Consider the following 71,466-nt stretch of genomic DNA (forward strand, 5'->3'; position numbering starts at 1 on the left):
GGAGGGCCTGGGATCCCTCCTGCCCGTAATGTAGTGCGGGGTGGGGTTAGGGGGTCGCCGTGGCCAGGAGGATTTGGGCTCCCTCCTGGCCCGATATTGTTGGGGAGTCGGCGGTCCTTCGGGGGGAGGGATGTATCGGACGTCGGGGGGGGGGGGGGCATCAGGCTTTCAGGATGGGGACAGACCTTCAAGGGGGGACAGTGCAGGGAAGTCAGAGAATTTATATTAATTAATTTTTTCTCTGCGTGTTTTGTTTTTGTATAGTTATTAACTAATATTTAACTAAGTTTTAAAGTTTTAAAGAATGTTTCCTTTATACGTAAATAAAGAAAAGTGAATGGGATTGCAGTGGCGGTGACGGGGCGGTGAATGGGGTGGCAGTGGCGGTGACGGGGCGGTGAAGAGGATGGTGAGACGGGGACGGGGCGGTGACGGGGATGGTGAGACGGGGACGGGGCGGTGACGGGGATTTTGAGACGGGGACGGGGCGGTGACGGGGACCAATTTTTTCACCGTGTCATTCTCTACTTTGGATTACAAGCATGCTTCCAGAATGAATTTTGCTCCCAAACCAAAGTTTTACTGTAAAGAGAAAAAAAAAAGAAATCAAATAGAAGTAAATAAACAAGGAAATAAATAAATAAATGGAGGGGGGGGACAGGAACAGGGGGCACAATGTATTTATGTCTCTAGGGCCCACCAAACAAATAATCCTGCCTGCTTCCAACCTTGCTCCTCCTTCCCTCCCTCTCTCCCCGCGCCAGGATCATTCTGACCAATGAGTGCCAGTAGGAGCTGAAACTCCTCCTCCTCCTCCTCTCCCTCTCAGTGATAGTGGATCAATTTCTGACCAATCAGCACTGAAAGGAGCAGAACCGAGAAGACAAGTCTGCGTCTCTCAATCAGTGTGAAGCACCGCCTCCCCTTTGTGATGTCATCAGCCTGTACCCAACAGGAAACGAGCCTTAGAGCTCCAAATCTCACTTCCTGTCTCTTTGTTCCTTCTGCCACACGACAGGAGAGAAACCCTCAGCCGGAGAAAGAGCCCCAGATTCATTTCTAATCCTGGAAAGAACAAAAGCAGAGAGGAAAATGCCCGAGGGAGCTTCTGCCCAGGTAGGAGAGTCCCCCAGCTTCTTCCTTCTTGTTACAACACTGCTGCAGCTTTCTGACCTGGGATAGTGCAGAGTCAGGACCCTGAGCAGACCTGGACTGAGGAAAGACACTTTGGGACCCTCCTGAGGGGAAGGAGAGAGATCAGAGTCTCACAAGGGGAGATTGTGGGATGTGACTGCTTCCTTTTGCTATAGTCCTGCTCTGGGTCTGCAAATTATATACACACAGAAATCTTTCCCTCTGCCCTGCTGAGTCCAGCGTTGAGAAGTGCTCTGGGGCTGAGTGTTATGTGGTTGTGAATGATATACACCCAAAAGCAATTCTCTTTACCTCATGAATCCCAGCACTGGGAGGTCTCCTGAAATATAACTCTGTTCTGGGATAGTGCAAGGCAGGATTAATTAATTGAGGGCACCCTAGCCCTGTCCTACCCACATCCTACCCATACCCTGCCCCCCCCCCACACATTTATTTACCTGTTTTCTTCTTTACTTCTTTATTTCCACTTGTATTTCTTTTTTTCTTTTATTATAAAATTCAAAACAAAGATTACCATACCAGTACCAGTGTACAGTTTTAGTTCTATGCAAGCCCCAAACATCTCTGAACAAAACCCCCCTTTTGCCCAGGACTTTAACTTTAAACCCTTTCCATACATATATAAAAGTGTTCAAATGCATTGTAAAGCAGTAATACTATCCGAAACATAAGTCTATATTAATAACCAAGTTTGCAACTTCTCTCAACTGCCTCACTCTGTTGTCAAACTGTAACCCATATGTATGTATAAAAATACGTACATATGGGTAATTCCTCTAGTATGTTCCACTCCATGTATGTTAATTTGTAACAAAACAACAAGGCAAGCGGTCCACCAAAGAATCCAACGTGGAACAAAAGATCGGCAGCCAATAAAGAGATTCAAATCAGGTATATTCAAGGTGCTCCCAGGAACCATGCCTGATGCATTTCGCCAAACAAGGCTGGTCAACGCTAACAGAAAACCATATCTTTCATACACACAGGACACAGAACCACCCTCACCCAGTATGGAATAAGTAATCACAAACTAAACTCCCCACCCCCTTTTTACAAAAGCACGGAAGAGGTTTTTAGCGCTGGCTGGCGGGCTGAATGTTCTGTGATGTTCAGACAATCATAGGAATTCTGTGACCATTGGAGCAGTGCAAAGCATTCAGCATTCTGCCTTGTGTTATAAACTGAAGGAACGGTACAGTTTAGGGGTGAAGAAACAGGGGTGCATATCCCCCAATACTGAACAAAATATAAAGATAGCAGATTTGAAAAAAAGAGAAATAACAAATCACGTTACAAATTAACAAATAAAAATAAAACAAAAAATGGAAAATAAGATACCATTTTATTGGACTAATACATTTTTAAATTAGCTTTCAGAGGTCAAACCCTCTTTTCTTTCCTTAGGTCAGTATCCTGTCCTGAGGAAGGAGAATTTTGTCTCTGAAAGTTAGCCAAAAATATATTAAAATTAGTCCAGTACAAGGATCACCATTTCTATTTCTAAACATTTATCAACACAGCTACAATATTACTTTATCCTAAAGCAATAAAATAGATTTTTTTTTTCTACCTTTGTCATGTGGTTTCTGCTCATCTTCTTGTCGTTCGCTTTTTTCTATCCAGTGTCTGCCCCTTCCAGAAAATATCTACCTCCCTCTGCCATCTCTCCTCCTGCTCCCCCGCGCCCCCTATTGGTCTAGCATCCATCATCTTCCCTCTGTTCCCCCCCATGGTCTGGGATCTCTCATTCCATCTCTCCTTCTCTCCCCTTGTGGTTTTTAGCGTCTCTCTCTTCTCATTTACTCCACTCAGACCTGATATCTGTCTCCCCCGTTTCTGGGAATTCTCCTCTCTCTTCCCTTCTCTGTTCTTCCTTCTCTATTTCCTGCCTCCGTCTAAATTAAATTCTTTCTTACTATTCAATCCTCAGTTTCCTTCTTTTTACTGTGTCTACTCACAGCTTGCCACCCCTTTCCTTCATCCCTCCTCTATCTCACTAATTCTATCTTCTTCCCCCCATCCAGCATATGGGAAAGTAGCATCAGTGGTGATGAGGTGAGGGCTCCTGAAGCTGATGGCACAAGTTCTCTCTACTTCCATCATCTGCCCCCTTCTCTCTCTCTCTCTCTCCACCTCAGGCAATTCCATCAGTTATCCTGCCCCCCTCAGTGAATTGCCTGGGGTGGAGGGAGGGAGAGAAGAGGGCAGATGATGGAAGTGGGAAGAACTTGTGCCGTCAGCGTCGAGCGCATGCAGGAAAGCAGCAGTGAGGGGCTAGAGGTTATCTTCCTTTCATTCAAGTCCTTGCCACCCTCCGTCCCTTGGTCGGTCCCACAATTTCCAGCATATTCCCCTCCCTCCATTCTTGTAGCCCAGCATTTCCTCTCCTGACATCTCCCTGTCCTTTTTCCTTCACTATCTTCCTATCCCTTCTCTCTTCCCTCCTGTCCCTCTCCCCATAATCAATCATCTCACCACCTCTCTTCCCTCCCCCTCAGGGTCGAAGATTGCTTCCGCTCTCTTTCCTGCTGTTCTCTCCCCCCGTCACCCTATGATCTAGCGCCCCTCCTGCCGTTGTCCAACATTTCCCCTTCTCTCCCTCCCTCTCATCCCCTGCTCCAACATACCGTATTTCGTCTGCCCTTCCATCTTCCCCTCCCAGGCCTGCCGACTTCCACTGATTTATTGCTTTCTGCCGCCCCTGCCAAAGACTGTAAACAACTTGAACACACGCCGCAGGGCTCTAACAGTGTGCGTGCCGCTGACGGCTTCCTTCCTCCGCCCTCATGACATAACTTCTCATTTGGTTGATGGAAGAGGAGGGAAGCACTGTTAGAGCCCTGCGGTGTGTGTTCAAGTTGTTTACAGGTTTCGCCAGCAGCGGGAGAAAGAGAGAAAGCAGTCGCCGGCTCTGTTTCTCCGATCAAGTGGGGGAGCCCGGTGTTGCCAATAGAGGGGGGCCCAGTGTTGCCGATCGAAGGGGGGGGGCCCGGTGTTGCCGATTGCTGCTGGTGGGAGCTAGGCTGTCGCTGTTTGAAAAATGTTTTTTTTTTGAGAGGTCTCTTTTTGTGGGCCCCCCTGACCATTTTGGGCCCTAAGCAACTGCCTTCTTGGCCTATTGGGTAATCCGGCCCTGGGTAGTGTGTTACGTCATTGTAAATTATGTACACCAGTACATTTTCCTTCTCCCCAATGAGCACCAACCCTGGGAGGCTTCTTTATGGAAGTGTTGCTGCAGAAGATGCTGAGTGTGATTCTGGTTTATATTTTAGAAGCAGGTGACATTTGAGGACATCACTATCTCTTTCACCCAGGAGGAGTGGGCGTATTTAGATGAAGAGCAGAAGAAGCTCTACAGGGAGGTGATGAAGGATAATTATCAGATGCTGATCTCTCTGGGTAAGAGATAAATTTACTTCCAGTGCAATAGGAATGCTATGATATTCCAAAAGAGATGAGAATTATCACTGGGAAGACTCCCAGATCCAGATCTACCTCTCCACACCAGATATTTCTACAGGAATCCAGATCCTAGTCTCAGCATGTCTTATCTGAGATTGATGCCTGGATATCTCACTGCTATCTCAAACTGAATATGGGGTTTGGCCAGATACAACTGACCTGGATTGGCCACCGTGAGAACGGGCTACTGGGCTTGATGGACCATTGGTCTGAACCAGTAAGGCTCTTCTTATGTTCTTAAGTACAGGACCTCCTTAGGGGGAAAACTGCTTTTGTGAAGTTACTAGGGCTGCTCGTTGAAAAGGGGGTTATATCATGCATTTTATCAGTCTCTGAATGTGCGTGGAGAAACTCCTTTGAAGTACATGCCAATTTCAGAGAGCTGTTCAATGAGGAGAGGATGACTTTAGAATTGTCAGTGTCCTATTTGCAAAACATTTTTTTAAGCATTCATCTCTAGGCAGTGTAAGGTTTAGAGTAGTTCCTTAGAAATGGCAATGTTCTATGCATTTCCTTCAATTCCTTTAATCATGGCAGCACTTCTCAAATTTTAACAGGAATCAGCCACCATGATACTCATCGCACCTCAGTGGCCTACAAATGAGCAAACAGAAGTCAATCACTTTGCAAGTCTTTCCAACACCACTGTCACAGAACGAGGGCTTTCTACTGCATCCCAATCTACTTTCTTTAGCTCTCACAGCATGGTATCTCTCTCCCAACCAGTAGATACCCTTTTGCTCTCTGCACCAGTGTCGGCTATTATTGAAGCCTCCAGAAAGCCATCAATACAGCACTACCATTTCAAGTGGACTCGCTATTCCTTATGGTGTAATGCCAAATATCTGGATCCAGTGACCTATTCTGTTCCGGATTATCTCCTACACCTCTCTAATTCTGAATTAAAGACTAATTCAGTGAGGATTCATCTCGGTGCTATAATTGTTTTTCACACACAAGCCTGTAGCAGTACATCCTCTGATTTCTAGATTAATGAAAGGGTTTGTACAATATCAAGCCGCCTAAGAAACCTTCAATGGCTTGGATCCTTAATAAGAATATAAGAACTGCCATCTCCGGATCAGACCTTCGGTCCATCAAGTCCAGTGTTCAGCACACGCGGAGGCCCTGTCAGGTGTACACCTGGCGTAATTTTTAGTCACCCATATTCTTCTATGCCTCTCGTAAGGAGATGTGCATCTAGTTTGATTTTGAATCCTAGGACGGTTGATTCTGCAATAATCTCCTCTGGGAGAGCATTCCAGGTGTCAACCACTCTCTGAGTGAAGCAGAACTTCCTGATATTAGTCCTGAACTTGCCCCCCCTTAGCTTCATTCCGTGTCCTCTTGTCTGTGTCAAATTTGACAATGTAAATAGTTTTTTCTGCTCTATTTTGTCGATTCCTTTCAGTATTTTGAAGGTCTCGATCATATCCCCTCGCAGTCTTCTTTTCTCAAGGGAAAACAATCCCAGTCTCTTAAGTCGATCCTCATATTCCAGTTTCTCCATACCTTTTACTAGTTTTGTTGCTCGTCTCTGCACCCTCTCCAGCAGTTTTAGGTTGGGAGACCAATGTTGGACACAGTATTCCAAGTGGGCTCTGACCATTGCTCTATAAAGTGGCATTATAACTTTCTCCGATCTACTTGTGATTCCCTTCTTTATCATGCCCAACATTCTATTTGCTTTCTTTGTGCTGACAGTTTCAGGGTCCTATCTATCAGTACACCCAGGTCTTTTCTTGTTCGCTCTTACCCAGAGTTGCACCTGACATTCTATACTCGTGTTCCTTATTTTTACTGCCTAAATGCATCACTTTGTATTTCTCCACATTAAACTTCATCTGCCATTTCTTCACCCATTTTTCTAACTGACACAAATCTCTCAGGAGTTCCTCGCTATCCTTTTGCGATCTGATTGCCCGGCATAGCTTTGTGTCGTCTGCGAACTTGATGATTTCGCTGGATATTCCTTCTTCTTGGTCATTTATACAGATATTAAATAAGATCGGCCCAAGTACCGAGCCCTTGGGTACACCGCTAGGCACTTTCTCCCAGTCGGAGAACTTCCCATTTATGCCCACTCTCTGTTTTCTGTTCTGCAGCCATTTGCCTCTCTATCTTTGTATATCCCCCTCTGTTCCATGGCTTTGTAGTTTCCTGAGAAGTCTTTTGTGTGAAACTTTGTCGAACACTTTCTGGAAGTCTCAGTATATTATGTCCACCGGTTCTCCACTATCAATTTGTTCATTCATGGTCTTAAAAAATTGAAGTAAATTCGTTAAACATGATTTCCCTTTCCTGAAGCCATGTTGACTTGCTTTCATCGGGTCGTGTGTATCTAAATGCCGGACTATGCTATCTTTAATCAGTGCTTCAACCATCTTTCCAGGGACAGGCATAAGGCTCACAGATCTGTAGTTGCCCGATTCTTCTCTCGATCCTTTTTTGAAAATTGGCGTGACGTTCACTATCTTCCAGTCGTCTGGTATCTGTCCAGTTCTAATTGGCAAGTTTTTGCAATAACTCTCCGATTTCAACTTTCAATTCTTTTAAGACTCTCGGGTGAATTCCATCCGGTCCAGGAGATTTGTCACTTTTAAGTTTTTCGATATGGTAGTATACCTGGTCCAAGTTCCTAAGAGCTATTGTGTATAAGTGCAAGGGGTGGTGTGCAAATAGGCAGGGAATGAGTGGGCTGTGGGTGATTCCTATACTTACAAAGCTGTAGATTACTGTTGGAGCACTCAGATTTTTGGCACTTTTATAAACATAGAAACATAAAAGTCTTTTCTCCTTTGTAATATTTATGCACCGAATGTCTATGATAAAGTATTTTACACTCGCTTGTTTAAAGCGCTGACCGGGTATTCTGGTGTACAATTGGTGATGGGAGGTGATTTTAATATTGTCCATGATCCCTGTTTAGATAAGTCTGATCCCCGTCCCCATGAGCGCAGGGATTCTTCTAAGGGTATTCCCCTGCTGTGTTCTTCTTTAGATCTGGTGGACATTTGGCGCACGTTGCATCCCGGGGAACGTGATTATACACATTTGTCTCGGGCTCATGGTACCCAATCCCGGATTGACTATTGGCTCTTCTCTTCTAGCCTTTTCTCTTCGGTAAGAGATACGGGGATTGGCCCATATTGCGTTTCTGATCATGCTTTTGTTTGGAGTACTTTGGATGTAGGGTCGGAAAATGTGGGCTCCCGGAGATGGCGGTTCCCGCCCGCGTTGTACAAAGACCCAGGGTTTTCTGATCATCTGCTTCAGAAGTAGACAGATTATCAACTTCACAATGTGGGTCATATGGATGATCCTGTCCTGTTCTGGGACGCAGCCAAGGCTGTGCTCCGTGGGGAAATAATCGCGTATGCTAGTTTCAAGAGGAGGGCACGGGATCGGGAGATCTTACGCTTAGAAAAACAGGTGAGGGCTGCTCGGATGTGGTATGCTTGTGCTCCGACACCTTGGCGACGTAGTAATCTATTGGCGTCTCAGGCTTCATTGAATGAGTTGCTGCAGGCTCGCTCTGCTCGTTCGATGCTATATTTTAAACATCAATTCCATTTGCATGGCAATAAGGGGGGTAGGCTGTTAGCTAATCTGGCACGTACGGCGGACGGTCCTCGCAGAGTGCTGCGGGTGGTGGGGGAGGGGGGCGAATTGGTTGGCTCGGATGCTGCGATAGTGAAGGTTTTTCGCACCTTTTATCAGCAGTTATATTCCTGGTCTGACGAGCTGGACCTACCTAGTGCTCTTTATTTAGATAATGTTTCTGTGCCTCGAGTGACTGCTCTTCAACAACAGCGGTTGAATGTGCCCATCTCCACTGATGAAGTGGCCTTGGCAATTCAATCTAGTCAGTTGTGGAAGGCACCGGGACCGGATGGCTTTCGAGCTGAATTCTATAAATTGCTTTCGTTGGAGATCACTCCTCTTCTGGCCTCCACCTTTACTGTTTACGTTGCACAGGGATCTCTGCCATTGTCTTTACGCGATGCTCACATTGTGCTACTCTTGAAACCGGGACGTGATCCCACCTTGGCGGGTTCCTATCGTCCGATTTCCCTCCTTAACTTGGAAGCCAAATTTTTTGCGAAAATTCTGGCCAACCGATTGGCTCGAGTCCTCCCTGACCTGGTCGATGATTCTCAGGTTGGATTTGTTCGGACCCGCCAGAGCTCCAGAAACATCTGCCGTCTTTTGACTTCCTTGGAGTTTGTCGCTTCTCGTCGCGTGCCTTTTTGTTGGTCAGTTTGATGCAGAGAAGGCCTTTGATAGGGTCTCTTGGCGCTTCATGTTTGCCACGCTTCGGCATTATGGTTTTGATGGGTTCTTTCTCGAGGCCATTATTGCTCTCTATGCTTCCCCGTCGGCGGCACTTTGGGTGAATGGTATCCTTTCTGAGTCTTTTGATATTTGGAAAGGTACGCGGCAGGGATGTCCTTTGTCCCCTTTATTGTTTGTTCTTACGTTGGATCCGTTGATTCGGGAAGTGTTGCAGAACCCTGACATTAGTGGGGTTCATATTGGTCGGGAGTCTTTTGTGGTTTGTGGATCATCGTAGGCGACTCCATCATACGACATGTGGACAGCCACACCGCAGGAGGAAGAGAGGACAGAGTTGTCACCTGTCTGCCTGGAGCAAGAGTGAAGGATGTGACCAACAGGATCTCCAGGATCATAGATGGAGCAGGGGGAGAGGACACCGCTGTACTTATCCACGTGGGAACAAATGATGTGAGCGGGCGGAAGTATGACAGGGAAGAGATGAAGGGCCAGCTCCGCTCACTCGGAAGACAACTGAAGATCAGGGAGGTGAAGGTGGCCTTCTCTGAGATCCTCCCAGTACCAAGAGCGGATGGAAAGAGACAAGGGGAATTGCAAGTAATCAACGCCTGGATGAGACGATGGTGCGAAGAAGAAGGCTTCGACTTCGTGCGCAACTGGACGGCGTTCTGGGGAAAAAGCAAGTACTACAGAAGGGACGGACTACACCTCAACAAGGAAGGAGCAAGAGTTTTGGCAGGCAACATGAAGAAGGCAATCGAGAAGGCTTTAAACTGAAAGATAGGGGAAAGCCGACAGTCGACCACCGGTCGATGGTACGGATAGCAGGATGCCCCGGCGAAGAAGCCAAGGACTACTACTCCTACACAAGAGAAGACGACCTCACAGCCAATAAGGGAGAAAAAGCAGGAAGGGACAACTCAGACACAGGAGGGGACGACCACACAGCAAACAAGGGTGATAACACAGGAGCAGTAAATGATACCGTAATTGAAACTACAGGGACAGCCAAGAGTAGAAGGTCCAAAAAGGTAACACGAAGGGAACTTAGATGTATGTATACGAATGCTAGAAGTCTGGGTAACAAAATGGGGGAACTAGAGACAATAGCAAGACATGACATATTGGACATCATTGGCATAACAGAAACATGGTGGAATGAAGAAAACAAATGGGACACAGTACTACAGGGATACAAACTGTATAGAAGAGATCGAGTAGGGCAGAAAGGTGGAGGTATTGCTCTATATGTTAAGGAGGGAATAGATTCTGTTGAAATGGTTACAACAGAAAATGAAAGAGAAGCTTGAGTCACTCTGGATCAAAATTCCTGGTCAATATGGTGCAGATACGAAAATTGGCCTTTACTATCGTCCCCCAGGACAGGCGGAGGAAACTGACTCAGAAATGATGGAGGAAATCAAACAAGAATGCAAGACGGGCAATGTAATTATATTGGGAGACTTCAATTTCCCAGGGATAGACTGGAAACTAGCAACCTCCAACTGCGGCAAGGAAGCCAAGTTCCTGGAGGTGCTAGGGGATTGCTTCCTGGAACAAATGGTAAAAGAGCCGACAAGAGGCAACGCCACCTTGGACTTGGTCCTAAATGGCCTCACGGGACCGATAACAGAAGTGGAAGTCATGGTTCCACTGGGAACGAGTGATCACAATGTAATCAACTTTAAACTTGACATCGGGAAAGGGAAACATGCCAAAACCTTAACCACCACCTTGAACTTTAAAAAGGGTAAATACGATAGCATGAGAGCCATGGTAGAAAAACGACTCGAGAAGATGGTGGACAAACTTGAAACGGTTGATCAGGCATGGACCCTACTGAAAAATACTATCACAGAAGCACAAGATCTCTACATTCCGAGGATTTCCAAAGATCAGAGAACAAAGAGAAAAAGAGAACCGGCATGGCTTACCATACAGGTGAAGGAAGCCATAAAAGAAAAGAAGGACTCTTTCAAAAAATGGAAATGCATAAAGACAACCGAAGCCTGGAACAAACATAAAGATGATCAGAAGAAATGTCACAAGGCGGTGAGGGATGCAAAACAGGAATATGAGGAAAAAATAGCCCAGGAGGCCAAAAACTTCAAGCCCTTCTTTAGATACGTGAAAGGGAAAAAACCTGCAAAAGAGGCAGTGGGACCCCTGGACGACCAGGGAAGAAAAGGGTACATCAAGGAAGATAAACAAATCGCAGACAAACTAAATTCCTTCTTTGCGTCCGTCTTTACGAAAGAGGACACCTCAACAATACCTGAAGCGGAGAAAGTGTTTGCAGGAGAAACAGAAGACAGCCTCACCACAGTTGAAGTGGACTTAGACCAGATATATTATCAGATCGACAAACTTAAAAGTGACAAATCCCCTGGACCGGATGGGATTCATCCGAGAGTCTTAAAGGAATTGAAGGTTGAAATCGGAGAGTTATTGCAAAAACTTGCAAACCTGACAATCAGAACTGGACAGATACCGGACGACTGGAGGATAGCGAACGTCACCCCAATTTTCAAAAAAGGATCGAGAGGGGAACCGGGCAACTATAGACCTGTGAGTCTTACGTCTGTCCCCGGCAAGATGGTTGAAGCACTGATCAAGGATAGCATAGTCCGGCACTTGGACGCACACGACTTGATGAAACCCAGTCAACATGGATTCAGGAAAGGGAAATCATGTTTGACGAATTTACTCCAATTTTTTGAGACCGTGAACGAGCAAATTGATAGTGGGAAGCCGGTGGACATAATATACTTGGACTTCCAGAAAGCGTTCGACAAAGTTCCACACGAAAGACTTCTCAGGAAACTACAAAGCCATGGCATAGAGGGGGATATACAAAGATGGATAGGCAAATGGCTGGAAAACCGAAAGCAGAGAGTGGGCATAAATGGGAAGTTCTCCGACTGGGAGAAAGTGACTAGTGGTGTACCCCAGGGCTCGGTACTTGGGCCGATCCTTTTTAATATTTATATCAATGACCTGGAGGAAGGAACATCCAGTGAGATCATCAAGTTTGCAGACGATACAAAACTATGCCGGGCGATCAGATCGCAGGAGGATAGAGAGAAACTCCAGAGCGACTTGTGTCGGTTGGAAACATGGGCAGAGAAATGGCAGATGAAGTTCAATGTGGAGAAATGCAAGGTAATGCATTTAGGCAATAAGAATAAGGAATACGAGTATACAATGTCAGGTGCAACTCTGGGGAAGAGTGAACAAGAAAAGGACCTGGGTGTACTGATAGATAGGACCCTGAAGCCGTCGGCACAATGCGCGGCAGCGGCAAAGAAGGCAAATAGAATGTTGGGCATGATAAAGAAAGGAATCTCGAGTAGATCGGAGAAAGTTATAATGCCGCTTTATAGGGCAATGGTCAGACCCCACTTGGAATACTGCGTCCAACATTGGTCTCCCTACCTAAAGAAGGATATAAAACTGCTGGAGAGGGTGCAGAGACGAGCAACAAAACTGGTGAAGGGTATGGAGAAACTGGAATACGAGGACAGACTTATAACACTAGGATTGTTCTCCCTTGAGAAAAGGAGACTGCGTGGGGATATGATCGAGACCTTCAAAATACTGAAAGGAATCGACAAAATAGAGCAGAGAAGATTATTTACATTGTCCAATTTGACACGGACTAGAGGACATGTAATGAAGCTAAGGGGGGACAGGTTCAGGACTAATGTCATGAAGTTCTGCTTCACTCAGAGAGTGGTTGACACCTGGAATGCCCTCCCAGAGGAGATTATGACGGAATCGACCGTCCTAGGCTTCAAGAGCAAACTAGATGCATATCTCCTTAAGAGAGGCATATAAGGATATGGTGGACTATAAATTAAGCCAGGTGTACACCTGGCAGGGCCTCCGCGTGTGCGGATCGCCGGACTTGATGGACCGAAGGTCTGATCCGGAGAAGGAAGTTCTTATGTTATGTTCTTATGAGAGGCATAGAGGGATATGGGTGGTAAAACTACATCAGGTGTATACCTGAGTGGGCCTCCGCGTGTGCGGATCGCCGGACTCGATGGACCATGGGTCTGATCCGGAGATGGCAGTTCTTATGTTCTTATGTTCTTATGTTCTTATGTTCTGCTTTTGCGGATGATCTCCTTGTACATCTTACTAATCCGGTTACAACCTTGCCTGCTCTTTTGATGACGATAGCTGAGTATGGGGATTTTTCCGGTTTCCGGTTGAATTTAGACAAGTCTCTAGCCCTTCCAACCTCCCCGGAGGTCCGGGATTCCTGGCCGGGGATATTCCCATTGCGTTGGGCGACCGGTGCTTTTCGTTACTTAGGAATCCAATTGACCTCTTCGGTTGATTCCCTTAAGCAGACAAACTTACGCCTGCTCTTTGATTATACTCGTCAACGGCTGGACCAGTGGAGATTTTTTCCCCTTTCGGTGCATGGTCGTATTCACCTTTTTAATATGATTATATTTCCCAAATGGCTGTATGTCCTGCAGTTATTGCCTATACGTTTATTGCAGACGGATCTTCGGGCATTTTATAGACTTCTTTCTCGGTTCCTTTGGAATGGGAAAAAACCGCGGATGCAGTTCCGCTTTTTGATTGGGTCTTGGTCGAGGGGGGGCATGGGTCTCCCCGATTTGCAGAAATATAATCAGGCTTGCCTGCTCCGTTATCTTGGGGATTGGATTCTGGACCAGGACGTTTATACTTGCTTTGCTTATGAACGGGCGTACTATTCTCCTTGGCATTTATCTTCCCTGTTACATGCGCCTCGGTCTTCCGTGCCTTCTTCCTTGCGCTCTAGCTTGTTGTTAGGATCTTTACGTGATATCTGGAAGATTTTGGTGTTGCATTTAGGAGGGAGGCCGGGGGTATCTGACCAGTTGTCTCTGCAGGGAAATCTTCAGTTCTTGCCAGGTACTTCTTCGGCTTCCTTTAGGCGTTGGGCCCAACTTGGAATGACTACTTTGGAGCATGTCCTCACCGAGGCTGGGACTCTCTGCTCTTGGCCGGCATTTCGACTCCGGACGGGGATTCGGGAAACTGACTTTTTTGCATATCTACAATTAGACCATTATGTTCATTCCTTGAGGGCGGAGGATTTGCAGCTGGGTTTGGGCGGCCGACTTCGCTCATTTTTCGCTAGTTTTGCAGAAGGGGGGCTTTCAGTTTCAGCGTTGCATAAAGCCCTCTGTTTGTTGGCCCCGCCTCGCTCTTGGGACTCTTTGTGTGTACGGTGGGCCCCGGATTTGGGCCTCTCCCGGCGGACTTGGATGTGGGAGGTCTTATTCGGCGCATCCCAACTATTTCTGTTTCTGCTGAACTACGGGAATGTCAGTTTCGGGTGCTCCATAGGGCTTACTTCACAAAGGTTCAGCTGTTCCGCTCTGCCTTATATAGAAACATAGAAACATAGAATATGACAGCAAAAAAGGGCTGTAGCCCATCAAGTCTGCCCACGCTAATGACCCACCCCCAGACTTCACCCGGCTAGAGATCCCACATATATATCCCATTTCTTTTTGAAATCGAGCACGCTGCTGGCGTTAATCACCTGCAATGGAAGTTCATTCCAATGATCGACTACCCTTTCGGTGAAGAAATACTTCCTGGTGTCGCCATGAAATTGCCCACCTTTGATTTTCAGCGGATGACCTCTTGTGGTTGAAGGTCCTTTAAGAAGGAAGATATCGTCTTCCACCTCGATGCGGCCCGTGATATATTTAAAAGTCTCAATCATGTCCCCCCTCTCTCTACGTTCCTCGAGCGAGTATAGTTGCAGTTTATTCAGTCTTTCTTCATATGGGAGGTTCTTGAGTCCCGAGACCATCCTGGTGGTAATTCGCTGAACCGACTTGATTCTCCGCACATCTTTTTGATAATGTGGTCTCCAGAATTGAACACAATATTCAAGATGAGGTCTCACCATGGATCTGTACAGGGGCATTATGACTTCGGGCCTCCGGCTGACGAAACCTCTACGGATGCATCCCACCATTTGTCTAGCCTTGGATGCAGCTTTCTCCACCTGCTTGGCAGTTTTCATGTCTTCACTAATGATTACTCCCAAATCACGTTCTGCCCTAGTCCTAGCTAAGGTCTCACCATTCAGAGTGTAAGTTCTGCATGGGTTTTTGCTGCCAAGGTGCATGACCTTACATTTTTTGGCATTAAAGCCCAGCTGCCAAGTCGAGGACAAATGTTCCAATAAGAGCAGGTCCTGCTCCATACTGTCGGGTAAGGTGCTTTATCTACTATGTTGCATAGTTTGGCGTCGTCGGCGAATAGTGTTATTTTACCTTGAAGCCCTTGAGTCAGGTCTCTTATGTATATGTTGAAAAGGATCGGTCCCAAGACCGATCCCTGTGGCACTCCACTGGTCACCTCCGATGTATTGGAGGGGGTACCGTTAACAACCACCCTCTGGATTCTACCGCTTAACCAGTCATTGACCCATGTCGTCAATATCACTCCCAATCCCATCGAAGTCATCTTGCTCAACAATCTGCGGTGCGGGACACTATCAAAAGCTTTGCTGAAGTCCAAGTACACGACGTCTAGAGACTTCCCCATATCCAGTTTCCTTGTAACCCAGTCAAAGAAGCTGATCAGATTGGATTGACAGGACCTTCCCTTTGTGAATCCATGCTGCTGGGGATCCTGTAGATTCTCCTCGGTCAGGATCGTATCTAATTCTTGTTTAATAAGTCTTTCCATGAGTTTGCTCACTATTGAGGTGAGACTGACCGGTCTGTAATTCGCAGCTTCCGTTCTGCAACCTTTTTTGTGCAATGGAATGACGTTAGCTGTTTTCCAGTCCATGGGGACTTTTCCGGTACTTAGGGAAAAATTGAACAGCACGGATAGTGGTTCCGCCAGGACATCACACAACTCCCTAAGAATCCTGGGGTGTAGATTGTCCGGTCCCATGGCTTTGTTCACCTTGAGCTTTGATAGTTCGCCATGGACGCTGCTGGGTGTAAACTTGAAGTTTTGAAACGGGTCTTCCGTGGTTTGCCTTGCTTGCAGTTGTGGACCGGTCCCCGGCGCCTCACAAGTAAAGACTGAGCAAAAGTATTCATTTAGTAGTTTGGCTTTATCAGAATCCGTTTCTGCATAGGTCCCGTCTGTTTTCCTGAGACGTACTATCCCATCTGTGTTTCGTTTCCTGTCGCTAATGTATCTGAAGAAGGATTTATCCCCTTTTTTAATGTTTTTCGCTAGTTGTTCTTCTGTTTGAATCTTGGCCTCTCTGACTGCTGCTTTGACTGCTTTAGACCTGGTCAGATAGTCTTCTTTTGTCACCCTGTTTCCTGTATGCTTGTAGGAAATAAAAGCTTTTTTTATTTCCTTGACAAGATCCGAGATCTCTGCAGAGAACCACTGGGGCTTGTTCTTCCTCCGTCGTTTACTTACTGTTTTTATATAGCGGTTTGTTGCCTCATGCAAGGTGCATTTCAGGATTGACCACATAGCCTCTACATTATTGGTTTCAGCTTGGTTTTGTAGCGCCTGATGGACAAAGTCTCCCATGCGTTTAAAGTCAGTGCCCCGAAAGTCGAGGACCTTTGTTGCTGTGTTTGATCTAGTGAAGCCTATCTTGATGTTGAACCATACCATGTTGTGGTCGCTGGAGGCTAGTGTATCGCCTACCGAAACTTCTGAAACGCTTTCTCCGTTGGTGAGTATCAGGTCCAGTGTCGCCCGATCTCTGGTGGGCTCCAGCACCATTTGTTTGAGTCGCGCCCCTTTTATGGAGGTTAAAAGCCTTCTGCTGCCGCTGGTAGTAGCGGAAAGTGTCTTCCAATCAGCATCGGGCATATTGAAGTCCCCTAGCAGAACCGTGTCCCCGCGTAAAGTGATGTTCTCAATGTCTTTGATTAGTTCCATATCCCTGTCTTCCTGCTGTTTTGAGGGCCTGTATACTACACCCAGATACAAGCATTTTTCGTTTCCTCTGGCCAGGTTCACCCAGAGTGATTCCCCGGTGTAGTTGACATCTGTGATTCTGGTGACTTTGATGTTATCTCTAGTGTATAGTGCTACCCCACCCTCTATCCTTCCCTCTCTGTCCCGACGAAGTAAGTTGTATCCTGGTATAGCCATGTCCCACCCATGTGAGTCTGTGAACCAAGTCTCAGATATCGCTATTACATCGAGGTCGGCGTTCGTTATCTCTGTCTCTAATTCTAGAATTTTATTGCTTAAGCTGTGTGCATTAACATACATAGCCCTCCATACTTTATGTTTGCTAAGACCCTGTGTAGAATTTCCCGCCTGAGTTTGAGTGGCTTTTGTATGATTGTTTTTACTGTGTGAACTTACCTCGGTCTCAGAAATGGAGTGTCGATTCACCTCTCCTGGAAAATTACTTACTGTGCTAGTACATGAGTGCGTACCCTTGACCGACTCGGCTCAATGTGAGAAATGTAATGCTGCCCCTAAATCCTTCTTTCACGCTTTTTGGAGTTGTCTGATTGTTCAGTCCTTCTGGAGGAGGGTGGTCCGCTTTTTGGAGGCTCTGTTGGGCTGTTCCATTCCTCTTACACCAGTGGGGTTTCTTTTAGACAAATTTGAGGCTTTTCATTTATTGCCTGGTGTAGGCAGTTTATTCCTGCGGAAGGCGGGCTTGGTGGCCAAGAAGATTATCTTGACCGAGTGGGTGTCAGCTGACCCTCCTGCGTATTGGGCCTGGCGCAATCGGCTGCATACCTTGATGTTACTAGAGAGGGGTCAGGTGCGTGCTTCCTTTCGTCAATCCAAGATTTTTCTGCGGGTCTGGAGGCCCTATATCTATTCTCTGTCTCCTAGAATTCGGAGTTCGATTCTTAATACTCTGAGGCTTTGACCTGATGGAGCGGTGGGCGTTGTTGCTCTGGGGTGCCCCTCCCTGGCCGAAGACCTCCTATTCCTTTATTTCTCTTTATTCTAATTTTAGTTAGGGGATGGGGAGGGGAGAGGTCTGGCATTTCTTCTCAGGGCTCATCAGAGTACAGGGCTCTGTTTGTATGGTATCTTTGTATATATTGTCTATGCCTTTTCATAGGTCAGCGCTTGCAGTTCTCTGCTATCAGCCGTACACATTCTTGCTTTCTCCATCATCTCCTTTTTTTTAATTTTATTTTGGAGGGGTGTTGGGTTGGGTGGAGGAGGGATGGGGAGAGAGTTGGGCGGGAAGGGGAGAGTTTGGAGAGTTGTTGTCTACTCGCTGCACCGCCTGTGCCTTTCTTGTGTTTCTTTGCTCTGTTTATGCTGATATTAGAAGCATATCTGTATTTAGCTAGGCGATGATGGACAATTTCTTGACATTTGCTCCAGCTCTCCCTGTTTTCTCTGACCTAGAAACATAGAAACATAGAAAGATGACGGCAGAAAAGGGCCACAGCCCATCAAGTCTGCCCACTCCATTTACCCACCCTATTAAGTCTGAGTGCTAATGACTTAATTCCTTAACTCGACCGTCGCAGGGATCCCACTGGATGTCCCATTTATTCTTAAAGTCGAGCACACTGGTGGCCTTGATCACCTGCACCGGAAGTTTGTTCCAGTGATCTATCACCCTTTCTGTGAAGAAATACTTCCTGATGTCACCACTAAATTTCCCTCCTCTGAGTTTGAGCGGGTGCCCCCTTGTGACCGAGGGTCCCTTGGGAAAGAATATATCGTTTTCCACCTCTACACGACCTGTGACGTACTTGAATGTCTCGATCATGTCACCCCTTTCCCTGCGCTCCTCTAGGGTATAGAGCTGCAGCTTGCCCAGTCTTTCTTCGTATGAGAGACCCTTGAGTCCAGCGACCATCCTAGTGGCCATCCGCTGGACCGACTCAGCTCGAAGCACATCTTTCCGGTAATGTGGCCTCCAGAATTGCACACAGTATTCCAGATGAGGTCTCACCATGGTTCTGTAGAGTGGCATTATGACTTCAGGTTTGCGGCTGACGAAGCTTCTATTGATACATCCCATCATTTGTCTTGCCTTGGATGAGGCCTTCTCTACTTGTTTGGCAGCCTTCATGTCTGCGCTGATGATCACTCCCAAGTCCCGTTCTTCTGAAGTCTTAGCTAGTATTTCTCCATTCAAGGTGTATGTTCTGCATGGATTTCTGCTACCGAGATGCATGACCTTACACTTCTTAGCGTTGAAGCCCAGCTGCCATGTTGAGGACCAGTTTTCCAATGTGATCAGATCCTGCATCATACTATCTTTGAGATTGCTTTCATCTACTATATTACACAGCTTGGCGTCGTCGGCAAACAGTGCTACTTTACCCTGTAGTCCTCGGGTCAAGTCCCTTATGAATATGTTGAAAAGGGATGGTCCCAGGACTGAGCCCTGCGGCACTCCGCTAGTCACTTCCGATGTCTCAGAGAGGGTGCCATTGACCACCACCCTCTGAAGTCTTCCACTCAGCCACTCCTTGACCCATGCAGTTAGTTTCTCACCTAACCCCATTGATTTCATCTTGTTTAATAGTCTACGGTGTGGGACACTGTCAAAGGCTTTACTGAAATCCAAGTACACTATGTCCAGAGACTCTCCCAAGTCCAGCTTTCCTGTCACCCAGTCAAAGAAGCTGATAAGATTGGACTGGCATGACCTGCCCCTAGTGAATCCATGTTGGCAGGGATCCCTCAGATTCCCCTCATCCAGTATTGTGTCCAGTTTGCCTTTAAGTAGGGTTTCCATGAGTTTACACACTATTGATGTGAGACTCACTGGTCTGTAATTCGCAGCCTCCGCTCTGCATCCCTTCTTGTGTAGAGGAACAACGTTGGCAGTTTTCCAGTCCAGGGGGACTCTCCCCGTTCTCAGGGAGAGATTGAAGAGCATGGCTAACGGTTCCGCCAAAATATCGCATAGCTCTCTGAGCACTCTTGGGTGCAAATTGTCCGGTCCCATGGCTTTGTTCACCTTGAGTCCTGACAGTTCTCTGTAAACATCAGCTGGTGTGAACTCAAAATTCTGAAATGGGTCTTCCATGCTTTGCTTTGCTTCCAGCTGTGGCCCTTGTCCCGGTGCCTCGCATGTAAAGACTGAACAGAAGTAATCATTCAGTATTTTGGCTTTATCGGAATCTGTTTCCGCATAATTCCCGTTTGGTGTTCTAAGGCGTACTATCCCGTTTGCGTTCTTTTTCCTGTCGCTAATGTATCTGAAGAAAGATTTGTCCCCTTTCTTAATGTTCTTTGCTAGAGTTTCTTCCGTTCGAAGTTTGGCCTCCCTGACTGCTGTTTTGACCGCTGCAGACTTTGTCCTGTATTCAATGTTAGCTTCTTTTTCCCCGGTGCGTTTGTATGAGAGAAATGCTTTTTTCTTCTCCTTGACTAGGTACGAGACCTCATCTGTGAACCATTGGGGTTTCTTTTTCCTTTGTTGTTTGGTTACCGATTTTATGTAGCGGATAGTTGCCTCATGAAGGATCGATTTCAAGGTTGACCACATAGCTTCCACATTATCAGTCTCTTTTTGAACCTGCAGTGTATGATAGATGAAATCTCCCATGCGTGTGAAGTCGGTGCCCCGGAAATTGAGTACCCTTGTTTTTGTTTGTGATCTAGGGAAGCCTTTCTTAAGGTTAAACCATACCATGTTATGGTCACTAGTGGCTAGCGTTTCTCCCACCGAGACCTCCGAGACGCTTTCCCTGTTCATAAGTACCAGGTCCAGGATGGCCTGGGCCCTTGTGGGCTCTAGTACCAGTTGTTTGAGCCATACTCCCTTCATGGACGTTAATATCCTTCTGCTATCACAAGTTGTCGCTGAGAGTGTGTTCCAGTCTACATCAGACATGTTGAAGTCTCCTAACAGAACTACGTCCCCCCGTAAGGTGATATTCTCCATGTCTTCAATTAATTCTGTGTCTATGTCCTCCGATTGTCTTGGGGGTCTGTATACCACACCAAGGTGTTGGCATTTTTCTCCGCCTCTGGCCAGGTTTACCTAGATGGATTCCCCAGTATACTTGACATCCGTGATCCTGGTTGTCTTGATGTTCTCTTTGATGTAAAGTGCTACCCCACCTCCTAACTTACCCTCTCTGTCTTGCCGAAGCAGTTTGTATCCTGGTATAGTTATAGCCCACCCATGAGAGTCTGTGAACCATGTTTCGGATATTGCTACTACGTCTAGATCTGCATTAACTATTTCTGTTTCTAGTTCTAAAAATTTATTCCCTAGGCTGCGTGCGTTAACATACATAGCTCTCCACTCTTTCTGATTTTTAAGCTCCTGTAGTGAGCCACCCATTGGAGTTAAAGTGTCTCCTAGCGATTCTTTTGCATTAAGGGTACTTACCTCAGACTTGAAAGCGGAGTTTTGGTTTGCCACATCAGGATTGTTACTTACTGCTCCGGTGTAAAAATGGGTACCCTCCCCCGACTTACCTAGTTTAAAGCCCTTTGAAGTAGGCGGGCTAGTCTGTGTCCGAAGACGTTCTTAACACTGTTGGTCAGGTGGAGTCCGTCTGGTCCCTGTAGTCCCTGTAATGCCTCTCCGTGATTCAGGAATCCGGAGTTCATTTCCTGGCACCATCGTTGCAGCCACTCATTCGTCTTCTGGATGCATTCGTCCCTGCCCCTTCCTCTGCCCCTAACAGGAAGAATGGAAGAGAATACTACCTGTGCTCCTGTCTGTTTCAGTCTCTTTCCCAGTGCTCCGAAGTCTGTAGTTATGTCCTCCAGGGTGTTCTTGGCAGTGTCATTTGTTCCTACGTGGATGAGCAGCATGGGGAAGTGGTCCTGGAGCCTGAAAAGTCTATCGAGACAGGTGGTTACATCTCTTATTCTGGCTCCGGGCAGACAGCAGACCTCCCTCGACTGCATATCCGGTCTGCATATTGGTCCCTCGGTGCCCCTCAACATGGAGTCCCCAATGACTATTACTCTACGCTTCTTTTGGGGGTGTCGATCCATTGTGCCCGGAGATGGAGATGTGTGCTGATCCTGGTCCATATCTGCGTCGGTAGTCTCTTCCTGCAAGACCTGGAATCTGTTCTTCAGGCTCAGATGTGGAGTCAATGTGGAGCTGCCCTGGTGAGAGAAAGAGTGAGAAGGTGAAGAGATTGTGAATGGGGGGGGGGTCTCCTACGTTTACCTGTGGAGGAGGTCACTAACTGCCAGGAGTCAGTGTCTCCATCCATCTCCTGAACTGCAACAGTTGGTTTCTTTGACGACGGCCCTGGAGTCATCATGGGAGATCCGTCATGGGCTCGTTCTGAGATTTGGGATAGTTCCTGCACTATCCCATCTATATAGGCCTCATCCTCTCTGATGCCTCTCAGACGTTTCACCTCCTCCCTGAGGCTTCTTAGTTCCTGCACGATGTCGTCATCCTGCTGGCCGATCTCCTCTGTCTGTGTAGAGGCCGTAATGTACTGCTGTGGGATGGCCTCGGTCTGCACGGAGACGTCCTTTCCCGGTGCTGTGTTCTCCTCCGTCTGTGCGTAGGCTGAGGTCATCTCCCGGATTACCTCCATGCAGGGGATGCCGACCTTGTTTGTAGGTTTCATACTCCTTGTTCGCCCTGCCATAACAACAAAAAGGGAGAGAGTAAATGTGAGAGTATAAGAGATAGTATGAGAGATAGTATGAGAGTAAGAAAGAGAGTAAATGTGAGAGTATGAGAGATAGTATGAGAGGTAGTATAAGAGTATGTGAGCTTAGGGCCTCTGAGGGGTAAATTTGAAAAGTTAGGTTATTAGAGAGATCTGAGCAGTAGAGTGTCTGGAATAAAGGATTTGCCCTACAGTGTCCTGTTGCCCTGGATTGGGCTCTTCTTAAGGCTCTTCGCAAAGGCGCTCTCGCTTTGCCGCGCGCCGAATGGCTGCGCGCCGTTGGCTCGCCTCCTTTTATGGAGGAGCCCTGTCGCAAGCTGCTGACACGATGGGGGTGGGCGGAGCGACTCTCGCCGCTACCCCGATGCCTCCTTCAGCTGTGCTGGCGCTTCTCCGCTCCCCTAGCGCCTCGCACAGTTCACCCTTGCCTCCTTTCTGCTCTCCCCTCCTCTCTGATGCCTGCCTCTGCCTCGTGCAGTGCTAGCAGCAGCAGCGCCCGTTGGCTCGCCTCCTTTTATGGAGGAGCCCGGTCGCAAGCTGCTGACGCGATGGGGGTGGGCGGAGCTCCTCTCGCCGCTACCCCGATGCCTCCTTCAGCTGTGCTGGCGCTTCTCCGCTCCCCTAGCGCCTCGCACAGCTCACCCTTGCCTCCTTTCTGCTCTCCCCTCCTCTCCGATGCCTGCCTCTGCCTCGTGCAGTGCTAGCAGCAGCAGCGCCCGTTGGCTCGCCTCCTTTTATGGAGGAGCCCGGTCGCAAGCTGCTGACGCGATGGGGGTGGGCGGAGCGACTCTCGCCGCTACCCTGATGCCTCCTTCAGCTGTGCTAGCGCTTCTCCGCTCCCCTAGCGCCTCGCACAGCTCACCCTTGCCTCCTTTCTGCTCTCCCCTCCTCTGTACATATTTCTGCTGCTTTTGTATGTTTATTGTAACTTTAATAAACAGTTTGAACGTAAACATAGAAACATAAAGTATGACGGCAGAAAAGGGCCGATAGCCCAAGTCTGCCCACTCAAGAACCCTCGAGAATCCATGTTTTAAGAATTCCTCCGGAGCAACCCCACCTGTCTGTCCCATCGTCCCTTAACTCCCTTAACTCTACTCACTGCCATTTCCAAGGAACAGCTCACAAACTTGCACTGTCTAAAGATAAATGCTCAAAAATGTTTTGCAAATAGGAAACTGACAATTCTGGTCCTGTATAACTTATCTTTCATTATATATAAGTCTTATCTTAGAAACCACTGCTGTTTTCTAACTCATGAGAAATAACTTCTGTTTATATCCAGCAGATCATCAGATCCGACCTGAATGGCAGAGAATAAAGAGTCAAAGAGAAGATTCGGTAGAAATGGACCAAATCCAAACAGAGTCAGAAAATATCTATGAGAATATTTCCCTGAGACCTGACAACATAACAAAGAATTCTAAGCAGGGATCAAAGGAACAGAGAAACCCTGCAGGAGCCACAAAGGAGGGAGTCACTATGTGTGAGATAAATGATGGTAACATCCCTGAGGACAAGAGACACCTAGCAGAGAGACCCTTCCAAATTCATAATAGTGGTAAAGTGACTTCTGAATTCCTCCATGGCAAGAAGAAAGGAAAAAAACACCAGAAAGAACTCCAACTGCATAAAAGTGATCATAAAAATGAGAAACTATTTACATCTGCTGAGTGTAATAAAAGTTTCACTCAGCTTTCAACTCCAAAAAGTCAGAAAATGATCCACACAAGGTACAGACCATTTACGTGTTCTGAGTGTAATAAAAGCTTCACTCGGCTTTCAAATCTAAAACAACACCAAGTCATCCACACAGGGTGCAAACCATATAAGTGTACTGAGTGTAATAAAAGCTTCACTCAACTTTCAGGTCTAAAAAAACACCAAGTGATCCACACAGGGAACAAACCACATACGTGTACCGAGTGTAATAAAAGCTTCATTCGCCTTTCAGGTCTAAAACAACACCAAGTGATCCACCCAGGGTACAAACCACATACGTGTACTGAGTGTAATAAAATCTTCACTCAACTTTCAAGTCTAAAAAGACACCAAGTGATCCACACAGGGTACAAACCACATACGTGTACCGAGTGTAATAAAAGCTTCATTCGCCTTTCAGGTCTAAAACAACACCAAGTGATCCACACAGGGTACAAACCACATACGTGTACCGAGTGTAATAAAAGCTTCACTCAACTTTCAGGTCTAAAAAAACACCAAGTGATCCACACAGGGTACAAACCACATACGTGTACCGAGTGTAATAAAAGCTTCATTCTCCTTTCAGGTCTAAAACAACACCAAGTGATCCACACAGGGTACAAACCACATACGTGTACCGAGTGTAATAAAAGCTTCACGCTCCTTTCAGGTCTAAAACAACACCAAGTGATCCACACAGGGTACAAACCACATACGTGTACCGAGTGTAATAAAAGCTTCACTCTCCTTTCAGGTCTAAAAAGACACCAAGTGATCCACACAGGGTACAAACCACATACATGTATGGAGTGTAATAAAAACTTCACTCTCCTTTCAGGTCTAAAAAGTCACAAAATGATCCACACAGGGTACAAATCACATTCGTGTACTGAGTGTAATAAAAGCTTCACTCATCTTTCAAGTCTAAAAAGTCACAAAATGATCCACACAGGGTACAAATCACATTCGTGTACTGAGTGTAATAAAAGCTTCACTCATCTTTCAAGTCTAAAAAGTCACAAAATGATCCACACAGGGTACACACCACATTCGTGTACTGATTGTAATAAACGCTTCACTCAACTTTCAAGTCTAAAAAGTCACAAAATGATCCACACAGGGTACAAACCACATACGTGTACTGAGTGTAATAAAAGCTTCATTCGCCTTTCAGGTCTAAAACAACACCAAGTAATCCACACAGGGTACAAACCACATACGTGTACTGAGTGTAATAAAAGCTTCACTCAACTTTCAAGTCTAAAAAAACACCAAGTGGTCCACACACGGTGCAAACCATATAAGTGTATTGAGTTTTAAAAGCTTCACTCAACTTTCAAGTCTAAAAAGTCACAAAATGATCCACACAGGGTACAAACCACATTTGTGTACTGAGTGTAATAAAAGCTTCACTCAACTTTCAAGTCTAAAAAACACCAAGTGATCCACATAGGGTGCAAACCACATATGTGTACTGAGTGTAATAAAAGCTTCACTCAACTTTCAAATCTAAGAACGCACAAAATGATCCACACAGAGTACAAACCATATACGTGTACTGAGTGTAATAAAAGCTTCACTCTCCGTTCAGGTCTAAAAAAACACCAAGTGATCCACACAGGGTGCAAACCATATACGTGTACTGATGACATTTCTACTCCCACTTCATACCGAGCCACTGGAACCAACTGCCCCCACAAATCAGATTCCTTGAAGGACTCCTCAGCTTTAGGAAATCGATAAAAACATACCTCTTCACCTAACTCACCTGCCCGTGACCCATGGATTTTAAAGAAATGTTTATTGGTGTCACATTAGGAAAAATCTTGTATTGATCAGTTTTGCACTATGGCAAATTGTGACCTGTAGACTGTATATTAATATTAGACCCCCTACTATGTGTCAAGTTATGGTAAAATCTTATATTGTAAACATGTGCTGTAATTATGGCAAGTCATAACCTGTTAACTATATAGTATGTACGTCTATCCTGTAACCCGCTCTGTACTCTTTGGGGAAAACGGGATAGAAACCGAATTAAATGAATAAACAGCGTGTGAGGCAACTGTAAACCAAGAAGGACAAGTGTGGAAATACTGAAGTTTGCTTTATTCCTAATAAATAGTTTGCTCTCTGATTCTGTGAGTTAACAGGATCAGGCCAAAGTGAAAATGAATCTTCTGGGTGTTTCTATGCCGACCTCTCCTGCTAATCCTGTTACACTCCCATGACCCGCCCCTTTTTTGGTTTGCAAGTAAGGTTTCAGGTGCAGATCCAAACAATTCAATTGCTCATGTAATTTGGGTATAATCTGGTTTTCCATTGCTAGTCTGGATCACGTAATTTGGGTACATGACCAAAATTCTGCATGCAGTTTTGGGAGAGCTTTATAGATGTGAGGAGGGGTGTGAGAAATTAAAATATTAATACCTTTCCAATGTTGTTAATTGTTGCAAAATAATACATAAAAGAACCTAACATGGGGGATGTCTGGAGGAAGGGGAGAATACTGTTATCACTTTTTGTCTGATTTGCTGGCACATCTTTGAAAAATGTAATAAATATATTTAAACATAAAAGAACATAACGTTTACATATAATACATCTAATCAGGTGTAGTTAAATAAAAAAGAAAATATATACATATAATTGTAATAGGTTAGAGTGTCATATAATAAATATCCTGTGGAGGTAACAAAATGCAAATAAGGATAAATGAATGAGTGGTAATAAAAACCAAATGAAATACAGTAAAACCTTGCTTTGCGAGCATAATTCATTCCAGAAGCTTGCCTGTAATCCAAATACTCGTATATCAAAGCCAATTTCCCCATAAGAAATAACAGAAACTCAGACGATTCGTTTCACAACCCAAAACCTTTAATACAAAATACTATACGTATTTGTATTGCAAAACCTCGCTCATTTAGAACAGTCACTATACTCCTGCAGTGTCCGAGAGAGAAGAAGCATCGGCTCAGTTGCGATGTGTGTATACTGTGTGTTCTTATATTTCAAGATAAACAAATAATATAGAACAATATAACACTACTAGCTTTATAGCCCGTTACATTTACGGGTGCTAGAATATATGTGTAGTGTCTGTCTTTCTCTCTCTGTCTCCTTAGCCGCTTTCTGTATTTCTGTCTTTCTTTCTTTCGGCTGTCCACCACCACCTCTTGCGTGCTCCCCCTGTCCATTCTCCCTTCTTTTTACCTCCCCTGTGTCCACCAGCACACCTCCACTGCTCCCCTTATCCAGCAGTTGCCCTTCTCCCTTTGTTTTACCTCCCCCCTTGTCCATCAGCACCTCTTCCTGCACCCCCTGTCCAGCAGTAGGCCTCCCTTCATTTTTCCACCCTATCCATCAGCACCTCTTCCTGCTCCCCCTGTCCAGCAATAGGCCTCCCTTCCTTTTTTCCCCCTTGTCCATCAGCACCTCTTCCTGCTTCCTCTGTCCAGCAATAGGCCTCCCTTCATTCCCCCCCCCCCCGTTAATCAGCACCTCTTCCTGCTCCCCCTGTCCAGCAGTAGGGCTCCCTTCTTTTTCCCCCCCTGTCCATCAGCACCTTTTCCTGCTCCCTCTGTCCACGGGAGTTAGTACAGGCCCGGTCTCTGCCGTTCTCCCCGGAGTTTTTTATTTACTCGGATAGAGAGTCCTTGCCCCCCCCTTCACTTCCCGCGGGCCCGACTACGAACCTGGTGATTGCAGCAGCGTGTGCAGCAGTCTTCACATGCTGCTTCGGGTCCTTCTACAGCCCTGATTTACTCTGGCACATCCCTGATAATTTCATAATGCATTTACAGTGAGGATTAAACCATTGTTTATCTATATCATGTGTGTCTCAAGGCTACTATCTCACGTGACATATGAATACATAATAACAGTTATAATAAAGTGATTCCCTATGTGTACCTTTCTGATATGTCTCAAATCTTACTATGGCAAGTGACAGTCCAAAGGTTATAATTCATGCTTCTTAAGCTCTCTTGATTAGCCTTGCTCAGACAAAGTCTGATTGTTGCCCATATAAGGGATACTTAAACAAGATAAGAGAAAAAGGGTAAATGTATGGTCAGGTTAATATGTGGCCAGAGTCAGGGATGCCTTAGCCTTCTGCTCAAGGTGCAACCCTTGCCCTTGCTTAGAATGTATACGTGGCAAGAGGGAGAGGGAGAGGAAATGAGAAACAGGGCCTCAGAACCAAACCCAGGCCTAGATCTACACACAGGCCTCGATCCGCACACAGGGCCTAGGTCGGTGTGCCGACCTGGCCTGCGTTCAGAACCACCTGCATGTTAACCTTGCCTGTGTTCTGATGCCCTGGATCAGAACTTATCAGATCTCCATCCCTACAGAGCCATTGACAAAAATTCTGTAAGGAATGACTGTTGATTTTGCCCTTTGTTCATAAACGTCCTGGGTGGGTGTATGGGAGGAGTTTGGGGAAATACTTTTAATTAGAGTGCAATTGTTGGATATGTAGAAAGGGAGGGATGATATATGTATTTGTCATAAAATATAATTTGATAGAATTTAAGTGTTGTTAAAATGTAAAATGTCTGTATAATATGTTGCACTTATTTTTGGCTTTAAAATTAATAAAGATATTAAAAAAGAAGCCAATTTCCCTCCAGCCCTATTCATTAGCTAGGGAGTCCTCACATGTGAGAATATGCTTCAAGTTTTATTATTAGTTTTATTAGGATTTTATGTACCGCCTATCAAGGTTATCTAAGCGGTTTTACAATCATGTACTCAAGCATTTTCCCTATCTGTCCCGGTGGGCTCACAATCTATCTATTCTGCTTGTCCTGTGATAAAGCACAGTTATTTACCTGTAACGGGTGTTATCCAAGGAAAGCAGGCAGATATTCTCACATCCCACCACCTCCCCTTCTTGGCTTCTTAGCTTTCTTACTAAACTGATAGTCCCAAGAGTTGGCAGTGGGTGGGAAGGCACCACCACATGCGTGTATGGGACAGTCTTTTGATTTCTTAAAGTGACAGTTCACTTTGGATGGTTTGTGCCAGGTTCCGTGGATGATATTACTCAAGTGAGAATATTTGTCTGCTGTCTTTAGACAACACCTGTCACTGATAAGTAACAGTATTTTACGTACCACAACAGAGCTGACGTGGCAGGAGTGCTCAAATTCATTGATTTGCTATTCCATAAGATAGTACCTAAGAGCTATTGTGTATAAGTGCAAGAGGTGGTGTGCAAATAGGCGGGCATGAGTGGGCTATGGGTGATTCCTATACTTACACACAAAACCTATAGATTACTGTCGGACCACTCAGATTTTTGGTTCCTTTATAAAATTGACACCCTTAACTCTACTCACTGCCATATCCAAGGAACAGCTCACAAACTTGCACTCTCTAGGTGCATCAGGGAGGACGAGGCCTTCATCGACGATGCCATCCAGGAACTGTCTCACATCACAGAACGAACCCACGACAAGTCCATTCTTGGCACTCCCAAACCTACGGCTCTAAATTCTACGATTGGAATACAGGAAATGATTGGAGATGCCGGTCCCTGGCAGCTGGTAACCTCCTCTACTGGCAGGCGAAGAAACCCCCCCCCCCCATTCTCACTTTCTTCTTCTTTTTCTCTCAAACAGGGCAATTCTACACCAACCCCACAACTCTCCCTGAAGAACAGATTTCATGTCCTTCAAGAAGGAACTGTCGAGGATGAAACAGAAGGGGCTCAGGAGAATTCCAAACACAGAACATCGGCTATAGTAATCGCTGATCAACCCCCTAGGAAGGAGCGTAGAGTGGTGGTCATCGGGGACTCCATGCTAAGAGGCACCGAAGGGCAAATTTGCAGACCAGATATGCAATCAAGGGAGGTCTGCTGTCTCCCTGGAGCCAGGATCAGAGACATCACCACCAGTCTAGACAAACTTCTGAAACCTACTGACCATTTCCCTATGTTTCTTATTCATGTAGGTACCAACGATACTGCCAGGAGCACATCAGACAGCATCCCTAAAGACTTCGAAGCCCTGGGAAAGAAGCTGAAGCAGACAGGAGCACAGGTGGTCTTCTCATCAATTCTCCCAGTAAGAGACAAAGGCAGAGACAGGGAAGAGCATATCCATTGGACCAACGAGTGGCTTCGCAAATGGTGTTTGGAGATGAACTTTGGATTCCTAGACCACGGAGAGGCGCTACAAGGACTACAGGGATCTGATGGACTACACCTGACCAAGAAAGGCAAGAAAGTATTTGGACATCGACTAGCACGACTACTTCGGAAGGCTTTAAACTAGGTAAGTTGGGGGAGGGTACATACACACATTCCAGAAAAGCAAGGATCCACCCTGAGGAAGCAAGTAGCACCCACACTTCTGAGCCTAGGGTAAGTACCCATAGTATACACAAAAAAATAGGAGCCATACTAATAGGGACAGGAGTTTGGAGAGCTATGTATGTTAACGCACACAGCTTGGGCAACAAAATCCTGGAACTAGAAACAGAGATAAGGAATGCTGACCTTGACGTAGTAGCGATATCCGAGACCTGGTTCACAGACTCGCATGGATGGGATATGGTTATACCAGGCTACAATCTACTTCGTCGGGACAGAGAGGGCAAGTTAGGAGGGGGGGTAGCACTATACACTAAGGATAATATCATAACCACCAGAATCACAGAGGTTAGATACACAGGGGAATCACTCTGGGTGAACCTGGCCAGAGGGAATGAAAAATGCCTTTACCTCGGTGTGGTATACAGGCCTCCAAGACAAAAGGAAGACAAAGACAAGGAATTGATAGAAGACATAGAGAACATCACTTTGCGTGGCGACACAGTACTGTTGGGGGACTTCAACATGCCAGATGCAGATTGGAACACACTCTCAGCAACTACGTGTGGTAGCAGAAGAATATTAACCTCCATCAAGGGTGCGCAACTAAAACAAATGGTATTAGAACCCACAAGGGAACAGGCAATACTGGACCTGGTACTCACCAACGGAGACAGTGTCTCGGAGGTATTAGTAGGGGACACGCTGGCCACCAGTGACCATAACATGGTATGGCTCAACCTCAGGAAAGGCTTCTCTAAATCAAACACAGCGACGAGGGTCCTCAACTTTAGGGGCGCAGACTTCGACAATATGGGAGACTTTGTCCATCGAGAGCTGCATAACCATGCAGAAACCGACAATCCGGAAACTATGTGGTCAAATCTGAAATCCATACTGAACGAGGCAACTAACCGCTACATAAATACAGTAAGCAAACGCCAGAGAAACAAAAGACCACAATGGTTCAACAAGGAAATTTCGGAACTCATTAAAAAGAAAAAAGAAGCATTTATCACCTACAAACATCTTGGGAAGAGGGAGGCAAAAGAAGACTATCTGTTCAAATCTAAAGCTGTCAAAAAAGCAGTCAGAGAGGCTAAGCTCCAAACAGAAGAAGATCTAGCATGGAACATTAAAAAAAGGGGATAAATCCTTTTTCAGGTACATTAGCGACAGGAAGAGAAACAAAGATGGGATAGAACGCCTCAGGCAATCAGACGGAAACTTTGCAGAATCTGATTCTACCAAGGCAGAACTACTAAACGAATACTTCTGCTCAGTATTCACCTGTGAAGCGCCGGGAGCTGGTCCACAACTACAGACAAAAGACAGCCAAAATGACCTGTTTCAGGATTTCGAGTTTACGCCCAGTAGCGTCTACTACGAACTTTCAAGACTCAAAGTAGACAAAGCCATGGGACCAGACAATCTACACCCCAGGGTGCTCAGAGAGCTGTGTGATGTTCTGGCTGAACCACTATCAGTGCTCTTCAATCTTTCCATGCGCACGGGAAGAGTACCCCTGGACTGGAAAACGGCTAACGTAATTCCACTACACAAAAAAGGCTGCAGAACAGAAACAGAAAATTACAGACCGGTGAGTCTCACATCCATAGTGTGCAAACTCATGGAAACACTGATCAAACAGAAACTCGACAAAATTCTAGACGAAGAAAATCTACGTGATCCACACCAACACGGATTTACCAGGGGAAGGTCCTGCCAATCAAATCTGATTGACTTCTTTGACTGGGTGACTAGTCATCTGGATGCCGGGGAGTCCCTGGATGTGATATATTTGGACTTCAGCAAAGCTTTTGATAGCGTCCCACACCGCAGGCTGTTGAACAAACTAAAATCGATGGGATTAGGGGATACACTCACTACATGGGTTAAGGATTGGCTAAGCGGTAGACTTTAAAGGGTGATGGTAAACGGTACCCCCTCCAAAACGTCAGCTGTGACGAGTGGAGTACCACAGGGCTCCGTCTTAGGGCCGATTCTATTCAATTTATTCATAGGAGATATGACCCAAGGGCTCAGAGGAAAAGTATCACTGTTTGCCGATGACGCCAAACTATGCAACATAGTAGGTAAAAGCAGTGTGCCTGACAATATGACACAAGACCTACGACAGCTGGAACAGTGGTCGTCAACTTGGCAGTTAAGCTTCAATGCTAAAAAATGTAAAGTGATGCACCTAGGGAAAAAAAATCCACACAGAACTTATACACTAAATGGTGAAACCTTGACCAGGACCATGGTGGAACGTGATCTAGGAGTTATCATCAGTGATGATATGAAGGCTGCCAATCAAGTGGAGAAGGCTACGTCCAAGGCAAGACAAATGTTGGGCTGCATCCGTAGGGGTTTTGTCAGCAGAAAACCTGAAGTCATAATGCCGCTGTACAGATCCATGGTAAGACCTCATCTGGAGTATTGTGTTCAATTCTGGAGACCACACTACCGGAAAGATATGCTGAGAATTGAGTCGGTTCAGCGAATGGCTACCAAGATGGTCTTGGGGCTCAGGGATCTCACGTATGAAGAAAGGCTAAAAAAACTGCGGATGTACTCACTGGAGGAACGAAGAGAGAGGGGAGACATGATTGAGACCTTTAAGTATATTACGGGACGTATAGAGGTGAAGGATGATATCTTCTGTCTTACAAGGCCCTCGGTCACCAGAGGGCACTCGCTGAAAGTCAAGGGAGGGAAATTTCATGGTGATGCCAGGAAATACTTCTTCACCGAAAGGGTGGTCGATCATTGGAACGAGCTACCTCAGCAAGTGATTGAGGCCAACAACGTGTCAGATTTTAAGAGAAAATGGGATATCCACGTGGGATCTCTAGGGGAGTAAAAGTCAGGGAGTGGGTCATTGGTATGGGCAGACTTGATGGGCCGCGGCCCTTTTCTGCCGTCAATTTCTATGTTTCTCTAAAGATAAATGCTTAAAAATGTTTTGCAAATAGGAAACTGACAATTCTTGTCCTATATAACTTATCTTTCATTTATAAAGTGTAGTTACTTACCTGTAACGTAGGTTCTCCGTGAACAGCAGGATAGTCAGCCACATATGGGTGTTGTCCCAACAGCTCCCAATTTGCGGATAAGCTCTCCAATAGCTCAGAGAGATTTTTTTTTTTTCTCTCTCTCTCAGAGCACGTGCAGTGCCCGGGCCCCACTGGGCATGACCGAGCCCTACCCATTTCCCCCTGCTTCCCCCTAATCCCCAGGATGTTCCTAGCTGTGGCCGGGTCGGCCGTATGGGGAGGTGGGTGGGTTGTGTGGCTGACTATCCTGCTAAGGAACGCAGGTCGTGGTGGAGGGTAAGGTTCCCGCGTTGTGTTATGAGAACTGCACTGATCGGGAGGGGGGAGAGGTGGGTGAACCGCTATCCCTTGCCGGAACGGGAACCATGGTTGCAGGGCCCCGGACAAGGCAATCATGATCACCGTTGCTCTGTCCTGAAGGATCTTCTGCAGGACTTAGGGTATGGCGGGTAGGCGTATAAGAATCCGTGGTTCCAACTCACAGACAGACCGTCGGGGCTGAGACGGCGATGGGTTGATCTCTTTGCGCAGAAGGTCGAGTATTTTGAGTTCGGCTCGGTTGCAAACAGGTCGATGCTCGGTGTGCCCCAGGTGCTGAAGATCTTCTTCGTCGCCGCTGGGTTGAGACACCACTCATCGGGATCCAGCTGGTGGCTGAGGCTTTCTGCCAGGTCGTCCTGCTCCCCCGGGAGGTAAGTTGCCTGGATGGGGCATTGAATGGGGTTGGTGAACTCCCACATGCGGCAAGCTTCCTTGCATAGCAAGGCTGACCCTGTCCCTCCCTGCTTGTTGATATAGTGCATGGCCACCTGGTTTTCTGTTTGGGTGAGGACTGCCCTGCCTGTCACCCATTGTTTGAAGGTTTCGAGGGCATTCCCTATGGCCCTGAGCTCCAGTAGGTAGATATGGAGTGAGGACGCCTGTGCGAGGATCGAGAAGGTGTGTCCCCCCTCCATGTTTGGAGGCATCCATGGTGGCCACCAGCTGGTGAGGTGGTGGTCTGGTTTCCCTTTTGCTAAGTTATCTCGGGCCGTTCATCAGTGAAGCGTCTTGTGTATGGGCTGGCGAATGGGTATCTGGGTGGTCAGAGGTTGGGTACACTGGTCCCAGTGACGTCTGAGGTGCCCTTTCAGGGATCTCATGTGTAGTCTGGTGTGCTGGACAACAAAGACCGCAGCCGAGACACAGGAGGGAGCGTGCTGACGATGAGCTGCTGGCAGGGATGCACTGGGCCAGGGATGTCATGGCGTCGATCTGGTAGTCCCGTAGGACGGCCTTGGTCTGTGTGGTGTCGATGACTGCCCAGATGAACGATATCCCCTGGGGGGGTATCAGGTGGGATTTCATGTAGTTGATGAGGAACCCCAGTTCTTGGAGGAGGGTTATGGTAATTGTCGGGGCTGCCAGCTGCCGAGATAAGATAGGACGCACACCCCTTGAAGGCGGGGATGTGCCACTGCCACGCACTTTGTGAACGTTCTTGGAGCCGTTGAGAGTCCAAGGGGTAGGTCCTTGTACTGGAGGCGTCTGTTTTGGCTTAATAAGTGACGATGCCTCCTGTGGGCTGGGTGCATGGGCACGTGAGTGTATGCATCATGTAAGTCCAGGGATTCTAGCCAATACTCGGGCTGTAACAGGACCAAGACTGTACCGAGAGAGTGCCTCTGGACCTTGTGTATGCACCTGTTGAGCTTGCAGAGATCCAGGATCGAGCGTTGCCCTTGTCCATGGGGACGCGGGGGTTCCTGGAGTAGAAACCCCTTGGTGATCTCCTCTGTTCGTCACCACCTCTATTGATTCTGCCGAAGCAGGTCCTCGCCTTGCTGTAGGAAAATTGGGTCCTCAGATGGAGGGTGCCCCACCCACACGGGGGGGGGGGGCGGGAGTTGAGACGAATTCGGAATCCCTGCTTGATGATGCTGAGGGCCCACTGGTCGATGGTGATCCTGGGCCAAGCCTTCGCAGACAATCTGATCCTGCTGGGCTGGAGGGTGGTCAAGGTTCTGTTTTTGTCTTGGGGAGAGGGCTGCCCTTGGATGCCCCTGCCCCTCGGGTGGTGCTTGTTTGCGTAGCAGTTATGTTACTGTTGCGAGCGCTGGGGCACACACTGCTGCCAGTGTGGACTGACTCGGTAGTGAGCTGGAGTCCCTATTTTATTTTATTTATTTATTTTCTCTCACTGGCCTCCTGATAAAGCCGCATCTGGAACTGGAGCGCAGCAATTTGTGCGCTCAGCATTGCGCCCTCAAAGGTCTTTTTCCCCGTGGAATCCAGGGTTTTTCAGGTCCTTCCCAGACAGGGCGTTGGAGGGGGGGGGTCGTGCTGCTCTGTTTCTCTTAAGCGCTAAGGCTACCGGAATGTCCATGTATGGCTGCTGCGGGTTGTCGAATCTCTGGGCTGGAAAGATCTGGTACTTCAATCCCAGTCTCCTTGATGTTGGTTGCCCTGAAGATGGAGTCAGACAAATCTTGTCTCTGCAGTCCAGGAGGTTCTTGTGGACTGGAATCGCCACTGCCTGCGTGAAGTACTGGTAGTTCAGGCCTTGTAGTACTCTGTCTTGGGTACTTGTTGTCCACCCACGTGGATCTTGAGAAAGGCTGTGAGTTTCTGGAGGGACTTGGGGTGAGTCCTCTTTTGTGGGTTTTTTTTTTGGTTAATTCTTTATTTATTTATTTTTGTGGGTGGTGACTCGGGGCGTGGCTGGAGGTTGGTGTGTTTTGTTCCTCCGTTGCTTGGGTGCATGGCATGCCGCTGGAACGCGCCATGTTGTTGTGCGTGGCTCCCTCTAAAGGGGGGCATTGGGGGGGTGTTGCCCGCTGAGAGAGGAGTGGGTCAGCAGGAGGATTAACTGTTGCTGCTGGTCCCAACCCTGGTGGTTCGCAGGTTCATGTACTGCTCCACTTGACTGGTTGGGTGGCTCCATGTACCCCACCGACATTCTCTGTCCTTCTTGAGAGGGGGGGGGAGAGCCTGCAGAGAGGGGGCAGGATGCACCCCTTCAACTGTGCCAGTGCTCCTGGCTGCGTTTCCCACTGTGCCTGGAGGCAGAGAAAGAGGAGTGATAATACCTCTTGAGTGGACTTCTTCTGCTGTACTGCCTATTGTATATTAAACTGTACAGTGCTGCATATGCCTTTCAGTGCTATAATCATAAATAGTAGCAGAGTCCCTCATGCTGGCTGGGAAAGCACTCTGGCTAGGTATCTGAAGTGCAAACAGCTCTTAGGCTGAGGAGTTTCAAACCCCCACCTTTGGAGAGGCGTGGTCTGACATGCCGCATCACTGATGATATTAGCACCCTGCTGTGAACGGCAGACTCCTCGTTCCCGACATGAGAGGGGGAAGGGAGCAAGGTGGGGGAGGTGTGAACTGCAGACTCTGCAGGACCCCAAGAGGGAAAGAAGCATCGAGTTGGTTTTTTTATTTATTTATTTTTTTCAGCATGTCCTTTACAAGCTGAACTCTGGGGCAGCATGTCTCCTGCTGGTAGGAGAGGTCTGCAGGTCACCTCCGAGGGAAAGAAGCATGGGAGTTTCTTTCTCCATAAATTCAGATTGGGAGGAGGGTGGGGCAGAGCCCTCGGGGCTGCAAAAGATTATCAGAGGTTTTCCCAAAAACAAGCAGATAGGACTTACCTTTGGGGCTGGAGAGGGAACCCCGATCGGCTCCCTTTCAGAGGCTGGCTGTAGGCGGCAGCATGCAGTCTGGAGGGCGAAAACCCCAATCTGCTGATTGCAGACACTGGCTTTACGCGGCAGCATGCAAAAACTCTGGGGGAGATCTCTCAGTCTGGAGGGCGAAAACCCCGATCTGCTGACCGCAGAGGTTGGCTTTACGCGGCAGCATGCAATGACTCCTGGAGAGATCTCTCGGTCTGGTGAGACTCCTATCGGCTGCCCTGCAGAGGCTGGCTGTAAGCGGCAACATACAGTGACTCCGGGAGATATTTCTCTACCGGGCCGAGTGCAGGCGGGGGGATTAGCTGAGCCAGGGCATTCTGGAGGCTCCTTGCCGCTGTAGCTTGTGGATCCCCCGCTGCTGCATTCCGATGAGGATGGCTGCTGGAGGAAGATTCTCGGGCCTCACTTCTCTTCATGAAGTCTCTCAGTGCCTTCTTCCTTAGCTTGCGTGCACGTGGTGACATGTAACACGGAAACCTCGAGCGCCGGATCCAATCGTTTCTTTAGATGATTCAGGCATCTTCAAGGTGATGAGTAGAAAAGTTGTAATGGAGAGCTGTAGAAAATCCGACCGATGGGAACGGGCGGAAAATAAAGACTGGGGATTAGGGGGAAGCAGGGGGACATGTGGATAAAGGTGAGCTGGTTGATAATAGTATACCTAGATTTTCAGAACGCTTTTGATAAAGTTCCTCATGAGAAAATTAAAGGGTCATGGGATAGGTGGCAAAGTTCAGTTGGTTCAGTTGATTACGAATTGGTTAAATGGTAATTTTTTTTCAATGGAGGAGAGTAAACAGTGGAGTGCTGCAGGGGTCTGGACTGGGACTGGTGCTCTTTAACTTATTTCTAAATGATCTGGAAATTAGAATGACGAGTGAGGTGATTAAATTTGCAGATGACACTAAACTGTTCAAAGCTGTTAAAACGCATGCCGTACTTGCACGTCCCCTTCCCTTTCCCCATATCTCTAGTTGCTCGCCGTGAGCAACTGCAACATGCTTGTTGTGACTGCTTCATCGACTGCTGACATCACCCGAAGAAGGCTGTAGCAGTGTGAGTGATGAATCTGTTTAACGACAATGCAATGTCACATTTCCACAAAATCCTCAAAAGGAGGCAGAAGCAACTGTCATCGGAAAGATTCCTTGTTAAAGTCATACAGGAAGAAACAGATTCCAGTGAACAACGATTCTGTTAGTTCTAATGAAAGTCATACACAATAACCCTCACCCTCTCCTCTCTCTCGTCTCCCTCACACCAGCCACGATTCTATTCCAAAACTAAAGTGCAGGTTATTGGCTTTACTGTATATATTTTTATTTTATACAGTACAGTATTTTGTATTAAAGTTTGTGGATAATTGAACGAATCGTCTGAGTTTCCATTATTTCCTATGGGGAAATTCGCTTTGATATACGAGTGCTTTGGATAACAAGCATGCTTCCGGAATGAATTTTGCTCCCAAACCAAAGTTTTACTGTAAAGAGAAAAAAAAAGAAATCAAATAGAAGTAAATAAACAAGGAAATAAATAAATAAATGGAGGGGGGGACAGGAACAGGGGGCACAATGTATTTATGTCTCTAGGGCCCACCAAACAAATAATGCTGCCTGCTTCCAACCTTGCTCCTCCTTCCCTCCCTCTCTCCCCGCACCAGGATCATTCTGACCAATGAGTGCCAGTAGGAGCTGAAACTCCTCCTCCTCCTCCTCTCCCTCTCAGTGATAGTGGATCAATTTCTGACCAATCAGCACTGAAAGGAGCAGAACCGAGAAGATAAGTCTGCGTCTCTCAATCAGTGTGAAGCACCGCCTCCCCTTTGTGATGTCATCAGCCTGTACCCAACAGGAAACGAGCCTTAGAGCTCCAAATCTCACTTCCTGTCTCTTTGTTCCTTCTGCCACACGACAGGAGAGAAACCCTCAGCCGGAGAAAGAGCCCCAGATTCATTTCTAATCCTGGAAAGAACAAAAGCAGAGAGGAAAATGCCCGAGGGAGCTTCTGCCCAGGTAGGAGAGTCCCCCAGCTTCTTCCTTCTTGTTACAACACTGCTGCAGCTTTCTGACCTGGGATAGTGCAGAGTCAGGACCCTGAGCAGACCTGGACTGAGGAAAGACACTTTGGGACCCTCCTGAGGGGAAGGAGAGAGATCAGAGTCTCACAAGGGGAGATTGTGGGATGTGACTGCTTCCTTTTGCTATAGTCCTGCTCTGGGTCTGCAAATTATATACACACAGAAATCTTTCCCTCTGCCCTGCTGAGTCCAGCGTTGAGAAGTGCTCTGGGGCTGAGTGTTATGTGGTTGTGAATGATATACACCCAAAAGCAATTCCCTTTACCTAATGAATCCCAGCACTGGGAGGTCTCCTGAAATATAACTCTGCTCTGGGATAGTGCAGGGCAGGATTAATTCATTGAGGGCCCCTAGGCACATAAATATACTTGGCCCCCTAGCCCTGCCCCTCCCACATTTATTTACCTGTTTTCTTATTTACTTCTTTATTTCCACTTGTATTTCTTTTTTTCTTTTATTATAAAATTCAAAACAAAGATTACCATACCAGTACCAGTGTACAGTTTTAGTTCTATGCAAGCCCCAAACATCTCTGAACAAAACCCCCCTTTTGCCCAGGACTTTAACTTTAAACCCTTTCCATACTTATATAAAAGTGTTCAAATGCATTGTAAAGCAGTAATACTATCCGAAAGTTTGCAACTTCTCTCAACTGCCTCACTCTGTTGTCAAACTGTAACCCATATGTATGTATAAAAATACGTACATATGGGTAATTCCTCTAGTATGTTCCACTCCATGTATGTTAATTTGTAACAAAACAACAAGGCAAGCGGTCCACCAAAGAATCCAACGTGGAACAAAAGATCGGCAGCCAATAAAGAGATTCAAATCAGGAATATTCAAGGTGCTCCCAGGAACCATGCCTGATGCATTTCGCTAAACAAGGCTGGTCAACTCTAACAGAAAACCATATCTTTCATACACAAAGGACACAGAACCACCCTCACCCAGTATGGAATAAGTAATCACAAACTAAACTCCCCACCCCCTTTTTACAAAAGCACGGAAGAGGTTTTTAGCGCTGGCTGGCGGGCTGAATGTTCTGTGATGTTCAGACAATCATAGGAATTCTGTGACCATTGGAGCAGTGCAAAGCATTCAGCATTCTGCCTTGTGTTATAAACTGAAGGAACGGTACAGTTTAGGGGTGAAGAAACAGGGGTGCATATCCCCCAATACTGAACAAAATATAAAGATAGCAGATTTGAAAAAAAGAGAAATAACAAATCACGTTACAAATTAACAAATAAAAATAAAACAAAAAATGGAAAATAAGATACCATTTTATTGGACTAATACATTTTTAAATTAGCTTTCAGAGGTCAAACCCTCTTTTCTTTCCTTAGGTCAGTATCCTGTCCTGAGGAAGGAGAATTTTGTCTCTGAAAGTTAGCCAAAAATATATTAAAATTAGTCCAGTACAAGGATCACCATTTCTATTTCTAAACATTTATCAACACAGCTACAATATTACTTTATCCTAAAGCAATAAAATAGATTTTTTTTTCTACCTTTGTCATGTGGTTTCTGCTCATCTTCTTGTCGTTTGCTTTTTTCTATCCAGTGTCTGCCCCTTCCAGAAAATATCTACCTCCCTCTGCCATCTCTCCTCCTGCTCCCCCGCGCCCCCTATTGGTCTAGCATCCATCATCTTCCCTCTGTTCCCCCCCATGGTCTGGGATCTCTCATTCCATCTCTCCTTCTCTCCCCCTGTGGTTTTTAGCATCTCTCTCTTCTCATTTACTCCACTCAGATCTGATATCTGTCTCCCCCGTTTCTGGGAATTCTCCTCTCTCTTCCCTTCTCTGTTCTTCCTTCTCTATTTTCTGCCTCCGTCTAAATTAAATTCTTTCTTACTATTCAATCCTCAGTTTCCTTCTTTTTACTGTGTCTACTCACAGCTTGCCACCCCTTTCCTTCATCCCTCCTCTATCTCACTAACTCTATCTTCTTCCCCCCATCCAGCATATGGGAAAGCAGCAGCAGTGGTGATGAGGTGAGGGCTCCTCACTGCTGCTGCTGCTTTCCCATATGCGCCTGAAGCTGACGGCACAAGTTCTCCCTACTTCCATCATCTGCCCCCTTCTCTCTCTCTCTTTCTCCACCTCAGGCAATTCCATCAGTTATCCTGCCTGGGGTGGAGGGAGGGAGAGAAGAGGGCAGATGATGGAAGTGGGAAGAACTTGTGCCGTCAGCGTCGGGCGCATGCGGGAAAGCAGCAATGAGGGGCTAGAGGTTATCTTCCTCTCATTCAAGTCCTTGCCACCCCCCGTCCCTTTGTCGGTCCCAAAATTTCCAGCATATTCCCCTCCCTCCATTCTTGTAGCCCAGCATCTCCTCTCCTGACATCTCCCTGTCCTTTTTCCTTCACTATTTTCCTATCCCATCTCTCTTCCCTCCTGTCCCTCTCCCCATAATCAGTCATCTCACCACCTCTCTTCCCTCCCCCTCAGGGTCGAAGATTGCTTCCGCTCTCTTTCCTGCTGTTCTCTCCCCCCGTCACCCTATGATCTAGTGCCCCTCCTGCTGTTGTCCAACATTTCCCCTTCTCTCCCTCCCTCTCATCCCCTGCTCCAACATACTGTATTTCGACTGCCCTTCCATTTTCCCCTCCCAGGCCTGCCGACTTCCACTGATTTACTGCTTTCTGCCGCCCCTGCTGAAGACTGTAAACAACTTGAACACACGCCGCAGGGATCTAACAGTGTGCATGCCGCTGACGGCTTCCTTCCTCCGATCTCATGACGTAACTTCCCATTTGGTTGATGGAGGAGGAGGGAAGCTGGTAACGTCACGCGCACTGTTAGAGCCCTGCGGTGTGTGTTCAAGTTGTTTACAGGCTTCGCCAGCAGCGGGAGAAAGAGAGAAAGCAGTCGCTGACTCTGTTTCTCCGATCAAGGGGGGGGGCCCGGTGTTGCCAATAGAGGGGGGGGCCCAGTGTTGCCGATCGAGGGGGGGGCCCGGTGTTGCCGATTGCTGCTGGGGGGGGGGCTGGGCTGTTGCTGTTTGAAAAATGTTTTTTTTTTTGAGAGGTCTCTTTTTGTGGGCCCCCCTGACCATTTTGGGCCCTAAGCAACTGCCTACTTGGCCCATTGGGTAATCCGGCCCTGGGTAGTGTGTTACGTCATTGTAAATTATGTACACCAGTACATTTTCCTTCTCCCCAATGAGCACCAACCCTGGGAGGCTTCTTTATGGAAGTGTTGCTGCAGAAGATGCTGAGTGTGATTCTGGTTTATATTTTAGAAGCAGGTGACATTTGAGGACATCACTGTCTCTTTCACCCAGGAGGAGTGGGCGTATTTAGATGAAGAGCAGAAGAAGCTCTACAGGGAGGTGATGAAGGATAATTATCAGATGCTGATCTCTCTGGGTAAGAGATAAATTTACTTCCAGTGCAATAGGAATGCTATGATATACCAAAGGAGAAGAGAATTATCACTGGGAAGACTCCCGGATCCAGATCTACCTCTCCACACCAGATATTTCTACAGGAATCCAGATCCTAGTCTCAGCATGTCTTATCTGAGATTGATGCCTGGATATCTCACTGCTATCTCAAACTGAATATGGGGTTTGGCCAGATACAACTGACCTGGATTGGCCACCGTGAGAACGGGCTACTGGGCTTGATGGACCATTGGTCTGAACCAGTAAGGCTCTTCTTATGTTCTTAAGTACAGGACCTCCTTAGGGGGAAAACTGCTTTTGTGAAGTTACTAGGGCTGCTCGTTGAAAAGGGGGTTATATCATGCATTTTATCAGTCTCTGAATGTGCGTGGAGAAACTCCTTTGAAGTACATGCCAATTTCAGAGAGCTGTTCAATGAGGAGAGGATGACTTGAGAATTGTCAGTGTCCTATTTGCAAAACATTTTTTAAGCATTCATCTCTAGGCAGTGTAAGGTTGAGAGTTGTTCCTTAGAAATGGCAATGTTCTATGCATTTCCTTCAATTCCTTTAATCAAGGCAGCACTTCTCAAATTTTACCAGGAATCAGCCACCATGATACTCATCGCACCTCAGTGGCCTACAAATGAGCAAACAGAAGTCAATCACTCTGCAAGTCTTTCCAACACCACTGACACAGAACGAGGGCTTTCTACTGCATCCTAGTCTACTTTCTTTAGCTCTCACAGCATGGTATCTCTCTCCCAACCAGTAGATACCCTTTTGCTCTCTGCACCAGTGTCGGCTATTATTGAAGCCTCCAGAAAGCCATCAATACAGCACTACCATTTCAAGTGGACTCGCTATTCCTTGTGGTGTAATGCCAAATATCTGGATCCAGTGACCTGTTCTGTCCGGATTATCTCCTACACCTCTCTAATTCTGAATTAAAGACTAATTCAGTGAGGATTCATCTCGGTGCTATAATTGTTTTCCACATACAAGCCTGTAGCAGTACATCTTCTGATTTCTAGATTAATGAAAGGGTCTGTACAATATCAAGCCGCCTATGAAACCTTCAATGGCTTGGGTCCTTAATAAGAACATAAGAACTGCCATCTCCAGATCAGACCTTCGGTCCATTAAGTCCAGTGTTCCGCATACGCGGAGGCCCTGTCAGGTGTACACCTGGCGTAATTTTTAGTCACACATATTCTTCTATGCCTCTCGTAAGGAGATGTGCATCTAGTTTGATTTTGAATCCTAAGACGGTTGATTCCGCAATAATCTCCTCTGGGAGAGCATTCCAGGTGTCAACCACTCTCTGAGTGAAGCAGAACTTCCTGATATTAGTCCTGAACTTGCCCCCCCTTAGCTTCATTCCGTGTCCTCTTGTCTGTGTCAAATTTGACAATGTAAATAGTTTTTTCAGCTCTATTTTGTCAATTCCTTTCAGTATTTTGAAGGTCTCGATCATATCCCCTCGCAGTCTTCTTTTCTCAAGGGAAAACAATCCCAGTCTCTTAAGTCGATCCTCATATTCCAGTTTCTCCATACCTTTTACTAGTTTTGTTGCTCGTCTCTGCACCCTCTCCAGCAGTTTTAGGTTGGGAGACCAATGTTGGACACAGTATTCCAAGTGGGCTCTGACCATTGCTCTATAAAGTGGCATATAACTTTCTCCGATCTACTTGTGATTCCCTTCTTTATCATGCCCAACATCCTATTTGCTTTCTATGTGCTGACAGTTTCAGGGTCCTATCTATCAGTACACCCAGGTCCTTTTCTTGTTCGCTCTTACCCAGAGTTGCACCTGACATTCTATACTCATGTTCCTTTTTCTTACTGCCTAAATGCATCACTTTGCATTTCTCCACATTAAACTTCATCTGCCATTTCTCCGACCATTTCTTTAACTGACAAAAAATCTCTCAGGAGTTCCTCACTATCCTTTTGCGATCTGATTGCCCGGCATAGCTTTGTGTCGTCTGCGAACTTGATGATCTCGCTGGATGTTCCTTCTTCTAGGGCAGTGATTCCCAACCCTGTCCTGGAGGAACACCAGGCCAATCGGGTTTTCAGGTTAGCCCTAATGAATATGCATGAAAGAGATTTGCATATGATGGAAGTGATAGGCATGCAAATTTGCTTCATGCATATTCATTAGGGCTAGCCTGAAAACCCAATTGGCCTGGTGTTCCTCCAGGACAGGGTTGGGAACCACTGTTCTAGGTCATTCATATAGATATTAAATAAGATCGGCCCAAGTACCGAGCCCTGGGGTACACCGTTAGTCACTTTCTCCCAGTCGGAGAACTTCCCATTTATGCCCACTCTCAGTTTTCTGTTCTCCAGCCATTTGCCTATCCATCTTTGTATATCCCTCTCTGTTCCATGGCTTTGTAGTTTCCTGAGAAGTCTTTTGTGTGAAACTTTGTCGAACGCTTTCTGGAAGTCTAAGTATATTATGTCCACCGGTTCTCCACTATCAATTTGTTCATTCATGGTCTCAAAAAATTGAAGTAAATTCGTTAAACATGATTTCCCTTTCCTGAAGCCATGTTGACTTGCTTTCATCGGGTCGTGTGTATCTAAATGCCGGACTATGCTATCTTTAATCAGTGCTTCAACCATCTTTCCAGGGACAGACGTAAGGCTCACAGATCTGTAGTTGCCCGATTCTCCTCTCGATCCTTTTTTGAAAATTGGCGTGATGTTCGCTATCTTCCAGTCTTCCGGTATCTGTCCAGTTCTAATTGGCAAGTTTTTGCAATAACTCTCCGATTTCAACCTTCAATTCTTTTAAGAATCTCGGGTGAATGCCATCCGGTCCAGGGGATTTGTCACTTTTAAGTTTGTCGATCTGGTAGTATACCTTATCCAAGTACCTAAGAGCTATTGTGTATAAGTGCAAGGGGTGGTGTGCAAATAGGCGGGGAATGAGTGGGTTATGGGTGATTCCTAAACTTACAAAGCTGTAGATTACTGTTGGAGCACTCAGATTTTTGGCACCTTTATAAACATAGAAACATAGAGTATGACGGCAGAAAAGGGCCGATAGCCCAAGTCTGCCCACTCAAGAACCCTCGAGAATCCATGTTTAAAGAATTCCTCCGGAGCAACCCCACCATCGTCCCTTAACTCCCTTAACTCTACTCACTGCCATTTCCAAGGAACAGCTCACAAACTTGCACTGTCTAAAGATAAATGCTCAAAAATGTTTTGCAAATAGGCAGTGGCGTACCAAGGGGGGGGCGGGAGGGGCGGTCCGCCCCGGGTACCAAGCCCTGAGGGGGTGCTCCCGGTCCGGTCCAGTTCCCCCCCCCTGCGCCGGGTGTCGCGTCTGGAAACAGCCTGCAGCAAGATCGCGATGCCAGAGATCTTTGCCTGCTTCGACTGTCAGAGGAGGGGCGGGACCGCGGCGGAGGAAACAGCCGAAGCAGGCAAAGATCTCTGGCATCGCGCGATCTTGTTGCAGGCTGTTTCCCCAGGGCAGTAGCGTACCAAGGGGGGCGAGGGGGAGGTCCATCCCGGGTGCCGCCTTAGGGGGGGGGGGTGCACAGCTGGCCCGGTCCCTATCGCGCTCCTACCCTCCCAGCGAAAGCAGCATCGGCGCCATTATCGAAAAAGGTAATGGCGCCAGGCCTTGGAGCACCAAGGCAGACCGCTTCTCCCCCCTCCCAGCCGAAACCCCGCTGACCATCCTATCTCTCCTCCCCCAAGTGAACCTTTCCGACCCTCCCAGCGAAAGCAGCAAACCTCCCTCCAGTAGCGTCGGCTTTATCCTCCCTCTGCCGCATCACTGATGACGTCATCAGTAACGCGGCAGAGGGAGGAGAAAGCCGCGAAGGAGGTTTGCTGCTCTCGCTGGGAAGGTCGGAAAGGTTCACGGGGGGGGGGAGATAGGAGGGTCAGCGGGGGTTCGGCTGGGAGGGGGGAGAAGCGGACTGCCTCGGTGCTCCATTACCTTCTTCGGGCAGCAGCAGCGTTTACAATTCGCTGCTGTTGCCGGCTTCAGGCCTTGTTCTCTGCCTGGTCCTGCCTACTTCCAGTTTTCATGAAGACAGGACCCGACAGAGAGGAAGGCCTGAAGCGGGCAACAGCAGTGAATTGTGAATGCTGCTGCTGCCCGATGAAGTTCAGGACATCAGGACATCGGGGAAGGAGCAGGAAGAAATCGGCTGCTGGCTTGAGGGTGAGGGTAGGGAAAGAATCGTGGAAGTGGAGAAATCGGCACGATGGCTTTGTGCGGGCTAGGGGGAGAGAGAAAGAAAGGAAAAAATAAAGAGGGGGGGGGCAGGGGGAGAGAGAAAGAAAGGCAGAAAGAAAGAGGGGGACCAAGGGGAGAGAAAGAAAGGCAGAAATAAAGAGGGGGTCAAGGGGGAGAGAAAGAAAGGCAGAAAGAAAGAGGAGGGCCAGTGGGAGAGAGAAAGAAAGGCAGAAAGAAAGAGGGGGACCAAGGGGAGAGAAAGAAAGGCAGAAATAAAGAGGGGGGCCAGGAGGAGAGAGAAAGAAAGGCAGAAATAAAGAGGGGAGCCAGGGGGAGAGAGAAAGAAGAAGGACCAGAAGAAGGACCAGAGACTCATGAAATCACCAGACAAAAAAGTAGGAAAAATGATTTTATTTTCAACTTAGTGATCAAAATGTGTCCGTTTTGAAAATTTATATCTGCTGTCTATATTTTGCACTATGGCCCCCTTTTACTAAACCGCAATAGAGTTTTTTAGCGCAGGGTGCCTATGAGCGTCGAGAGCAGCGTGGGGCATTCAGCGCAGCTCCCTACGCTAAAAACCGCTATCGCAGTTTAGTAAAAAGGGAGGGGGAATATTTGTCTATTTTTGTATAGTTGTTACTGAGGTGACATTGCATAAAGTCATCTGCCTTGACCTCTTTGAAAACCCGCGGAATATAAATGATAATTAACATTTTCTCTGCGTACAGCGTGCTTTGTGTTTTTAAAATTTTATTGTTGGTAGATCATTTTGACTTGGCCACAAAGGTAAGGGGGAGGGAGGGAGGGGAACTGCTGAAAGACATCTAGTAATCCTTGCAGGCTTGACTGCAGGGAATTATTTTTGTAAAATCATGTTTTGTTATGTGACTGGCATTATCTAGACTTTAATTTCTATGAATGAATAGAATGAAAATGATATAAAATTACTTGCTTGTTTTTATGTGCGTGCGCTGAAGGAAAGTGGAGAGAGAGTGGGCTGAGGATGCTGAAGGGAAATGGGGAAGAGAGTGGGGAGAAGACGCTGATTTATAAATTGACAATTGTACAGAATATTGTTTCTTTTTATACTTTAATATAAACAATTCAAGGCTTGTGTGGATGGAATCAGGTGGTTTGCGGGGATGGGGACCGAGCTTACGGGGATTAGTCCAATAAAATGGTATTTTTTTATTTCTCATTATTTGTTTTATTTTTATTTGTTAATTTATAAAGTGGTGATTGTTATGTATCAGGTTTTTCAAATTTACATCTACTGTCTTTATATTTTGCACTGTATTAGAGGACATGTGTTACTGTTTTTTGTGGTGTTGCATTGTATCCAGGGTCTGGTTTCTTGGCGGATCAGTTTAACTTTTGTCTACATATTTCTATTTTTAGTTTGTGATTATTCCATTTTGGGCGAGGGTGTATCTCTGTTCTGTGTGTTCTGAAAAAGACATAGTTTTCAGTTGGCATTGACTACAGGACCAATTGACTGTGCGGGATCTGGCTTGTTTAGTTTTACAATGTATGTGTTGGTGTTCTAGTGCTCACTGCAATGTTTAAGATGCAGCCTTTTCCTAGGTACACTCTTGTGGTGCGATATGTAGATTGGTACTAAAAATCATATTTTTCATATAGATGGGGGGGGGGGTGTCAAAAAATGATGGGCCCCGGGTGCCACATACCCTAGGTACGCCACTGCAAATAGGAAACTGACAATTCTGGTCCTGTATAACTTATCTTTCATTATAAATAAGTCTTATCTTAGAAACCACTGCTGTTTTCTAACTCATGACAAATAACTTCTGTTTATATCCAGCAGATCATCAGATCCGACCTGAATGGCAGAGAATAAAGAGTCAAAGAGAAGATCCGGTAGAAATGGACCAAATCCAAACAGAGTCAGAAAATATCTATGAGAATATTTCCCTGAGACCTGACAACATTAGCACAAAGAATTCTAAGCAGGGATCAAAGGAACAGAGAAACCCTGCAGGAGCCACAAAGGAGGGAGTCACTATGTGTGAGATAAATGATGGTAACATCCCTGAGGACAAGAGACACCTAGCAGAGAGACCCTTCCAAATTCATAATAGTGGTAAAGTGACTTCTGAATTCCTCCATGGCAAGAAGAAAGGAAAAAAACACCAGAAAGAACTCCAACTGCATAAAAGTGATCATAAAAATGAGAAACTATTTACATCTGCTGAGTGTAATAAAAGTTTCACTCAGCTTTCAACTCCAAAAAGTCAGAAAATAATCCACACAAGGTACAGACCATTTACATGTTCTGAGTGTAATAAAAGCTTCACTCGGCTTTCAAGTCTAAAAAGTCACAAAATGATTCACACAGGGTACAAACCACATACGTGTACGGAGTGTAATAAAAGCTTCACTGAACTTTCAGGTCTAAAAAAACACCAAGTGATCCACACAGGGTCGAAACCACATACATGTACCGAGTGTAATAAAAGCTTCACTCAACTTTCAATTCTAAGAACGCACGAAATGATCCACACAGAGTACAAACCATATACGTGTACTGAGTGTAATAAAAGCTTCACTCAACTTTCAAATCTAAGAACGCACAAAATGATCCACACAGAGTACAAACCATATAAGTGTATTGAGTGTAATAAAAGCTTCACTCATCTTTCAAGTCTAAAAAGTCACAAAATGATCCACACAGGGTACAAACCATTTACATGTACGGAGTGTAATAAAAGTTTCAATCACCTTTCAAATCTAAAAAAACACAAAATGATCCACACAGGGTGCAAACCATATACGTGTACTGAGTGTAATAAAAGCTTCACTCAACTTTCAGGTCTAAAAAGTCACAAAATGATCCACACACGATACAAACCACATACGTGTACCGAGTGTAATAAAAGCTTCACTTTCCTTTCAGGTCTAAAAATACACCAAGTGATCCACACAGGGTACAAACCACATACGTGTACCGAGTGTAATAAAAGCTTCACTCATCTTTCAAGTCTAAAAAGTCACAAAATGATCCACACAGGGTACAAACCACATACGTGCACCGAGTGTAATAAAAGCTTCACTCTCCTTTCAGGTCTAAAAATACACCAAGTGATCCACACAGGGTACAAACCACATACGTGTACTGAGTGTAATAAAAGCTTTACTCAACTTTCAAGTCTAAAAAGTCACAAAATGATCCACACAGGGTACAAACCACATACGTGTACCGAGTGTAATAAAAGCTTCACTCACCTTTCAGGTCTAAAAATACACCAAGTGATCCACACAGGGTGCAAACCATATACGTGTACTGAGTGTAATAAAAGCTTCACTCATCTTTCAGGTCTAAAAAGTCACAAAATGATCCACACAGGGTACAAACCACATACGTGTACCGAGTGTAATAAAAGCTTCACTTTCCTTTCAGGTCTAAAAACACACCAAGTGATCCACACAGGGTACAAACCACATACGTGTACAGAGTGTAATAAAAGCTTCACTCATCTTTCAAGTCTAAAAAGTCACAAAATGATCCACACAGGGTACAAACCACATACGTGTACCGAGTGTAATAAAAGCTTCACTCTCCTTTCAGGTCTAAAAATACACCAAGTGATCCATACAGGGTACAAACCACATACATGTACCGAGTGTAATAAAAGCTTCACTCAACTTTCAAATCTAAGAACGCACAAAATGATCCACACAGAGTACAAACAATATACGTGTACTGAGTGTAATAAAAGCTTCACTCTCCTTTCAGGTCTAAAAAAACACCAACTGATCCACACAGGGTGCAAACCACATACGTGTACCGAGTGTAATAAAAGCTTCACTCAACTTTCAAGTCTAAAAAAACACCAAGTGATCCACACATGATGCAAACCATATAAGTGTATTGAGTGTAATAAAAGCTTCACTCAACTTTCAAGTCTAAAAAGTCACAAAATGATCCACACAGGGTACAAACCACATACGTGTACCGAGTGTAATAAAAGCTTCACTCTCCTTTCAGGTCTAAAAAACACCAAGTGATCCACACAGGGTACAAACCACATATGTGTACCGAGTGTAATAAAAGCTTCACTCAACTTTCAAGTCTAAAAAAACACCAAGTGATCCACACAGGGTACAACCCACATACGTGTACCGAGTGTAAAAAAAGCTTCACTCAACTTTCAAATCTAAGAACGCACAAAATGATCCACACAGAGTACAAACCATATACGTGTACTGAGTGTAATAAAAGCTTCACTCTCCTTTCAGGTCTAAAAAAACACCAACTAATCCACACAGGGTGCAAACCATATACGTGTACTGAGTGTAATAAAAGCTTCACTCAACTTTCAAGTCTAAAAAGTCACAAATGATCCACACAGGGTACAAACCACATACGTGTACTGAGTGTAATAAGAGCTTCAACCACGTTTCACATCTAAAAAGTCACAAAATGATCCACATAGGCAACAAACCATATACATGTAATAATAATAATAAATAACAGCTTATATACCGCAATACCGTGAAGTTCTATGCGGATTACAAAGATTAAACAAAGGTACAAATTGATTGACTTTAAGAGGGGAGGAAGAAAGAGGGTTAATAGGACAGGAAATCCATTTTTGAGGAGAGAGTGATCAATAGAACAAGTTAATCACTATAGAGGGGAGAGAGAAGAGAGGATGAGTTGTCTTGATACTTTAGTGTACTGAGTGTAATAAAAGCTTCATTCGACTTTCAGGTCTAAAAAAACACCAAGTGATCCACACAAGATAAAATTGACTCCCTTAACTTGACACATTGCCATTTCCAAGGAACAACTCTCAAACTGTCTAGAGATGAATGCAACTAGGACACTGACAATTGTCAAGTCATCCTCTCCTAACTGAACAGCTCTCTGAAATTGGAATCCAAGACACCTCACTACATTCACCTCTTTCCTGACTAGCATCCAAAGCACTCAGCTCAAGGATGCGCAACTCTGCAGTGGGTTCTTCTGTCCCCGCTGTTATTGAAGCTCTACGGTAGGCCTGTCCTAAACATATCCCGCAAATATCAAATACAAATTCACTCCTTCGCAGATAAGATCCAATTGTACCTACTGCTAGGAGCAACCCGTGACACCTAGATCACAAAAATACTAAACTACCTCTCAGAAATCAAAAAGTAAATTTCTCTCATCAAATCACAACTAAATGCCTCCAAGACGGGACTCCTTTGGATCCACAAAGAACACTGCAACTGTACCCATTCTTCACTGCACTAGGACTCAACTACCGTAACTGCAAAAGACTAAGCACGCAGCCTAGGAATACTTCCTCATTTTACTACCTGCGACAAATTAATAACTATTTTTCTGAGTCTGACTTCACCCAACTACTCTATGCCTTAGTACTCTCCCGCATAGATTACTGCAATGCACTATTCTGCGGTCTAACGGCGAAGAACGTACAACGGCACCAGCGTGCTCAAAATGCAGCAATCAGAGTGCCCTTGACTTTGTTTCCCAGGCTCTATCGTTGGCTCACTGGCTGTCCGTAGCCAAACATTGTGTCTTCAAGGTCCCGATGCAAGCATTCAAATCCTTACATGACATGGCGCCGGGCTACATAACAACCAAGCTTCCTCCATATGTACCAAACAGCTCCCTCGCTGAAATACACCTTAAACGCCCTGGTCAGGCCCTTCAACTGCACTCCACCAGATGTCATTTCTACTCCCACTTCATACCGAGCCACTGGAACCAACTGCCCCCACAGATCAGATTCCTTGAAGGACTCCTCAGCTTTAGGAAATCAATAAAAACATACCTCTTCACCTAACTCACCTGCCCGTGACCCATGGATTTTAAAGAAATGTTTATTGGTGTCACATTAGGAAAAAGCTTCTATTGATCAGTTTTGCACTATGGCAAATTGTGACCTGTAGACTGTATATTAATATTAGACCCCCTACTATGTGTCAAGTTATGGTAAAATCTTATATTGTAAACATGTGCTGTAATTATGGCAACTCAAACTCAAAGAAATAGTGCACCAAGGTTCAAGGACTAATCAATAAAATTTAAATTAGCCACAAATTTTTAGAGATATATAGAAAACTAATCACTGGTTCCTCAGTTTGCCACACTATGATAACGTATGGTAGCTATCCTCATAGGAACTTTATAACGTGTATAGTTTTCATTATTTATTATACTTTTCTTTTCCTTTATTTTATCATTTATTTATTTATAAGATACTTATGCCTAGTATAATAGCATTTATAGCAAAAGTGATGATAATAACAATCACTTAGCTTTTAACTGGCTCTGGGTCTAGCTCAATCCCCACCGACGCGTTTCACGATTTCATCAGGGTCGGGGAAGGAGAACGCAGAGCAGAGTCTTTTCCTAGCAAACCGCTAGATCCATAATTAGAAAGCCGGATTATGGATCTAGCGGTTTGCTAGGAAAAGACTCTGCTCTGCGTTCTCCTTCCCCGACCCTGATGAAATCGTGAAACGCGTCGGTGGGGATTGAGCTAGACCCAGAGCCAGTTAAAAGCTAAGTGATTGTTATTATCATCACTTTTGCTATAAATGCTATTATACTAGGCATAAGTATCTTATAAATAAATAAATGATAAAATAAAGGAAAAGAAAAGTATAATAAATAATGAAAACTATACACGTTATAAAGTTCCTATGAGGATAGCTACCATACGTTATCATAGTGTGGCAAACTGAGGAACCAGTGATTAGTTTTCTATATATCTCTAAAAATTTGTGGCTAATTTAAATTTTAGTAATTATGGCAAGTCATAACCTGTTAACTATATAGTATGTACGTCTATCCTGTAACCCGCTCTGCGCTCTTTGGGGAAAACGGGATAGAAACCGAATTAAATGAATAAACAGCGTGTGAGGCAACTGTGAACCAAGAAGGACAAGTGTGGAAATACTGAAGTTTGCTTTATTCCTAATAAATAGTTTGCTCTCTGATTCTGTGAGTTAACAGGATCAGGCCAAAGTGAAAATGAATCTTCTGGGTGTTTCTATGCCGACCTCTCCTGCTAATCCTGTTACACTCCCATGACCCGCCCCTTTTTTGGTTTGCAAGTAAGTTTTTAGGTGCAGATCCAAACAATTCAATTGCTCATGTAATTTGGGTATAATCTGGTTTTCCATTGCTAGTCTGGATCACGTAATTTGGGTACTTGACCAAAATTCTGCATGCAGTTTTGGGAGAGTTTTATAGATGTGAGGAGGGGTGTGAGAAATTAAAATATTAATACCTTTCCAATGTTGTTAATTGTTGCAAAATAATACATAAAAGAACCTAACATGGGGGATGTCTGGAGGAAGGGGAGAATACTGTTATCACTTTTTGTCTGATTTGCTGGCACATCTTTGAAAAATGTAATAAATATATTTAAACATAAAAGAACATAACATTTACATATAATACATCTAATCAGGTGTGGTTAAATAAAAAAGAAAATATATACATATCATTGTAATAGGTTAGAGTGTCATATAATAAATATCCTGTGGAGGTAACAAAATGCAAATAAGGATAAATGAATGAGTGGTAATAAAAACCAAATGAAATACAGTAAAACCTTGGTTTGCGAGCATAATTCATTCCAGAAGCTTGCCTGTCATCCAAATACTCGTATATCAAAGCCAATTTCCCCATAAGAAATAACAGAAACTCAGACGATTCGTTTCACAACCCAAAACCTTTAATACAAAATACTATACGTATTTGTATTGCAAAACCTCGCTCATTTAGAACAGTCACTATACTCCTGCAGTGTCCGAGAGAGAAGAAGCATCGGCTCAGTTGCGATGTGTGTATACTGTGTGTTCTTATATTTCAAGATAAACAAATAATATAGAACAATATAACACTACTAGCTTTATAGCCCGTTACATTTACGGGTGCTAGAATATATGTGTAGTGTCTGTCTTTCTCTCTCTGTCTCCTTAGCCGCTTTCTGTATTTCTGTCTTTCTTTCTTTCGGCTGTCCACCACCACCTCTTGCGTGCTCCCCCTGTCCATTCTCCCTTCTTTTTACCTCCCCTGTGTCCACCAGCACACCTCCACTGCTCCCCTTATCCAGCAGTTGCCCTTCTCCCTTTGTTTTACCTCCCCCTTGTCCATCAGCACCTCTTCCTGCTCCCCCTGTCCAGCAATAGGCCTCCCTTCCTTTTTTCCCCCCTTGTCCATCAGCACCTCTTCCTGCTTCCTCTGTCCAGCAATAGGCCTCCCTTCATTCCCCCCCCCCGTTCATCAGCACCTCTTCCTGCTCCCCCTGTCCAGCAGTAGGGCTCCCTTCTTTCCCTCCCCCCTGTCCATCAGCACCTTTTCCTGCTCCCCCTGTCCACGGGAGTTAGTACAGGCCCGGTCTCTGCCGTTCTCCCCGGAGTTTTTTATTTACTCGGATAGAGAGTCCTTGCCGCCCCCCCCTTCTCTTTCCGCGGGCCCAACTACGAACCTGGTGATTGCAGCAGCGTATGCAGCTGTCTTCACACGCTGCTTTGGATCCTTCTACTGCCCTGATTTACTCTGGCACATCCCTGATGACATCATCAGAGACGCGGCAGAGCAAATCAGGGCAGTAGAAGGGCCCAAAGCAGCGTGTGAAGACTGCTGCACACAGTGAAGACTGTTCCCTAAAGAAAAAACGGCTTGACAAATTACAGCTATACTCGCTCGAGGAGCGCAGAGAGAGGGGGGACATGATCGAGACGTTCAAGTATCTTACGGGCCGCATCGAGGCGGAGGAAGATATCTTCTTTTTCAAGGGTCCCACGACAACAAGAGGGCATCCGTTGAAAATCAGGGGCGGGAAACTACGAGGTGACACCAGGAAATTCTTTTTCACTGAAAGAGTGGTTGATCGCTGGAATAGTCTTCCACTACAGGTGATTGAGGCCAGCAGCGTGCCTGATTTTAAGGCCAAATGGGATCGACACATGGGATCTATTCACAGGGCAAAGGTAGGGGAGGGACATTAAGGTGGGCAAACTAGATGGGCCGTGGGCCCTTATCTGCCGTCTATTTCTATGTTTCATTGAGGGCCGCAATCCAGTCGGGTTTTCAGGATTTCCCCAATGAATATGCATTGAAAGCAGTGCATGTACATAATTCTCATGCATAGTCATTGGGGAAATCCTGAAAACCCGACTGGATTGCGGCCCTCAAGGAGGGACTTTGAGACCCCTGCTCTAGTATGTTCCACTCCATGTATGTTAACTTGCAACAAACAACAAGGAAAACAGTCCACCAAAGAATCCAACGTGAAACAAAAGAAGATTGGCAGAAAATAAGGAGATTCAAATCAGGTTTATTCAAGCTGCTCCCAAGAACCATGCCCGATACATTTCGCCAAACAAGGCTAGTCAACGCTAACAAAAACCATGTCTTTCATACAAACAGAACACAGAAAACACCTTCGCCTAGTATGGAATATGATGTATTCACAAACTAACCTCTCCCCCTTTTACAAAACTGTAGCATGGTTTTTACCCATGGTGGTAACAGCTCAGATGCTCATAGAATTCTGAGCATCAGAGCTGTTACCACCACAGCCGGTGCTAGAAAAAGCTTTACAATTTTGTAAAATAGAAATACGTAGACAAAGGTTAAATTGAACCACCAAAAAGCTGGACTCTGCATACAATGCAACACTAAAGAAACAGTGATGAATCTCCCCTAAAGAAAAAAAATAAATAAATAGAATTTTTTATCTACCTTTGTCTTCTCTGGTTTCTGCTCTCCTCATCTTCTTGTCACTCTCTTCCTTTCATCTGTCCATCTATGCCACTTCCAGAAACTGTATTCCTCCCCCTTCCATCATTCCCCCCATTGGTCTGGCATCCATCTTCTTCCATTCCCTCCTCCAATGATCTGCCATCTCTCTCTCTCCCACATCCCCATGGTTTGGCATTTCACTCTCTCCTCTCTTAACCCCACTTCCATCAGCATCTGCCCCCTTTCTTTCCCTCCAACCTAAATCCATCCAGTATTCTTCCCCCTTTCCCTGCACACTAATTCCATCAGTATCAGCTCCCTTTCTTTCCCTCCAACCCATTTCCATCCAGTATCCTTGCCCTGCACACCAATTCCATCAGCATCTGCCCCCTTTCTCTCCTTCCACACAGCAATGGAAGTGCACTCCCCCAGCAACGGGCCCCCATCCGGCATCGACGATGACAACACCACTGTCCCGTCCCCATCGATGGATGGACGGCAATGCGGCCTCCCCCCGGCATCAATGTTAAAGCAGCTGGCTTAGCTCCATGAAGATCCCGCGATGAAAGCATCTGCCGGTCCATCCCCCTCCGAAATCACTTCTTCCAGCAGACGCATTCATCGTGGGACATTCTTGGATCTGCGTTGGCCGTATTGCCGTTGATGCCGGCGGTTGGCTGCATTCTCGTCCATCGATGCCCAGGGAGGGGGGGCCGTTGTTGTTGTCGTCGTCAGGTGGGGACCCGTTGCCATGGAGGGAAAGAAGAGGGGAGGTCCGTTGCCATCTGAAAAAAATGGCATGGTAAATCATCCTTCAGCGGTTAGCCCCAGACTATTTTGGGCCCTAGGCACGTGCCTACTGGGCCTATTGGTTAATCTGGCCCTGCCAGTTGTTTTTCTTACCAATGCATTTATGTTTTACCTAATTTTTCTTTAATTTAACAATGTAGCAATTAAAGAAAACTATTCTAGAACCTCCTTCTAGGTTTACAGTCGCACTCTGATCTTAATGATATTACTTTTTCTAACGAATCTGAAAAAATCACATTAAGTTTAAACAAATTTTCTAACTACCCTAAAACTTAAATATCTAAAGCCATATTATACAACGGATTAATGAATGAATAAGGTTGCCTACCTCTTACTGCGCCTCGGCATTCTTTACCATTACTAAAACCGCTGGAATCGCAAATAGATCTAAATCCTAGTCGTTCTGCTTTTAAAGACGATTTGCCTCTACTGGAGATGGATTTGGCTTATTATTCCAAATAAAATTATTAAATCGGCTTAGGAATTAAAGACAATATTTTATTTATTGACAACTTTGTACTTTACTTTGCATCATATACAACATTATAGCAAGCAGGTACAGGAAATTAGTAACAGCTAACAATCCCCCCTCTAATCTACTCTAGACAAGCGAGGCCTGAGGTGAAGGAAAGGCACTCCGAAGCCCTGGACTCTTATGAGCCCCGAAGAAGCCCACCACCCCTGCCCCCACCTTTCCCCAAAAAACAGACCCGTAACTATGTGCCAGAACCTTATATCTCACACCCCTTCCCAAGTCCTCCCATCCCCTCTTCCCCGATGGTACTCTCCACCCCACCCCACCATTACTCACCCTTGCTCTCTCCTCTCATTAAACTGAGCGCCCAGATTAGGACACCCAACGTAAAACCTCACTACGTCCCTTTGGATGCAATGACTGTAAATATGGCTCCCAGGTATTCAAGAAAAGCATCTTCCGCTTCCGAGACCCTCCCGCATCTCTTGCCTCCCAGGTGGCCAGCTGATGCAACTGGTTCCGCCAATGCCAAAACGCCAGAGGATCCAGGACCGTGAAGCACTGAAGAATACATTTCCTGGCCAGTAAGCTCATCTTCCTTCAGAGAACCCGGTTTCCCCTAGGCAAATGGACAAAAGCCTCTGACAAATCTAGTACAAAGTGGGCCGGAGTACTGCATAAGACTCTACCAATTATCCCTGACATGTAAGAGATTAGATACCTCCAGAAGCACTGGATAATGGGACAGGACCAAAAGGCATGTCACAAAGTGTGTCCCCCATCCCACATTTATGACACAGTGGTGTAGGCAGACCTCCACTGTAATACAACTATGTACGAGTATAATAAGCGCGTAAGGTCACCCTATAATATGTTTCTCGCAACCAAGCACATGGGGTCACCCCAGGTGTTGCCTTCAAGGTATAGGCTACATCCCAGAGGCCCAAATTAATCTGCAATTCTCCCTCCCATTTACCCTGGATGCGTTGGTAGTCCCTAGCTGGTTGTTATTCTTGCAAACTAGCATGAATGCTAGACACCAGGAGGGACACCCCCTCCTCCCGGGCAAACAACTCCCACAGCCTAGCCTCCAAATGCATGCACAATTGTGCTCTGTCGAGGGATCTCACATAATGCTCCACTTGATGACACGCAAACTGCGCTCCCAGGTCTCCCCCATCTTAGCCAGCAAGTTTGCATGGGTCAACAGCTCCCCATCAGCCCCCAAGACATGCTCTAATCGTGAAACTCCTCTCTCTCCCCAAGACAAGTACTCCCTGGATTCCCTACCCGGAGGAAAGGCCGGATTACCCCGCAATGGCAAGAGATCAGTAACCATCAGAACCCCTCCCAGGGCTTGCACAAGCCAATACCAGGCTGCTTGCAGTGTGCTGAATAATACACTAGGTTGGATGGAAGAGGGCAATGCCCTCCGGTGACTATGTAGTAACGCAAACACATCATAGGGAGCAAAAAACTCACGTTCCATCTGAAGAGCGGTATAGCCGCTTGACATGTTCACCCAATCTCCCAAATGACGAAACACACACGCGTAATTATAGACCCGCACATCCGGTAATCCTAACCCCCCCTGATGCCAATTCCCTAGCAACTGAGACAACTGGAATTTCGGTTTCTTGGCCGCCCAACAGAGTAACCCCTTTATAGAAAATGCACAAATCCTTCTTCATCAAACACAACGGCAGAGTCTGCAAAACATACAGCCATTTGGGAAAGATAAACATCTTAACGAAGCAAATACGCCCATCAGCGAAAGGGGCAGTGCCCGCCAGGTATCCAACAAGAGCTCCGTCTATTGCTGAAGCTTGTCCACATTAAAATGATATAATAGGGGAACCGTCATGGTCATCAAAGTCCCCAAGTACACAAACTGGCCAGGCACCCATGTCAATGGAAACCCGTTCACCCATAAGGCCTGTACCGCCACAGAAGATGCTAACACCTCTGATTTGTCCAAATTTAAGCGGAAACCTGCATAGTCACCATATTTATTTATTTAGATTTTTATCCTGTCCTCCCAACTCTTGTTTATTGCCCATTTTGTCTTCCCCCTGTGCTGCGTTCTTCCGTTCATCTTCCTGTTCTGTCAACTCTTATTGTCTGCCCGTTGTGTCTTCCCAGCATTTTTCCCACTCAGTATCTTCTCGGGATACCTTCTTCCGAATCATCGACATCTGGATGACAGTTGGCTTTCCCCTTCTTCTTAGTTTAAAGCCAGCTCTATTTCTCTCCTGACGTTGTTTGCTAGAAGTCTAGTTCCTGACTTGCTCAGGTATAGTCCATCCCTCCTGAAGAACTTGTTCTTGCCCCAAAATGTCCAGTTTCCCACGAAGTGGAACCCCTCTTCCTCACACCATCTCCTCATCCATGCATTTATTGACTGTAGTTCCGTTTGCCTCTTCACATCTGCCCTTGGTACTGGTAGGATCTCTGAAAATGCTATCCTCTGAGTCCTCATCTTCAACTTCCTTCCCAGAATCTTGAACTGTTCGATCAGTTCGTTCTTGCTGTAAGTTCTCCTGCTAACATCATTTGTCCCGATGTGGTTCATCACTGCAGTCTCTTTCGTCTCTGCTCCTTCTAGGATCCTTTCAATTCTGTCAACGATGTCTTTTGTTCTTGCTCCTGGGAGGCAGGTCACTAGCCGATCCTCTCTCCCTCCTGCTACGTGGTTATCCACTTGCCTTAGGATTGAATCTCCCACTAGGATTGCAGACTTTCCCTTTTTCAGTTTTTGTTCTGGTCGGAGGTCTGTGTCCTCGGTGTGCTTTACTGCTTCCACTTCCTGCGGGATTCCTCTGTGGTCTTTTTCTTCTTTGGAGTCAGGTTGTTCTTGTCCTCCATTCCGTGTGGGTGTATCTTCGGCCTTCCTACGACGTTCGTGTTCTTGTTCTTCCACCCTCCTGTAGGCCTCCTCGAGCTCTCTGACTTGTTCCTCAATGTGCCTCTCTCTCAAAGGGTCTTCAGCTTTCCTGATCGGGTCTTCTGCGATGTAAAGTCCTTCCAGTTTCTGAATCCTGAACTTCAGTTGACTGACTTCCTTCTTCAAGCTTTTCAGCTCCTGACACCGACTGCATACATACGACTGCCTCCCCGAGGGGAGGTAGTCGTACATATGACAGTCTGTGCAGTACACTGGGAAAACCATCCTCTGGAATCCCTCTGCCTCCAATGTTGTCCTGGTTTTTTTGGAGTACTCTTTATTGTACTGGTATCTATTTGCTAGTGTGTGTGTTCTCTTCTGTGCCTGCCTCTTCCTTACCTTCTGTGGCTGCCGCTTCCTGACCTAGCTGTCTTGAGCCTTTGTGTGCTGTCTTGTGTCTTTGTGTGCTTCTTCCTTACCTTCTGTGACTTCCACTTCCTGATCTAGCTATCTTGTGCCTTTGTGTGCTATCCTTACCTTACCTTTACTTGTGTGTGTGTGTGTGTTGTAGGGATGGAGATCTGATAAGTTCTGATCCAGAGCATCAGAACACTGGCGGGGTCCGCACGCAGGCGGTTCTGAACGTAAGCCTGGTCGGCACACCGACCTAGGCCCTGTGTGCAGATCTGTGCCTGTGTGTGGATCTAGGCCTGGGTTTGGTTCTGAGGCCCTGTTTCTCATTTCCTCTCCCTCTCCCTCCTGACACGTATACATTCTAAGGACAAGGGTTGCACCTTGAGCAGAAGGCTGAGGCATCCCTGACTCTGGCCATATATTAACCTGACCATACATTTACCCTTTTTCTCTTATCTTGTTTAAGCATCCCTTATATGGGCAACAATCAGACTTTGCCTGAGCAAGGCTAATCAAGAGAGCTTAAGAAACATGCATTATAACCTTTGGACTGTCACTTGCCATAGTAAAATTTGAGACATATCAGAAAGGTACACATAGGGAATCACTTTATTATAACTGTTATTATGTATTCATATGTCACGTGAGATAGTAGCCTTGAGACACACATGATATAGATAAACAATGGTTTAATCCTCACTGTAAATGCATTATGAAATTATAACCTTGTAGAGCATTAACTAAGTAATTATTGGAGATATGATTCTCAATAAAAAGAGGGAGAGATCATTCATTTGGAGCGTCTCCTCCTGACTCTAAGCCTGAGTGTGTGTGTTTATTGTGGAGCATTCCTACATGGCTCCCAAAAATCCATAAACTTTCTATAATGTCCCTGCTGTATAGCAATCATACGTTCCATTTTAAACATGTGCCAGGTCGTCCTGCTTCCCCGGGAGGTAAGTTGCCTGGATGGGGCATTGAATGGGGTTGGTGAACTCCCACATGCGGCAAGCTTCCTTGCATAGCGAGGCTGACCCTGTCCCTCCCTGCTTGTTGATATAGTGCATGGCCACCTGGTTTTCTGTTTGGGTGAGGACTGCCCTGCCTGTCACCCATTGTTTGAAGGTTTCGAGGGCATTCCCTATGGCCCTGAGCTCCAGTAGGTAGATATGGAGTGAGGACGCCTGTGCGAGGATTGAGAAGGTGTGTCCCCCCTCCATGTTTGGAGGCATCCATGGTGGCCACCAGCTGGTGAGGTGGTGGTCTGGTTTCCCTTTTGCTAAGTTATCTCGGGCCGTTCATCAGTGAAGCGTCTTGTGTATGGGCTGGCGAATGGGTATCTGGGTGGTCAGAGGTTGGGTACACTGGTCCCAGTGACGTCTGAGGTGCCCTTTCAGGGATCTCATGTGTAGTCTGGTGTGCTGGACAACAAAGACCGCAGCCGAGACACAGGAGGGAGCGTGCTGACGATGAGCTGCTGGCAGGGATGCACTGGGCCAGGGATGTCATGGCGTCGATCTGGTAGTCCCGTAGGACGGCCTTGGTCTGTGTGGTGTCGATGACTGCCCAGATGAACGATATCCCCTGGGGGGGTATCAGGTGGGATTTCATGTAGTTGATGAGGAACCCCAGTTCTTAGAGGAGGGTTATGGTAATTGTTGGGGCTGCCAGCTGTCGAGATAAGATAGGACGCACACCCCTTGAAGGCGGGGATGTGCCACTGCCACGCACTTTGTGAACGCTCTTGGAGTCGTTGAGAGTCCAAGGGGTAGGTCCTTGTACTGGAGGCGACTGTTTTGGCTTTAGAAGTGACGATGCCTCCTGTGGGCTGGGTGCATGGGCACGTGAGTGTATGCATCATGTAAGTCCAGGGATACTAGCCAATACTCGGGCTGTAACAGAGCCAAGACTGTACCCAGAGAGTGCCTCTGGACCTTGTATATGCACCTGTTGAGCTTGCAGAGATCCAGGATCGAGCGTTGCCCTTGTCCATGGGGACGCGGGGGTTCCTGGAGTAGAAACCCCTTGGTGATCTCCTCTGTTCGTCACCACCTCTATTGATTCTGCCGAAGCAGGTCCTCGCCTTGCTGCAGGAAAATTGGGTCCTCAGATGGAGGGTGCCCCACCCACTCAGGGGGGGGGGCGGGAGTTGAGACGAATTCGGAATCCCTGCTTGATGATGCTGAGGGCCCACTGGTCGATGGTGATCCTGGGCCAAGCCTTCGCAGACAATCTGATCCTGCTGGGCTGGAGGGTGGTCAAGGTTCTGTTTTTGTCTTGGGGAGAGGGCTGCCCTTGGATGCCCCTCGGACGGTGCTTGTTTGCGTAGCAGTTATGTTACTGTTGCGAGCACTGGGGCACAGACTGCTGCCAGTGTGGACTGACTCGGTAGTGAGCTGGAGTCCCTATTTTATTTATTTATTTTCTCTCACTGGCCTCCTGATAAAGCCGCATCTGGAACTGGAGCGCAGCAATTTGTGCGCTCAGCATTGCACCCTCAAAGGTCTTTTTCCCCGTGGAATCCAGGGTTTTTCAGGTCCTTCCCTGACAGGGCGTTGGAGGGGGGGGGGTCGTGCTGCTCTGTTTCTCTTAAGCGCCAAGGCTACCGCAATGTCCATGTATGGCTGCTGCGGGTTGTCGAATCTCTGGGCTGGAAAGATCTGGTACTTCAATCCCAGTCTCCTTGATGTTGGTTGCCTTGAAGAGGGAGTCAGCCAAATCTTGTCTCTGCAGTCCAGGAGGTTCTTGTGGACTGGAATCGCCACTGCCTGCGTGAAGTACTGGTAGTTCAGGCTTTGTAGTACTCTGTTTTGGGTACTTGTTGTCCACCCACGTGGATCTTGAGAAAGGCTGTGAGTTTCTGGAGGGACTTGGGGTGAGTCCTCTTTTGTGGGTTTTCTTTTTGGTTAATTCTTTATTTATTTATTTTTGTGGGTGGTGACTCGGGGTGTGGCTGGAGGCTGGTGTGTTTTGTTCCTCCGTTGCTTGGGTGCATGGCATGCCGCTGGAACGCGCCATGTTGTTGTGCGTGGCTCCCTCTAAAGGGGGGCATTGGGGGGGTGTTGCCCGCTGAGAGAGGAGTGGGTCAGCAGGAGGATTATCTGTTGCTGCTGGTCCCAACCCTGGTGGTTCGCAGGTTCATGTGCTGCTCCACTTGACTGGTTGGGTGGCTCCATGTACCCCACCGACATTCTCTGTCCTTCTTGAGAGGGGGGGAGAGTCTGCAGAGAGGGGGCAGGATGCACCCCTTCAACTGTGCCAGTGCTCCTGGCTGCGTTTCCCACTGTGCCTGGAGGCAGAGAAAGAGGAGTGATAATACCTCTTGAGTGGGCTTCTTCTGCTGTACTGCCTATTGTATATTAAACTGTACAGCGCTGCATATGCCTTTCAGTGCTATAATCATAAATAGTAGCAGAGTCCCTCATGCTGGCTGGGAAAGCACTCTGGCTAGGTATCTGAAGTGCAAACAGCTCTTAGGCTGAGGAGTTTCAAACCCCCACCTTTGGAGAGGCATGGTCTGACATGCCGCATCACTGATGATATCAGCACCCTGCTGTGAAAGGCAGACTCCTCGTTCCCGACATGAGAGGGGGAGGGGAGCGGGGTGGGGGAGGTGTGAACTGCAGACTCTGCAGGACCCCAAGAGGGAAAGAAGCATCGAGTTGGTTTTTTTATTTATTTTTTTTTTCAGCATGTCCTTTACAAGCTGAACTCTGGGGCAGCATGTCTCCTGCTGGTAGGAGAGGTCTGCAGGTCCCCTCCGAGGAAAAGAAGCATGGGAGTTTCTTTCTCCTTAAATTCAGATTGGGAGGAGGGTGGGGCAGAGCCCTCGGGGCTGCAAAAGATTATCAGAGGTTTTCCCAAAAACAAGCAGATAGGACTTACCTTTGGGGGTGGAGAGGGAACCCCGATCGGCTCCCTGCAGAGGCTGGCTGTATGCGGCAGCATGCAGTCTGGAGGGCGAAAACCCCAATCTGCTGATTGCAGACGCTGGCTTTACGCGGCAGCAAGCAAAAACTCCGGGGGAGATCTCTCAGTCTGGAGGGCGAAAACCCCGATCTGCTGACCGCAGAGGCTGGCTTTACGCGGCAGCATGCAATGACTCCTGGAGAGATCTCTCAGTCTGGTGAGACTCCTATTGGCTGCCCTGCAGAGGCTGGGTGTAAGCGGCAACATGCAGTGACTCCGGGAGATATTTCTCTACCGGGCCGAGTGCAGGCGGGGGGATTAGCTGAGCCAGGGAATTCTGGAGGCTCCTTGCCGCTGTAGCTTGTGGATCCCCCGCTGCTGCATTCCGATGAGGATGGCTGCTGGAGGAAGATTCTCGGGCCTCATTTCTCTTCATGAAGTCTCTCAGTGCCTTCTTCCTTAGCTTGCGTGCACGTGGTGACATGTAACACGGAAACCTCGAGCGCCGGATCCAATCGTTTCTTTAGATGATTCAGGCATCTTCAAGGTGATGAGTAGAAAAGTTGTAATGGAGAGCTGTAGAAAATCCGACCGATGGGAACGGGCGGAAACTAAAGACTGGGGATTAGGGGGAAGCAGGGGGACATGTGGATAAAGGTGAGCTGGTTGATAATAGTATACCTAGATTTTCAGAACGCTTTTGATAAAGTTCCTCATGAGAAAATTAAAGGGTCATGGGATAGGTGGCAAAGTTCAGTTGGTTCAGTTGATTACGAATTGGTTAAATGGTAATTTTTTTTCAATGGAGGAGAGTAAACAGTGGAGTGCTGCAGGGGTCTGGACTGGGACTGGTGCTCTTTAACTTATTTCTAAATGATCTGGAAATTAGAATGACAAGTGAGGTGATTAAATTTGCAGATGACACTAAACTGTTCAAAGCTGTTAAAACGCATGCCGTACTTGCACGTCCCCTTCCCTTTCCCTATATGTCTAGTTGCTCGCCGTGAGCAACTGCAACATGCTTGTTGTGACTGCTTCATCGACTGCTGACATCACCCGAAGAAGGCTGTAGCAGTGTGAGTGATGAATCTGTTTAACGACAATGCAATGTCACATTTCCACAAAATCCTCAAAAGGAGGCAGAAGCAACTGTCATCGGAAAGGTTCCTTATTAAAGTCACACAGAAAGAAACAGATTCCAGTGAACAACGATTCTGTTAGTTCTAGTGAAAGTCCTACACAATAACCCTCACCCTCTCCTCTCTCTCGTCTCCCTCACACCAGCCACGATTCTATTCCAAAACTAAAGTGCAGGTTATTGGCTTTACTGTATATATTTTTATTTTATACAGTACAGTATTTTGTATTAAAGTTTGTAGATACTTGAACGAATCGTCTGAGTTTCCATTATTTCCTATGGGGAAATTTGCTTTGATATACGAGTGCTTTGGATTACAAGCATGCTTCCAGAATGAATTTTGCTCCCAAACCAAAGTTTTACTGTAAAGAGAAAAAAAAAGGAAATCAAATAGAAGGAAATAAATAAATAAATGGAGGGGGGGACAGGAACAGGGGGCACAATGTATTTATGTCTCTAGGGCCCACCAAACAAATAATCCTGCCTGCTTCCAACCTTGCTCCTCCTTCCCTCCCTCTCTCCCCGCGCCAAGATCATTCTGACCAATGAGTGCCAGTAGGAGCTGAAACTCCTCCTCCTCCTCTCCCTCTCAGTGATAGTGGATCAATTTTCTGACCAATCAGCACTGAAAGGAGCAGAACCGAGAAGACAAGCCTGCCCCTCTCAATCAATGTGAAGCACCGCCTCTCCTTTGTGATGTCATCAGCCTGTACCCAACAGGAAACGAGCCTTAGAGCTCCAAATCTCACTTCCTGTCTCTTTGTTCCTTCTGCCACACGACAGGAGAGAAACCCTCAGCCGGAGAAAGAGCCCCAGATTCATTTCTAATCCTGGAAAGTACAAAAGCAGAGAGGAAAATGCCCGAGGGAGCTTCTGCCCAGGTAGGAGAGTCCCCCAGCTTCTTCCTTCTTGTTACAACACTGCTGCAGCTTTCTGACCTGGGATAGTGCAGAGTCAGGACCCTGAGCAGACCTGGACTGAGGAAAGACACTTTGGGACCCTCCTGAGGGGAAGGAGAGAGATCAGAGTCTCACAAGGGGAGATTGTGGGATGTGACTGCTTCCTTTTGCTATAGTCCTGCTCTGGGACTGTGAATTATGTGTCTGCAAATTATATACACACAGAAATCTTTCCCTCTGCCCTGCTGAGCCCAGCGCTGAGAAGTGCTCTGGGACTGAGTGTTATGTGGTTGTGAATGATATACACCCAAAAGCAATTCCCTTTACCTAATGAATCCCAGCACTGGGAGGTCTCCTGAAATATAACTCTGCTCTGGGATAGTGCAGGGCAGGATTAATTCATTGAGGGCCCCTAGGCACATAAGTATACTTGGCCCCCTAGCCCTGCCCCTCCCACATTTATTTACCTTTTTCTTATTTACTTCTTTATTTCCACTTGTATTTCTTTTTTTCTTTTATTATAAAATTCAAAACAAAGATTACCATACCAGTACCAGTGTACAGTTTTAGTTCTATGCAAGCCCCAAACATCTCTGAACAAAACCCCCCTTTTGCACAGGACTTTAACTTTAAACCCTTTCCATACTTATATAAAAGTGTTCAAATGCATTGTAAAGCAGTAATACTATCCGAAAGTTTGCAACTTCTCTCAACTGCCTCACTCTGTTGTCAAACTGTAATCCATATGTATGTATAAAAATACGTACATATGGGTAACTCCTCTAGTATGTTCCACTCCATGTATGTTAATTTGTAACAAAACAACAAGGCAAGCAGTCCACCAAAGAATCCAACGTGGAACAAAAGATCGGCAGCCAATAAAGAGATTCAAATCAGGTATATTCAAGGTGCTCCCAGGAACCATGCCTGATGCATTTCGCCAAACAAGGCTGGTCAACGCTAACAGAAAACCATATCTTTCATACACACAGGACACAGAACCACCCTCACCCAGTATGGAATAAGTAATCACAAACTAAACTCCCCACCCCCTTTTTACAAAAGCACGGAAGAGGTTTTTAGCACTGGCTGGCGGGCTGAATGTTCTGTGATGTTCAGACAATCATAGGAATTCTGTGACCATCGGAGCAGTGCAAAGCATTCAGCATTCTGCCTTGTGTTATAAACTGAAGGAACGGTACAGTTTAGGGGTGAAGAAACAGTGGTGCATATCCCCCAATACTGAACAAAATATAAAGATAGCAGATTTGAAAAAAAGAGAAATAACAAATCACGTTACAAATTAACAAATAAAAATAAAACAAAAAATGGAAAATAAGATACCATTTTATTGGACTAATACATTTTTCAATTAGCTTTCAGAGGTCAAACCCTCTTTTCTTTCCTTAGGTCAGTATCCTGTCCTGAGGAAGGAGAATTTTGTCTCTGAAAGTTAGCCAAAAATATATTAAAATTAGTCCAGTACAAGGATCACCATTTCTATTTCTAAACATTTATCAACACAGCTACAATATTACTTTATCCTAAAGCAATAAAATAGATTTTTTTTTTCTACCTTTGTCATGTGGTTTCTGCTTTCCTCATCTTCTTGTCATTCGCTTCTTTCTATCCAGTGTCTGCCCCTTCCAGAAAATATCTACCTCCCTTTGCCATCTCTCCTCCTGCTCCCCTGCGCCCCCTATTGGTCTAGCATCCATCATCTTCCCTCTGTTCCCCCCATGATCTGGGATCTCTCATTCCATCTCTCCTTCTCTCCCCTTGTGGTTTTTAGCGTCTCTCTCTTCTCATTTACTCCACTCAGATCTGATATCTGTCTCCCCTGTTTCTGGGAAGTCTCCTCTCTCTTCCCTTCTCTGTTCTTCCTTCTCTATTTCCTACCTCCGTCTAAATTAAATTCTTTCTTACTATTCAATCCTCAGTTTCCTTCTTTTTACTGTGTCTACTCACAGCTTGCCACCCCTTTCCTTCATCCCTCCTCTATCTCACTAACTCTATCTTCTTCCCCCCATCCAGCATATGGGAAAGCAGCAGCAGTGGTGATGAGGTGAGGGCTCCTCACCGCTGCTGCTAATTTCCCATATGCGCCTGAAGCTGACGGCACAAGTTCTCCCTACTTCCATCATCTGCCCCCTTCTCTCTCTCTCTCTCTCAGGCAATTCCATCAGTTATCCTGCCCCCCTCAGTGAATTGCCTGGGGTGGAGGGAGGGAGAGAAGAGGGCAGATGATGGAATTGGGAAGAACTTGTGCCGTCAGTGTCGGGCGCATGCGGGAAAGCAGCAGTGAGGGGCTAGAAGTTATCTTCCTCTCATTCAAGTCCTTGCCACCCCCGTCCCTTGGTCGGTCCCACAATTTCCAGCATATTCCCCTCCCTCCATTCTTGTAGCCCAGCATCTCCTCTCCTGACATCTCCCTGTCCTTTTTCCTTCACTATCTTACTATCCCATCTCTCTTCCCTCCTGTCCCTCTCCCCATAATCAATCATCTCACCACCTCTCTTCCCTCCCCCTCAGGGTCGAAGATTGCTTCCGCTCTCTTTCCTGCTGTTCTCTCCCCTCGTCACCCTATGATCTAGCGCCCCTCCTGCCGTTGTCCAACATTTCCCCTTCTCTCCCTCCCTCTCATCCCCTGCTCCAACATACCGTATTTCGATTGCCCTTCCATCTTCCCCTCCCAGGCCTGCCGACTTCCACTGATTTACTGCTTTCTGCCTCCCCTGCCGAAGACTGTAAACAACTTGAACACACGCCGCAGGGCTCTAACAGTGTGCGTGCCGCTGACGGCTTCCTTCCTCCGCCCTCATGACGTAACTTCCCATTTAGTTGATGGAGGAGGAGGGAAGCTGGTAACGTCACGCGCACTGTTAGAGCCCTGCGGTGTGTGTTCAAGTTGTTTACAGGCTTCGCCAGCAGCGGGAGAAAGAGAGAAAGCAGTCGCCGGCTCTGTTTCTCCGATCAAGGGGGGGGCCCGGTGTTGCCAATAGAGGGGGTGCCCAGTGTTGCCGATCGAGGGGGGGGCCCGGTGTTGCCGATTGCTGCTGGGGGAGGGGGGGCTGGGCTGTCGCTGTTTGAAAAATGTTTTTTTTTTTTGAGAGGTCTCTTTTTGTGGACCCCCCTGACCATTTTGGGCCCTAAGCAACTGCCTACTTGGCCCATTGGGTAATCCGGCCCTGGGTAGTGTGTTACGTCATTGCAAATTATGTACACCAGTACATTTTCCTTCTCCCCAATGAGCACCAACCCTGGGAGGCTTCTTTATGGAAGTGTTGCTGCAGAAGATGCTGAGTGTGATTCTGGTTTATATTTTAGAAGCAGGTGACATTTGAGGACATCACTGTCTCTTTCACCCAGGAGGAGTGGGCGTATTTAGATGAAGAGCAGAAGAAGCTCTACAGGGAGGTGATGAAGGATAATTATCAGATGTTGATCTCTCTGGGTAAGAGATAAATTTACTTCCAGTGCAATAGGAATGCTATGATATTCCAAAAGAGATGAGAATTATCACTGGGAAGACTCCCAGATCCAGATCTACCTCTCCACACCAGATATTTCTACAGGAATCCAGATCCTAGTCTCAGCCTGTCTTTCTGAGATTGATGCCTGGATATCTCACTGTTGTCTAAAACTGAATATGGGGTTTGGCCAGATACAACTGACCTGGATTGGCCACCTTGAGAACGGGCTACTGGGCTTGATGGACCATTGGTCTCTTCTTATGTTCTTAAGTACAGGACCTCCTTAGGGGGAAAACTGCTTTTGTGAAGTTACTAGGGCTGCTCGTTCAAAAGGGGGTTATATCATGCAATTTACCAGTCTCTGAATATGCGTGGAGAAACTTCTTTGAAGTACATGCCAATTTCAGAGAGCTGTTCAATGAGGAGAGGATGACTTGAGAATTGTCAGTGTCCTATTTGCAAAACATTTTTTAAGCATTCATCTCTAGGCAGTGTAAGGTTGAGAGTTGTTCCTTAGAAATGGCAATGTTCTATGCATTTCCTTCAATTCCTTTAATCAAGGCAGCACTTCTCAAATTTTACCAGGAATCAGCCACCATGATACTCATCGCACCTCAGTGGCCTACAAATGAGCAAACAGAAGTCAATCACTCTGCAAGTCTTTCCAACACCACTGACACAGAACGAGGGCTTTCTACTGCATCCCAGTCTACTTTCTTTAGCTGTCACAGCATGGTATCTCTCTCCCAACCAGTAGATACCCTTTTGCTCTCTGCACCAGTGTCGGCTATTATTGAAGCCTCCAGAAAGCCATCAAT

General features: G+C 46.3%; 3 protein-coding genes across 4 annotated transcripts in view; all 3 read left to right on the top strand.

Moving 5' to 3' along the window:
- Nucleotides 1-782: 782 nt before the first annotated feature.
- LOC117354960 (zinc finger protein 501-like) lies at nucleotides 783-26,513 on the top strand. The gene is made up of 4 exons (XM_033932918.1): nucleotides 783-1,116; nucleotides 4,428-4,554; nucleotides 23,755-24,981; nucleotides 26,500-26,513. Exons 1-4 carry the CDS (start codon nucleotides 1,093-1,095, stop codon nucleotides 26,511-26,513), a joined length of 1,392 nt encoding a protein of 463 aa, XP_033788809.1. The 5' UTR covers nucleotides 783-1,092.
- Nucleotides 26,514-39,059: 12,546 nt separating this feature from the next.
- LOC117354961 (zinc finger protein 431-like) lies at nucleotides 39,060-50,731 on the top strand. The gene is made up of 4 exons (XM_033932920.1): nucleotides 39,060-39,246; nucleotides 42,561-42,687; nucleotides 48,742-49,666; nucleotides 50,671-50,731. Exons 1-4 carry the CDS (start codon nucleotides 39,223-39,225, stop codon nucleotides 50,729-50,731), a joined length of 1,137 nt encoding a protein of 378 aa, XP_033788811.1. The 5' UTR covers nucleotides 39,060-39,222.
- Nucleotides 50,732-66,964: 16,233 nt separating this feature from the next.
- Nucleotides 66,965-71,466, top strand: part of LOC117354579 (gastrula zinc finger protein xLCGF3.1-like) — a 10,816-nt gene continuing 6,314 nt past the window's right edge. For both annotated transcript variants that reach the window (XM_033932344.1, XM_033932345.1), the window contains exons 1-2: nucleotides 66,965-67,157; nucleotides 70,503-70,629. In XM_033932344.1, coding sequence (XP_033788235.1) covers nucleotides 67,134-67,157; nucleotides 70,503-70,629 — 151 coding nt within the window. In that variant the 5' untranslated portion in view covers nucleotides 66,965-67,133. The remainder of the gene's footprint in view (nucleotides 67,158-70,502; nucleotides 70,630-71,466) is intronic.

This window comes from Geotrypetes seraphini, chromosome 2 (assembly GCF_902459505.1).
Source record: "Geotrypetes seraphini chromosome 2, aGeoSer1.1, whole genome shotgun sequence".
NCBI classification, from domain to species: domain Eukaryota; kingdom Metazoa; phylum Chordata; class Amphibia; order Gymnophiona; family Dermophiidae; genus Geotrypetes; species Geotrypetes seraphini.

Bases quoted from the DNA above. Each gene is read 5' to 3' on its own strand.
- LOC117354960 (XM_033932918.1), top strand. From the start codon at position 1,093: ATGCCCGAGGGAGCTTCTGCCCAG. The intron at 1,117-4,427 runs GTAGGAGAGTCC...TTTATATTTTAG, and splicing joins CCGAGGGAGCTTCTGCCCAG to AAGCAGGTGACATTTGAGGA. The intron at 4,555-23,754 runs GTAAGAGATAAA...TATATCCAGCAG, and splicing joins TCAGATGCTGATCTCTCTGG to ATCATCAGATCCGACCTGAA.
- LOC117354961 (XM_033932920.1), top strand. From the start codon at position 39,223: ATGCCCGAGGGAGCTTCTGCCCAG. The intron at 39,247-42,560 runs GTAGGAGAGTCC...TTTATATTTTAG, and splicing joins CCGAGGGAGCTTCTGCCCAG to AAGCAGGTGACATTTGAGGA. The intron at 42,688-48,741 runs GTAAGAGATAAA...TATATCCAGCAG, and splicing joins TCAGATGCTGATCTCTCTGG to ATCATCAGATCCGACCTGAA.